This window comes from Narcine bancroftii, chromosome 9, assembly GCF_036971445.1.
Source record: "Narcine bancroftii isolate sNarBan1 chromosome 9, sNarBan1.hap1, whole genome shotgun sequence".
Classification (NCBI taxonomy): domain Eukaryota; kingdom Metazoa; phylum Chordata; class Chondrichthyes; order Torpediniformes; family Narcinidae; genus Narcine; species Narcine bancroftii.
Genome location: NC_091477.1, coordinates 121,433,733 through 121,500,381, shown reverse-complemented (window position 1 = coordinate 121,500,381; position 66,649 = coordinate 121,433,733). Strand labels below are relative to the sequence as shown.

Below are 66,649 nucleotides of genomic sequence, written 5' to 3'. Positions count from 1 at the left end.
GTTTTTGAAATTGATAAATGACATAAAATTCTCAGTTACCTTTGAAACTGCCTAGATATGGAACTGTGGGCTACAGTGGCTGGTGCCAATGGTGTCTCCTTCCCCTACACTATACAGGACGGTGACCACAGCAGCTGACTAGTGAGGGGCTCAGCGGCTGAGGGACCCACACAGGCTGCAGGCATCACGGTCGTGGGACCCGCACGAGCTGTGGGGACAGGCTCATCAGAGCCATGATTCAAGAGGGTGCTGAGGGAAAGGTGGGCTCCCGGAGGGCCTCGGGCGCTGAAGGCTTTCTGATCACATCGGTGGTTTGGACCTGGAACTTGGGTTGCCAGTAGATTGAACGGGAGTCTGTGAGGCTGTGGGAGCGCTGGAGGCGAATCCATGGACACTCAGTGTCTCTGAAGGGACACTCTTTTGCGTCTCTCTCATATTGTAAGGGGTGCCGGGGACACTAATGGTGACTTTGTCTGAATTATAGCAGGAAGAAGTTAATTCTGTGTAATATTACATGTTCTGTACTATTACACAACAATAAAGGAATCTTGAATCTTGAATCAGTAAGTGGACATGGTAATATTAAAGTATTTTTTGGTTTTGCATTCAGTTTTGTGCAGATACGTGATTTCAAATCCCACCACCGCATCTTGGAAACTTAAATATGTCAATTAAATGAAACTTCAATTAAAACCAATCTCAATAAAATTAAATTTAGATATGCAGCGAGGTAACAGGCTATTTCGGCCCACGACCCCATGCCGCCCAATTATACCTGATTGACCAACACCCCCTGTACGTTTTGAAGGGTGGTAAGAAATCGAAGCCCCCGGGGAAAACCCATGAAGACACGAGGAGAACGTACAAACTCCTTACAGACAGCACAGGATTCAAACCCTGTCTCATCGCTAATGACGTAACAGCGTTGTGCAAACCACCACACTAACCATGCCGTGATGAATGTAAAATGACATAATTGCTGTTTCAAAAAATTTTATTTGCTCACATCTTCATGGAAGAACATATGTCCCCCTTACCCAGTGTAATGGAGGATTAAAACCATGTACCCAGATGCTTTCTGCTTATGTGGAACTGACGACACTGGGTCCACACGCAGGTCACCTTACTTTCAGAACTAGCAGATGTAATTAAACTCAGCCATGGGGACTTATCTGAAGATACACTTTGAAATGGAATTCCACTGTGAGGCCCAGGGAAAGCAGTTGTCAAATGCAACACTCTGAAATTGACGAATTGGTCACAACCTGTCTTGCTCGAGAAGTTTTAATAAGTCTTTGTATCTACGAGATAAACCAGGAAATTATAACATCCTGGTTCCATAATAATTAATCTTCTAAATTGTAGAATGTAATGTTCAGTTTTGATTTTGACTGACAAATATTAGAAGGAGTAGGCGCATGATTAATTGTTTTTGGGGTATATAAGCCTGTGGTCCTGCTGCTGAAGTTTAGATTCTCCGAGGGGTGGGAACACCCCTTGTCGAGAAGGAAGAACAGCCAGAGTCCGAGCAACGTCCCAGTCGGGGGAGGTGGAGAAGCTGCTACCAGCGCCCTGACAACCTACTACAAGTGTGCCGTCGTTGCCTCGCTTCGGCAGTTGGGACCAGTCCAAGCGTTGATAAGTATAGTTGGGAAGGGCTTGCATATTGTAGTGTGAAATCAGCTTTTGAATTAGTAATAACTTTGGCTTGGCTTCGCGGACGAAGATTTATGGAGGGGGTAAAAGTCCACGTCAGCTGCAGGCTCGTTTGTGGCTGACAAGTCTGATGCGGGACAGGCAGACACGGTTGCAGCGGCTGCAGGGGAAAATTGGTTGGTTGGGGTTGGGTGTTGGGTTTTTCCTCCTTTGCCTTTTGTCAGTGAGGTGGACTCTGCGGTCTTCTTCAAAGGAGGTTGCTGCCCGCCAATCTGTGAGGCGCCAAGATGCACGGTTTGAGGCGTTATCAGCCCACTGGCAGTGGTCAATGTGGCAGGCACCAAGAGATTTCTTTAGGCAGTCCTTGTACCTTTTCTTTGGTGCACCTCTGTCACGGTGGCCAGTGGAGAGCTCGCCATATAACACGATCTTGGGAAGGCGATGGCCCTCCATTCTGGAGACGTGACCCACCCAGCGCAGCTGGATCTTCAGCAGCGTGGTCTCGATGCTGTCGACCTCTGCCATCTCGAGTACTTCGACGTTAGGGATGAAAGCGCTCCAATGGATGTTGAGGATGGAGCAGAGACAACGCTGGTGGAAGCGTTCTAGGAGCCGTAGGTGATGCCGGTAGAGTACCCATGATTCGGAGCCGAACAGGAGTGTGGGTATGACAACGGCTCTGTATACGCTTATCTTTGTGAGGTTTTTCAGTTGGTTGTTTTTCCAGACTCTTTTGTGTAGTCTTCCAAAGGCACTATTTGCCTTGGCGAGTCTGTTGTAATAAACATTTGTATAAACTGAACTGCTCTCGGTGTGTGTGTCTATTTTCTTTCGGTAGCTCAAACACTGTGACCAATCTAAAATGAACAAAATGAGAGGTATAAGTTTACCCAAGACACCCAGACCCACTAATGCGTTGAGTCTTAATGACGTTTAAAAGGTGTAGCATGCCACTCAGTTCAAGGATTGAGAGATATCCAAATCCCATCAGAAAAAGGGTGCTTCTTCACTGATACCCATCCAATACAGATCTCAAATTAAAGTTTCCAGATTTTGGATAAAGATGTTCCTGCCACACCTTTCACAAGCCCAGCATGTCCCAGAGTGTTCAACGATCTCCAGTCGCTCACCATCATTTCCACCACTGCTTCCACCCACTGCACTTCACTGCTCTACAGGATAACAAGCTTCTCTTTTTCTCACATTTGATTGATTTCCCTCATCTGAAACCTTAATTGTTTATCCTTTCCACCTGAATTTTTCTGGCATTTTCCATTTCTTGCTTTGATATCATGATGGCTTGGTTTTTTTCTGATCCTACTTGTACAAGTCTACCTGTGGAACATATCATGCCACCTTCCCTATAATGGCTTAGTGCAATGTGTTGGTCAGTACTGCCATTACGCCATCTCAAGTCATCCTATCACAGACATTCTCTTTATTCCACACACCTCTCCCCCTCCTCCAGTGAGGAGTTTGAAGAGATTCAGTATTTCCCCAAAGACGCTTGAAAAACTTCTGCAGATATATGGTGGAGATCATTCTGTCTGGTTGCATCACTGTCTGGTATGGAGGTGCCAAACCACAGGACAGGTAAAAATTCCAGAGAGTTGTTAACTTGGCCAAGTATCATTACGGGCACTAGACTTTACTCCACTGAGGACATCTACATGAGGTGATGTTTTAAGAAAGCAGCCTCTGTTCTCCAAGACCCTCACCACCCAGTCCGTGTCCTCTTCACTCTGCTACCATCACGGAAAAGGTGCAGGAGCCTGAAGACGATCCCCCAGCGGCAAAAGGTCATCTTCTTCCCCTCTGCCATCAGATTCCTGAATGATCAATGAACCACAGACACTGCCTGGCTTTGACTTTTCTTGCACTATTTTATTTATGTTGTAAGGTGGTTTAGAGAAATGTTTGCCCTGTGACGCTGCCGCAAAACAACGAATTTCGTGACATGTTCTTGACAATAAATTCTGATTCTATCCCTACTGAACATTAAATTCCATTTCTTTTTCTAAGTTCTGATGAAGGGTCACAGACATAACCTAGGCTGTTTTTCTCTCTCCACGGACTTTGTCCTGCCGAGTTCAAAGTTAAAATTTATTGTCAGAGTACACGCATATTCAACCCTGAGATTCTTTTACCCTACAGGACAGGCAGAATTTCTACTGATCGGTAACTGCTGATTTTGTACCATTGTCATTTCTGTTATAGTGTGTAAACCTTACAAAAGTAATTCATGCTCAGTGAACTCTCATAAAGAGCGGTGCCTGGAGAATGATTTTGATATTGATAAGTCGAGTCAAAGTTTATTGTCATTCAATTGCACAAGTACAACTTGACAAAACAGCATTCTCTGGTCCTCAGTGCAAAACACGCAAACACACAACCAGACATAACACACAGAGGCAAAAAATACACATGCAGGACAAGTATTTTTTCTACACAAATAATTATTGTTTTGTACAAATGAGAGTCTCGGATGGTTGGAGGGAGCAGTCTCTTTGACCGTTCAGCGTTCTCATTTTCTGTGGGAAGAAGCTGTTCCTCAGCCTGGTGGGGCTGGCTCTGATCCTCCTGTATCTCTTCCTGACAGGAGCAGCTGAAAGATGCTGTGTGTGGGGTGGAAGGGGTCCTCAATGATTTTGCACACTCTCTTCAGACGACAATCTCGGTAGATCACATCAAGGTGGGGGGGGGGGGGGGTGCGGAGACACCAGTGATCCTCCCTGCCACTATTATGGTCATGTGGTTTCTCTGCAGCAACCGTACCCAAACTGTGATGCTCTCGATAGAGCTCCTGTAGAAGGTTGACATAATGGTGGCTGGTAACCTTGCCGATTTCAGTCTTCGCAGGAAATGCATTCACTGTTGTGCCTTCCTGACAAGTGAGGAGATCTTGAGTGTCTATGATAGGTCACTAGTTAAGTGAACTCCACGGAAATTCCAGAATTGTTGATGTGCAATCAGGGAAGATACCAAGTAATACTGACCTGTCTTTCTCCTGCCAGTGCATGGGATCTTTTATGTTGACCTGGAAGGTTAGACAGAGGTAGTCCTGACACTCAAATTGATGGGTCAGTGCAGAAGCTGAACCTGCTTTAAAATCTCCTTTATCCACCATCCTCCCTGAACCCCTCTTTGGTCATCCCCTCTTTAAATCAAGGTGCCCCCAAAACTCCTCTAATGGTATGGATTGTATATGCTAATTGGCTCAGGCTGGCCCGCCTCCTGATGACACTCTTAGCTGGACTCCTCCCCTGAGACCAGGCTATAAAGGTTGGGTCACATTTCCCTTCCCTGCACTTCCCTAGTTTGGATCTGGGCCAGCTCAAGTCTTCTGTGCAATGAAGCCTATCATTCCCCTCAAGTCTTTGTCATTGCAATTATTGGGGCAACTGATAGTGCCCTACATCCTCTCTGATGGATTTCCCTTCTACAACATGGCCCTCATCCCTCTAACTCCATGCATGTATTCTTTCTTTCTTCTTTTCTTTGGCTTGGCTTCGCGGACGAAGATTTATGGAGGGGGTAAAAAGTCCACGTCAGCTGCAGGCTCGTTTGTGGCTGACAAGTCCGATGCGGGACAGGCAGACACGGTTGCAGTGGTTGCAGGGGAAAATTGGTTGGTTGGGGTTGGGTGTTGGGTTTTTCCTCCTTTGCCTTTTGTCAGTGAGGTGGGCTCTGCGGTCTTCTTCAAAGGAGGTTGCTGCCCGCCAAACTGTGAGGCGCCAAGATGCACGGTTTGAGGCGTTATCAGCCCACTGGCAGTGGTCAATGTGGCAGGCACCAAGAGATTTCTTTAGGCAGTCCTTGTACCTTTTCTTTGGTGCACCTCTGTCACGGTGGCCAGTGGAGTCCACGCTGCTGAAGATCCAGCTGCGCTGGATGGGGTGGGGTGGGGAGGCCCTTCATTGCCCGACGGAGAGCTCAGACCTGCGAAACCTTCTCCTGCCTCTGGCACGCTGGTGTAAGATGCAACAGGTCGTTCGGCCCGTTGAACCCATGGCGACCATCGGTCACCACCTGTTGATTTTTCGTATGAATTTATTGTTGTTGCCAGTGAGGCAGGAAATGTGGAGAGAAATTAAAGCTGTTTTAAAGGCGCATTTTGTGAACGACCTGGCGCCTTAAAAACCACTTGTGACACAGGAGCGATTTTCCCAGGAAACGCGCACTGGATACAATGAGGCGCAGGAGCGAGCGGTGGGCCGGGCCGTGATTGGTCGGCGAGCGGCCGTGACGGGCCGTGATTGGCCGGCGAGCGGCCCGCGCTACATTGTTACACGCTTGTTGATTCGGGCTCCATCTCAATGTCCATTTCATTCGTGTTTCCGACGGGACCTGGAGACGCTGATTGGCTCGTTCGCTTGATTTGTTCGGCGCTACCTGCAATGCTAATTAAAGCTGGGGGAGGGGCCGGGGCGATCTGAACGGGAAGGGCGCCCTCCCGCCCGCCCGGGGGCTTTAAATCCCCACCCCTCTGGAATCGGGCGGAAGATGCGGCTCCGAACGGTGCAGGCACCAGACCGAGTGCCGGTGCGGCCAAGTCCGCCGCCGCCGAGCTGGACTTCAGGTCCGGAACGAAGGTCGGAGATTTGAACACACTGATCCAGGAGTTCGGCCGCCAGGACCAGCGGGACCACGACGACCACCGAGCCCTTGAAATCCACACCGCCAAGGACTTCATCTTCTCCATGCTGGGTGAGTGGGTCGGCGCTCCCCCTCAGGGCAGGGCAGCCCCCCACCCCTCCCTCCCTCCCTCAGGGCAGGGCAGCCCCCCACCTCCTCCCTCCCTCAGGGCGGGGCAGCCCCCCCACCCCCTCCCTCCCTCCCTCAGGGCAGGGCAGCCCCCCACCTCCTCCCTCCCTCAGGGCGGGGCAGCCCCCCACCCCCTCCCTCCCTCCTCAGGGCAGGGCAGCCCCCCACCTCCTCCCTCCCTCAGGGCGGGGCAGCCCCCCACCCCCTCCCTCCCTCCCTCAGGCAGGGCAGCCCCCCACCCCCTCCCTCCCTCAGGGCAGGGCAGCCCCCACCCCCTCCCTCCCTCCCTCAGGGCAGGGCAGCCCCCCACCCCCTCCCTCCCTCCCTCAGGGCAGGGCAGCCCCCCACCCCCTCCCTCCCTCCCTCAGGGCAGGGCAGCCCCCCACCCCCTCCCTCCCTCAGGGCAGGGCAGCCCCCCCACCCCCTCCCTCCCTCCCTCAGGGCAGGGCAGCCCCCCCACCCCCTCCCTCCCTCCCTCAGGGCAGGGCAGCCCCCCACCCCCCTCCCTCCCTCCCTCAGGGCAGGGCAGTCCCCCACCCCCTCCCTCAGGGCAGGCAGTCCCCCACCCCCTCCCTCAGGGCAGGGCAGCCCCCCACCCCCTCCCTCAGGGCAGGGCAGCCCCCCACCCCCTCCCTCAGGGCAGGGCAGCCCCCCACCCCCTCCCTCAGGGCAGGGCAGCCCCCCACCCCCTCCCTCAGGGCAGGGCAGCCCCCACCCCCTCCCTCAGGGCAGGGCAGCCCCCCACCCCCTCCCTCAGGGCAGGGCAGCCCCCCACCCCCTCCCTCAGGGCAGGGCAGCCCCCCACCCCCTCCCTCAGGGCAGGGCAGCCCCCCACCCCCTCCCTCAGGGCAGGGCAGCCCCCACCCCCTCCCTCAGGGCAGGGCAGCCCCCCACCCCCTCCCTCCCTCAGGGCAGGGCAGCCCCCCACCCCCTCCCTCCCTCCCTCAGGGCAGGGCAGCCCCCACCCCCTCCCTCCCTCCCTCAGGGCAGGGCAGCCCCCCCACCCCCCTCCCTCCCTCAGGGCAGGGCAGCCCCCCCACCCCCTCCCTCCCTCCCTCCCTCAGGGCAGGGCAGGGCAGCCCCCCCACCCCTCCCTCCCTCCCTCCCTCAGGCAGGGCAGCCCCCCCACCCCCTCCCTCCCTCCCTCAGGGCAGGGCAGCCCCCCCACCCCTCCCTCCCTCCCTCAGGGCAGGGCAGCCCCCCCACCCCCTCCCTCCCTCCCTCAGGGCAGGGCAGCCCCCCCCACCCCCTCCCTCCCTCCCTCAGGCAGGGCAGCCCCCCCACCCCCTCCCTCCCTCCCTCAGGGCAGGGCAGCCCCCCCACCCCCTCCCTCCCTCCCTCAGGGCAGGGCAGCCCCCCCACCCCCTCCCTCCCTCCCTCAGGGCAGGGCAGCCCCCCCACCCCCTCCCTCCCTCCCTCAGGGCAGGGCAGCCCCCCCACCCCCTCCCTCCCTCCCTCAGGGCAGGGCAGCCCCCCCACCCCCTCCCTCCCTCAGGGCAGGGCAGCCCCCCCACCCCCTCCCTCCCTCCCTCAGGGCAGGGCAGCCCCCCCACCCCCTCCCTCCTCCCTCCCTCAGGGCAGGCAGCCCCCCCACCCCCTCCCTCCCTCCCTCCCTCAGGGCAGGGCAGGCCCCCCCACCCCCTCCCTCCCTCCCTCCCTCAGGGCAGGCAGCCCCCCCACCCCCTCCCTCCCTCCCTCCCTCAGGGCAGGGCAGCCCCCCCACCCCCTCCCTCCCTCCCTCCCTCAGGGCAGGGCAGCCCCCCCACCCCCTCCCTCCCTCCCTCCCTCAGGGCAGGCAGCCCCCCCACCCCCTCCTCCCTCCCTCCCTCAGGGCAGGGCAGCCCCCCACCCCCTCCCTCCCTCCCTCCCTCAGGGCAGGGCAGCCCCCCCACCCCCTCCCTCCCTCCCTCCCTCAGGCAGGCAGCCCCCCCACCCCCTCCCTCCCTCCTCCCTCCCTCAGGGCAGGGCAGCCCCCCACCCCCTCCCTCCCTCCCTCCCTCAGGGCAGGGCAGCCCCCCCACCCCCTCCCTCCCTCCCTCAGGGCAGGGCAGCCCCCCCACCCCCTCCCTCCCTCCCTCAGGCAGGGCAGCCCCCCCACCCCCTCCCTCCTCCCTCAGGGCAGGGCAGCCCCCCCACCCCCTCCCTCCCTCCCTCAGGGCAGGCAGCCCCCCCACCCCCTCCCTCCCTCAGGGCAGGGCAGCCCCCCACCCCCTCCCTCCCTCCCTCAGGGCAGGGCACCCCCCACCCCCTCCCTCCCTCCCTCAGGGCAGGGCAGCCCCCACCCCCTCCCTCCCTCCCTCAGGGCAGGGCAGCCCCCCACCCCCTCCCTCCCTCCCTCAGGGCAGGGCAGCCCCCCCACCCCTCCCTCCCTCCCTCAGGGCAGGGCAGCCCCCCACCCCCTCCCTCCCTCCCTCAGGGCAGGGCAGCCCCCCCACCCCCTCCCTCCCTCCCTCAGGGCAGGGCAGCCCCCCACCCCCTCCCTCCCTCCCTCAGGGCAGGGCAGCCCCCCCACCCCTCCCTCCTTCCCTCAGGGCAGGGCAGCCCCTGGTGTTCCAAGACGAGCACCCTTCATCCCCCCCAGCAGGAGCACGGTGGCTTTTCCAACCCACCTTCGGCAACTTGCAGCGACTCCCCGGCAAGTTGCAATTTTGATAAACGGGTTGTTTGGGTTATTTCGCGAATCATTTCTCTGAAGTTTCCTTTGTCTTTGGCGGTTGTTCGTGTCTTAACCATTAACGTCGGTGACGTGGTGAAAAGCCCCCGGGAAACGTGGCGCCGGGTATTCACTGGGTGCAAGGGGCTGGGCCGGGTCTCTCGATGGGACAGGGGAGCAGCCATGAGTACAAGTGTTGCTGGTCTGTCCTGGGCTCAGTCCTTGCTTGTGGCTGAAATGACCTGACTTGTCCCATTCGATCGTCCTGGCCGTTTCTTGCTGCAGGTTCCACCTCTCTGCATCGATCTCCAATGTCATCTCTATCAGGGCCATTCCTTGCTCCTTCCTTTCTGACCAGCCTATGGTTATCGACATTGTACCGTGTTAGTGCGCACCTATATGCGGGCTGCTGCTGCCAGGGACATGGAAAGAAGCTGGAATAAACTTGTTGAAGAATATACAATAAAGTGCTAAAAGTGAGTGGTAATCGTGCAGGCCGTCCTTTGCATTGGAGCAGTTGAGTGAAACAAGGGGAGTTTTGGAAGGAAACCAGATGCTGGTTTCTGCTTCGATCCCTTCTTCCTGAAGGGAGCAGTGAGAAGTTGTGTCCAGGGTGATGGGGTCCTTTATGATGATCGATGGCTGCCTTTCTGAGGCAGCTCCTCACATCAATGTCTGCAGTGGGGGTGGCAGGTTAGAGCCTGTGATGGACCTGGCTGGGCTCACTGTGTTCCTGGGTACCAGAATTCCCAAACTGCGATCAATAAAATTAACCCCTCAGCCACAGCAGAATTTCACTCTGCATCGTGGAGTGCAGGCAGCCTTCTCCACTGCCTACTGCCTCCAAAATCTACCTCGACAAGGGCTTCTCAAATCGAATTGTGTTTGTCATTCATACCCTAAACCTTAGTGCACAGTAAAAACAAGATAACCAGCTCCATGGTCTGGGGAAAGGTTATTGACATGGATAAATTCTATTTCCAGTAGAGACAAGCAGGGTTCACAGAAATTATAATTGCTTAATTCGATTTAGAAACTTTGCAAACCATATCTGGACCTTGACTACAGTCTAATTAATTCCTTAGTTTTGTCTAATTGTAGATAACTCTCATTAACAACTTGGTTTCCTTGACAACAGTCAAAGCTGGGACTTGGCCTCCACATTGTCTTGTTGAACATCATTAGTTGGGTCCAGGTGTTGCATACATTGACTGCATTTTAGTGTCACCATTTCGGTATGAAATTTTTTCAACCGATACTTCACACACTGCACCTCTCGAAGTTTGAGAGCGTCTTCTTTCCAATTGTCCCCAGCTCATTAAAACAATTTTTTCTATTCACCATGACCTAATTTAATCCTGAAGTTCTTCCTAAATAATACATTTGCAGCCAAGGTTATTGGGTAACGTGACTTCTACAGTTGTAAATTACAATTGATTTACTATGCATATTCTTCTTTGGCTTGGCTTCGCAGACGAAGATTTATGGAGGGGTAATGCCCACGTCAGCTGCAGGCTGATAACCTGCTAAATACATTCAGCTGAGGCCTGGTGCTTACTGATGTCTGGGAAACGACTGGTTTATGTCTGCTTGCCAGTTTGGAGTCGAGAAGTCCAAGCTGACTTCCAGAGTTGAACAATTCCACAAAAGTACTCACTTTTGTTTTCATTATTTTTGCACAAGGATAACTGAACATTTATTGCCGTGTCTGTATTTTTAATTCAATGAAGGATTATAGTTTTTTTTGTATTTCTTGCGAAGTACCTGTTGCAGCAAGTAAGAATGTTGGGTATCTTGTACAATATTTATGGCAACTTGAGGAGGGGACAATGTACTGAAGGATCCTGATGAGTTGCTGTTCAATTTGTTTCTCTCCCTGCTGAGTTCCTCCAGCAGATTTCCTGTCTCCTTTATTGCAGCTTGCATTCAGAGCAACATTCTTCTTCCCCCCCCTCCCCCCCCCCACCCCAAGCAATTCTCACCTTCCCTCTCCTGGCCTCCCCTATGTCCAATTATCACCTTTTGTTTTTGCTGGTCTTTATTCTCCTGCCCTTGCTTTTCCTGGAACCTTGAAGAAGGGCTCAGGCCCGAAATGCTGGTTGTAGATTTTTCCCTCCCATCGATGCTGCGAGACCTGCTGAGTTCCTCTGCCATTTGTTTTTACTACAGTCACAACAGGTGACTCCAGCAGGTAGTTTGGCTTCAGATACCAGCATCTGTTGTCTCCTGTGTGATCCCACTGAGGGATGTCAATGGGTTAGTGAGTGCGCATCTAGTCCACAGATGGAAAATAATGTGTGATTTTGGAAGGATTAAGCAGCAAACCTCATAGGAAAGAGTCTACCAGGGACACTAACGTCCTGGCACACCAAACAAATGATTGGTTTTCAGACAAAAGTAAATTGGGAAGACTGGAGAAATGTTGTCTTTATTGCAAAAGGTGAGGAGTATTGGACATCCGGCTGCACGGTTCTGGGATCACCAGGAGAAATGCTTGCATCTTTGGTTGAGATGAAGAGGTGAATCATTGCAGTGACTCTTGGGAGGATGTGCTCTGTAGTATTTAAAATGAAAGCTGGTCCTGTGAAAGGTGAGGGTGAAGGGATGAATTCACAACCTAGAATGCTGGAAATAGCAGATGGGGCAGTGTCTGAGGAAAGAATTAAAGAACCCATCTCAGTCACAACTCTTCTCCCTCCTATCAGATTAAAGATGCACGTGCTTGAAACACACCTCCAGACTTGAATAATTTCTCTCCTGTTACACTTTGGAAAAGACCCCATTCATAATGAATAATTACAAAAAATACATGTACAGTATGGTAACAAGACCATGAGCCTGTCCTGCCCAATTGACCTACATTATAAATGGTGGGATAAATCCAGAGGAAAACCATGCCGATATGGGGAGAATGTGCGAACTCCTTGCAGACTGCACCGGATTTGAACCCAGGTCACTGATGCTGTGTAATAGCATTGGGCTGAACTAACTTTGCCACCCCTATGATGCCTTGTTCTAATTATACCTTTGGTCTTTGTAACATTATTCTCTGCGACTTTAATACTTGAGTTGGCGTCTGGATAACACACACAACAAAGCTTCCTAAATTATAATTTTTAAGAATTTTATTTATGGAATATTAGAAGCTGATTCTGCCCAATTAACCCACAATCTCTGTACATTTTGAAGGGTGGGAGGAAACCCACGCAGTCATGGGGACAACCTACAAACTTCTTGCAGACAGTGCGGGATTTGAACCAGAGTTGCTGGTGCTATAGTAGAGACGCGAACTCTGGTGTCTGAATGTGTGACAATAAACAATTCGCTCTGATAACAATTCACTTCAGTTTTGATGGGTCTTTGATCTGAAATGTTAATTGGCTCATTCCCACAGATGCTGCGATCTGGTGAGCTCACAGCATTTCTGTTTTCATTTTGGATTCCCGACCTCTCCAATTCTTTTTGATTTCTGAGATGGATTGTTCAGTCAGTAACCTCGTGTCCTGGGTGCTTCATGGTCATAATGAAGGGAAGTGGGTGTAAAATTCAGATTTATCATTAGGAGTACAGGCATGACATCACACACAATGGAGATTCCTTTTTCCTGCAGGCCAGGCCAGTGTACATATGTGAACAAATAAAGAAAAATAAACAAACTGCAATAAAACAAGAGAAAAATTAATAAAGTGCACAAGTAAGCGTCCTTAAGAGAGTCCCTCATTGAGTTTGTCATTGAGGAGTCTGATGGTGGAGGGGAGCAGCTGTTCCTGAACCTGAGGGTGAGAGTCTTGTGGCCCTGATGCCTCTTTCCTGATGGCAGCAGCGAGAACAGAGCGTGTTGATCCTTGATAATTCAAGGATGGCAGAGTCCCCTGTCGATGTTTTTAATGATGGGGAGGGTTTTTACCTGTGATGTCCTGAGTCCACTACATTTTGGAGGGCTTCGCACTCTGGTATTGGTGTCCCCATACCAGTCCGTGATGCAGCCGGTCAGCACACTCCACCACACCTCTGTCAAAATTTGCCAGGGTTTCTGGTGTCATGCCAAACCTCCGCAAACTCCTGAGGCAAGATCTTCCAAGATGGGGACTCCCAAAACATAAATTTGCTCACCCTCTCCACTTTTGATTTCCCCCGATTGTACACCTCTGCTTTTCCTTCCTGATCAGCGTTTTGGTGTAAGGTTGTTGGTAGTGCACCATTCGGCCAAGTTTCAATCTCCCTCCTCTTGTGTGCTGATTTGTCGTCAATGAATTTGGAGATGGTGTTGGTGGTGTTGTTGTACCAAGCCCCACAGTCATAGGTGTAAAGTGAGTAGAGCATGGGGCTAAGAACGTAGCCCTGTGATGCTCTGGTTCTAATAGGGATTGTGGAGATGTTCTTGCCAATCCTAATTGGGTGGCTGGAAGTGGGGAAATCCAAGATCCAATTACAGTGGGATGTTGAATCCTCGGTCTTGGAGTTTGCTGATCAGTTTTTATGGGATGGTGTTAAATGTTGAACTGTAGTTGATAGGGCATCTGGATATGTGTATCTTTGCTATCCAGGTGTTTCAGGGCTTTGTGTAGAGCCAGTGAGATGGTGTCTGCCGTAGATCTCTTTCTATGATGAGAGAATCTGAATAGATCCATGTCGCTGCTCAGACACGAGCTCAGATGCTTCATCAGCCTTTCAAAACACTTCATTTAGGCTATTACCACCCAGTACTTGGGCACCGTTATGATTGATGCCTGTTTGAACCAGGTGGGTACTGTGCCCTGCCAGAGTGAGACGAAGATATCTGTGAATACATTAGCAAGTTGGTCAGCACAGATTTTTAATGCTCTTGGGGGAAGAAATGGTGAAATATCTTGTCATCAAAAGCCTTTCATCAAGTAAGTTTTGGGTTGTCAACACTAAACTATAGGCCCAGATGCAGCACCGTTTTCTGATTCTTAATCATTTGCTGAGCTGATGTAAGCTGCTTAAAATTTGGTACAGTTGACAGATTTTAATTTGATTCCTTTGTCCATCTGTTGTATTGCAAAGAAATATAATTCCCTTGTCTGAGAACAACCTGTCATTTTAATAGCTTGCAATTTTTAATGCTTTTTCTGTAACAAAATAGTCCTGTGATGAATGGGGGAAGAGGCAGAAGGATTTTAATTTGATCAAGTGCAATTTAAGTATGAGGCCTAGTTCTTTTAAATTCAGACATTAGTTTAGTTGCCACTGATGAGGATTAAAGGGTTCCAAAGTGTCTGAGAATTAACAAAACAAATGCTGGAGGAACTCTAAGGTTCAGTGTCCATAACAGGTAAAGATCTATAGCCCATGTTTTGGGCCTGAGCCATTCAAGGTATGAGTAAAAAAAAAAAAGACCTGGAATACTGGAGGATTTTGGCAAGTTTCACAGCATTCCTGGGAGGTAGAGATGTATAACCCATGTTTCGGGCCTGAGCTCTTCAAGGTGTGAATAAAAAGCAGGCAAACGTCTGAATTAAAAGGCTGGGGAGAAGGGAAGAACTGCAAGTGGGCTGTAGGCATCCAATTTCTCTACTCCTCTATCCCTAAACTGAAGACCGCCTTTTTCATCCCCTGCCCATCCTTCCCTTCTCCCAACCTTGTAATTTGGACCCCTGCCTGCTTTTTACTCTCCTCTTGAAGGAGGGCTTGTGCCCGAAACATCGGTTATGTATCCTTGTCCCCTACAGAAACTGCGAGATAGACAGAGTTCCTCCATTTGTTTTTTATTTCAATCAGTATCTGCAGACTTTGGTTTCATCAGTGTCTGAGGCCTGGGCAGACTGTCCCAAATGGACATGTGGTGGCTGAAAGTGTTACTGAACAAGAGGAATGAGCTTTGGCTCTTGCAAAATGCCAGAACTGGGAACCGTTCCTACTTCAGGGTATCATGGGCTTCAAATCCTCCAATGCTGGCCAGCTCTGATTCCACAGATTGCGCACTCTGTATCGAGGCGTGGGTGCACTCTGGTATTCTCATAGATGTGGTTAATTGCACACTTGTTTTTTTGAGGGGAACATGTTGATATAGAACCAAGTGGTGGAGCCATGTTGGTCTGAAGAGACTAATGTTCAGTTTGCATATCAGTAATCCACCCACCTGCCTAATTTACAGGAGTTGTTCGGTGCAATGTGCACTGTTTATTGCAAAGGGAATGGAGTGTACAAACTTTACAGCTTTTTCAAAGTCCTGGAGAGATTATCCCTGAAGCACTGTTCAGATTTATTCTCCAAATGCAAGGACGTACTTGCATTGGGGCCAATGACAGAACAGACTTGTTAGTCCAAATGATCAATTTCTGCTTCTATATCTTGTGGTGAAGATTGTTCACTCATTTGATTCTTGGAATGAAGTTGGATGGGGTGGACCTATATTTGTGGAGTTTGGAAGAATGATTTTTCTCTTGAAACTTGCAAGATTGAGGAGGATTGACAGAGGATGTTGATGGTTTCTCCTGGTGAATGTATCCAGAGCTTGGGGGAAGATACAGAGGAGATTGCAGATGCTGCAGCTGAACTCTCACCCAGAGGAACTCAACAGGTCGAGCAGTATCAATGGGAGAAAAAGGATGGTTGAAATTTCAAGTTCAAACTCTATGTGCAGGAGCAGTTAAGAAAACCGTGGGAGGGGTTGGGCAATCAGGTAGATGCAAAAGAGGCCAGAAAAATGACGGGGTCAGGTAGACTAAGATGGTGGGTGGTTTCAGAACTTGTTTCAGAGACTTGTTGGTCTATTCCAGGAACTGAAGATTAAGTCACTGAATGTTGAAGGTGGAAGTATGAATGGAGAGGGATGGGGAAAGTTGTCTTGAGGAAACCAAGATTCAATTTATAGAACGGAGTTTTATTATATAATATGTCTGCTGTAAGGCACAGATTTGCTATTGGCAGAAATGGCCTTAAGTGCCTCCCGACAGTCGCTTATAGGAAAGAGAAGCAAAAGGAAGTTTCCCCACCCTTCCGCCCCCCCCCCACCAAGTCCGTAGATTCACCTCCTGCACTTCAGCTCCCGCAGCCACAGTCCAGTCCAAACCATTAGCAAACCAAGCTCCAGATCCTAACCTCTGACATGGTCAAGAACCCTTTGACACCCCTTTGCATCCTGGTTCTGGTACCCCTACAGCCAGTTTCCAGCAGTGTGCAGACAAACACGATTCTTCTGACACCAGTCTCCAGCAGCCCACGGCCTCTGGGTTCCTCACCTAGAGTCACCAGCAGCCCATTGCGTCTGAAGGCCTTTCAGTGGCACAGCCCCCTCACTAGTCTGTCACTGTGCCCAGGTTGTCTCCTCTGCTTCTCCTTCTCGGGTGGGGGATGGTCTCCCTGCATTCTGGTTCCCTGTGCCAGTCCTCCACTCCCCTGGAGTCTGCAACCCCTTGTGGCGATCTTGGGCACAGACCTCGTGGTTATGGGATTTTAAATAAAACTACTGTCGGCTCCTCAATGGATATAGGGAGAAGGCCGGGCAGTGGGGCTGAGTACTGATAAAGGGTCAGCTCTTGGAAGGGCAGACTCAATGGACTGAATAGTCTATTTCTACTGCTATGTCTTGGGGTCTAACTTCTTACAGACAGTGCTGGTTATGAACCCAGGTCGCTGGTGCTTGAACTGCATTGCACTAACTGCACTTCCCTGCAGAGGTTCACGAAGATGGGGGAGTTTTTGAAATCTGTTCCAAGGTGGTGGTGATGGTTAATGTCACATAATGAGCACTGAAGTTCTTGCTGCAGTTGAGCAGGTATTTGGAAAGAAAAACTTTAATGGTAAGCTAACTGAAATTGAGACAATACATGAAATGATAAATATTTAATGGTCATCCATTCAAAGCTGAGGAAGGAACTCTACCCCATGAGCTGAGAGCCTCTGGAATTCTCGACTGGGGGCCCCACCGAGATGCAGTTGCTGAGTATTTCCCAGTAGGATTGGTTAGAGCTTTTGATCTGTTATTGAAGGCGGGTTGACTCTGAGAAGTGGGGCTGAGATGTACAATCAAGTGATGATTTTGGATGGGTTATGCACTCACACCTTTCTCCCTTCATCAACATGAAACACCCTGGTACATTTGCTCAGTTGGGTTTTCATATTGGTCAAATTGGAGGAAATGGAAAAGGCAGTTGAGCTAGTATATAAGCACACTGTATGGCCTGTTCCTATTTCATAGAACTTGACCAGTTTGAATTGGATGGACGAAAGGGTAAATGGAGGTATATGAAGGTCCCAAGATACTCCGGGGGGTGGGGGGGGGGGGGGGGTTGGAGGAGAGGACACGTTTGGGTCTCGATGTGGGAACTGCTTGAGGTTGTGATCTGGAATTTACTGGCTGAGAGGGTGGATCAGAAACACTGGGCCTGTACCTTGAAGGGAGTTGGAACTGGGGTGTGTCTGGCTTTGAGCTGGAATGTTGCTACAGTCACTGCCTTTCCAATTCGGGTTTGATGCACAGTACGATGGAGGCGTATCCAGGCACGTCCCAAGATGCAGATCAGCTGAAAGCACTTCAGAGCAGTGAAGTTGTGTAGATAAAGAGTCCAGTCTTGTTCAGAGCCTCGACATGGATGTTCTGATTGATGAGGGATCAGTCAGGGCTGATTTTATCTCAAAGGTTTGAGTCATGTTCATAAAGTGAACAATGCTGACCATTGAGCGGGTACAAGATGTTAATTGTAAATATGAGAGGGAGGCCAAAGTCCTTTTTAAAAGCCCTCCACTTGCTGGGCCCTCTTCATTTCAATACATTTGTTGCTCTTTTACACCATGTGGTGAGGTTGCTGAGCCCTGGGCTTCATTCCCAATTACAGACCTTCAACCCCTTTGCCTTCATTTCTAATGCCCCATTAGTTTGTACACAATACGCACTTCCCAAACCTAGTCTGAAGGCGTGGGTGCTACTGCCTTTTGAAGCATCGTTACAAATAGCACCCTCCAGCCACATGACATGAACAGACCTTTCTGCTTTCCATTAAACCTGCTCACCTTTCCCCTCCCTTCACGTCTTTCACCAGCCCAGCCACCCCCTCCCCCTCATTGCTGCTGTCCCCTCTCTCCTTTCTCCACTTCCCATCTCCTGCCTTGCCACCTTCCTTTCTTCCCCACCCTTCTGTTTGGATGCTTGCTGGGATTTTCTCATACCTTGATGAAGGGCTGAAGCCCAAAATGTCAGTTTTGTATCTTTACTGTTGCTTAAGACACTGTTTGACCTGCTGGAGCTCCAGTATTTTGTTTTGACTTCATCCACCGTGTTTGCAGAATTTGGTGATTTACTACTTATTGCGAATAGGTCTGATCCATGATGGCGAAGAGCATCTGTGCTGGATTCCTATCATAAACCAATGATGGGGGATCTCCCAGAATGGGAGGGAACTGGGAATGAACCTGATTCACTTGTGCGTTAGGAACCCAGTCTGACCGTTGCCCTGATTAGTCCACTTGAATTCCTCATTTGGTCCTCTGGGAATTGTTGGTAGGTGGAGGAGCAGGTAGTGTCAAGGAAACTGAGGCCACAGAAGGAATTGGACAGACTAGAATGGGCAGAGAAGTGGCAAATGAAATATAATGTTGGACAATGGATGGTCGTGCATTTTAGTAGAAATAAATGGGCAGATAATTTTTTTTAAATGGGGAGAAAATTGAAAATGCCCAGATGCCAAGAGACTTGGGAGTCCTCGTGCAGGACGACCTGAAGGTAAACTTGCAGGTTAAGTGGGTGGTGAAGAAGCCAAATGTGATGCTGGTGTTCACTTCAAGAAGAATACAATCTAAGAGCAGGGATGTGATGTTGAGTGTTTATCAGGCCCTGATGGGACCTCGTGGGGAGGATTGTGAGCAGTTTTGGACTCCTCATTTAAAGGTGTGCTGATGTCGGAGAGGGTTCAGAGGGGGTTCACAAGGATGATTCCAGGATAAAAGGGTTATCATAAACACTTGACAGCCCTTGGCCTCTCTGCCTTAGAGTTTAGGCGAATTGGTGGGGGGGGGAATCACATTGAAACATTTTGCATGTTGAAAGGTTGTTTCCCCACAGTGGGACAGTCTAGGACAAGAGGACACAACTTTGGATTGCTTGGAGGAATTTCTTTAGCCAGAAGGTGGTAAATCTGGATTTGTTGCCACAGGCGGTAGTGTATCTTAGGGAGAGATTGATGGGTTTGTGGCAGCCCGCAATTGCAGGGATCAGACTGACACACCGCGCAGCAGCAGACGTGGACAGAGATCGCTAAAGTGACTCCCAGGGCAGTGAACCAGCAGGGGTAGAAGCTGGGGCAGCATCAGACCAACAGCCCTAAAATGGCATTGGTCAAGCTGCCCAGCTAACTCAGCAGAAACAGGCTGGGGAAGAAGGGCAGTCACAGTCGATCAGCAAAAAAAAAAATGGTGGGAACTTGAACAGTATAAAAGCAGCCTTTCCAGCCCTAATAAAGAACTGAGCTTAACCTGCCACACTATGGGTGTGTTTCTTTGTAGCAGTCGGCTACAGCTTCTTTATAAGCCAGGGCATCAAAGGTTATTGGGAGATGGCTGGTCGATGGGACTGTGTAGGAAAATCAGCTCATGAGTTAATGTCCTGGCTGACTTGATGGGCTGAGTAGCCTATTTCGGCTCCTATATCTTGTGTAAATTTTCGTGGCACTTTGGAAAGGCAGCTTTTGTTGACAGCACAGAAGATTAAGCTTTTCATCATGTATTGCTATGTGGGGATAAATTCAACTCTATACAAGTGAGCTAGATTGTTTTGAGGTGGTGGGGGGCAAGCGGTGGTAGTTAAAACAATGAGCAAACAACTCGAGGCTACGTTTAACCTGTATGAAGAATCCAGTTACTTTGAACTGGATCTGCAAAGGTTTAACCGCATCTGCTTTCAGCAATAAAAATGTGCTTGGATTACTGGACTGTGCTGGATGAGTTATTGACATCTAACAGGACAATGTCCATTTCAAACTGATTGGACTAGATTGAGCTGTTATGGATTTTTTTTTGCCAGGCAGCTCATCTGCTTGTGTATTGAATGTTTCAGTCACTGAAATCGGGGCAATTGTGCTCTTCAGTCAATAGACCAGCAGAGAGATGGCAATAACCTTTGATCTTTGAGCATTTTCTGGTCATCCTCCATCTATTTATGGATTTTGGGAAGATAATTAAGCCTAGATGGAATGTTGCTAAAGAGCTTGTGTTTCTGACCATGGCATTACCTCCACTACTTGAAACACTGGTCTAAATTGGTGATTCTTAAGGGGGGGGGCAAATGCTGCCCCCCTGGAGGCTACAGCATATTTAAGTGGGGGGGGGGGGGTGCTATGGACTGAAATCCTTAAGGGGGTCCCAACGTCTATAGGGAGTGGGAAGTAAGGAAGAAACCAACATATGACTGCTTCACAGGAAAGGGGCCCATAAATTTTGAGCGGAGGCCATGGCCAAAAAAAAGTTTGAGAATGGGGTCAAGTGGACAATTTGCCTGGTTAGCGCCCCTGTATGTGGCATTTAGACCTGGTCAACCATGTCAGAATCCAGCTGGGTCCCTGACCAACCTAGGAGCTAGTCAGGGACCCCAGTTCAACTTGCCTAGGTCGCGTCCACGGGCAATTTGAACTGGAATATGGCCGACCTGCTTATTCCAGTGATGCCGGTGGGTGTTAGCGGGCAGCCAACATCTGGCAGTATTTCTGGTGAATGCGTGACTTGTCATTGCAGGGGATGGGATCCCCTTAAATTGCTGGGTGGGTGATTTAATGGATTCATTTCTCCCGGAGATTTTAAATGTGCTTCCAGCACCTTTACCCCAGTAATTGCACCTGGGTCCCTGGAGGGCGACTCAGGTGCTGCAATTTAAAAGGTGCTAGTGGCTGCAGTAAATGCTAGAATAATTTGTGGGGTGGGGGGAAATTAAATGAGAAAATTATTTTGTTGTAGTTAATTGTCTCAGGAGGAGAATTAAACATTGTTTCGAGAGATCAGTGATAGGCTTTTCTAGCCTGCAAGCTTTCCCAGCCCGAATACACCCACGAGACAAATTAATATCCTAATCCTGCACTTTGGAAGGTGGGAGGGAACTGGAGCAGCCAGGGGAAGCCCAGATGGGTCAAAGGAGAATGTACAAGCTCCTTTCAGACAGTGTCACTGGTGCTGGCTGTGCTACCCATGCTGCCACGAGTCTGGAGGAGTGGTCTTGTCTGGTTGTACGTGTACAGTCAGATGCTGATGACCTTGAACTGGTTTGGCATGGTGATTACAGATGATCTTCCATTGTGAAGGAGTAGAAGTAGGGCAGATGGAGTTTGTGTGGCATTGTACAACTTGGACCAAGACCAATGTGGGCTTTCGCCAATGCATGCTTGGGACTCTTCACAAAGGATTCTGTTTTCTGGATCAAAGCAGTTTCCTTTCACAGCCACAACCTGGTCTGAACACACCCTTTGTAAACCCTGGAATGGGCTGGGGCCTGTAGAATTGCAAACAAAGAAAACCTGTCTCAGCTGAGGCCAGGTTCAGCTGGCTGCCAAAGCACCAAAATGTGGGAAGGTTCTGCCTTTTGAATCCTTGTAACGTCACACAGAACAGACGTGTACAGACTCCTGCTGTTCTGTGAATGTGGAGAAGTTGTTTATTTTAGCTGATGTATTAACAGGGGTGCAGGACTAATTTTAAGTGCTGGAGTTCACCTAAAACAGTGATGGGGAGGTACCTGGTTCTCTGGTGAGCTCTGGCAGGGCTGAACTCCTGAGTACTGACAAATTCCCAGCATTGATGTTGGGAACGCCACCTCACTTCATCTTTTGCACCAATTTATTTTTAAAAGTAATTTGTAGCAATATTTACAATTATTTATGTAATGCTACTGCAAAATGCAAATTTCTTGACCTGATTATGATGATAAATTCTGAATCATTTAACATCCAAAGGTGACATAACAGGTGTATAAAATTGAGGGACATTCATGGGGTGGACAGCCAATGCCATTTTCACAGGGTACCAAGGGCTAATCCCAGAGGATATGTTTTAAGGTGATTGGGGAGAAGTTTAGGGGAGATGACAGAGGCATGTCATGTGGTGGGCTCTAGAATGCAATGCATTAGAGACTCTTGGACAGATGGATGCAGGAAAAATAGTTGGTTGTGAGGGAGGGATAAGATTGTTGTAGGGTAGGTTTAGATAGGTCAGCATGACATTGTGGGCCACAGGTTCAGTTCTTGTTACTACTTGGCTTTAAACTCTTTGAAATACCCTTGGGTGTAACATAGAGATGCAGCACAGCAATGGGCCCTTCAGCCTTCTGAGTTGTTCTATCTATCAACTATCTGTTTACAGTAATCCCAATTTACATTCTCACCAACTTTGATCAATCTCACTGGAGTCCTTAAAACTGTGCCCAATTACCATGTCCCTTGATGGTGTGGAAGGAAACCCATGCTATTTTCGTGAGCTGTTCAAACTACACAAGACTGGAAGTTGGGAGTGTACCTGGGTCTCTGGCACTAGAAGGCTTTTGCTCTACTGATCCATGACGATGGAAGATAAATCTCTGGGACCTGATCAATATCCTAGGGCATTATGGGAAGTTGGGGAAGAAACTGGCTGAGTTGTGGTAGAGGTATTTGCATCATTGTTAAGATGTGCCAGACGACCAAAGGATGGATCATGTGGAGTCTTCATTGTAAAATGCTGAATGGACAAGCTGGGAATGACCAGTCAGATCTTAATGTCAGTTGTGAGTAAGATAATGGAGAGATGATCTACATCAGTGGTTTTCAAACTTTATTTCCACTCACCTACCACCGTGAGAATTTCCTATGCCATTGGTGTTCTGTGATTAGTGAGGGATGACTTAAGGTGGGATGTGAGTGGAAAGGAAAAGATTCAAAACCACTGATCTACATGCCCTTAGAAAGTGAAGAATTGTTTTGGGGTTAGTCAGCTTGGCTTAGTGTGGAGAAATTGTTGAATTTTAATTTTATTTTGGTTGTACTGACCAGTGAAATTGATGGTAGGGTACTGGACAGGTTTTTCAAAACTTTTGACAAGGGCCTGCATGGTGGGCTGGGTTGCGTGGATCCTGGGTGAGGTTGGGTTGGGTGAAGTGAAGATGGATGTGGATGAAAGGAGAGTCTGTAGACACTGCTTGTAGTAAAAATAAAGATAAATAGCTGTTTCAGGCCTGAGCATTTGGTGGTAGACCTTGAAGATATCAGGCCTGAAATGTTGGTTATGTATCTTTAATCCCCTGAAGGGTCCAAAACGTCAGTTAAATATCTTTGTAGATGCTGAAAGACTGGAGTTGCTCCAGCATTTGTTAATTTATGGAGAGGACTGGTTCAGAGTTGGAAGCAGTTTCCCTGCTTACGATGTGGATGCTGTAGGACTGATTTCAGATTTATTGTCCAGTGCATACATGACATCACATACCACCCTAAGATACTTGTGGGTGAGGCAGTTTACCACTTGAAGTGCAAAAAAACCTACACAGCGTATACATGTAAAGAAAGATTTCAACCAGATAACTAACAGACTGTGCAATACAGAGAGAATTAAAAAAAATCAATAAAGTGCACAAGAGTTGATAAATGAGTCCCTGATTGAGTTTGTTGTGGAGTCTGATGGTCAGGGGGAGCAGCTGTCCCTGAACCTAGGGGTGCAAGTTTTGTGGCACTGAAACCTTTCCTAATGGCAGCAGCGAGAACAGAGTGTGCTGGATGGTGTGGGTCCTTGATAATTGCTGTTGCTCAATGACATCAGCGTTCCCTGTAGATGTTCTTGATGGTGGGGAGGGTTTTACCTGTGATGTCCTGGGCTGTGTCCACTACCTTTTGTAGGGCTTTATGCTCGGGGATATTGGTGTTTCCATATTAGACCATGATGCAGCCAGTCAGCACGCTTTCCACCACAACTCTGTAAAGATTTAACAGGGTTTCTGGTGTCAGACCAAACCTCCACATACTCCCAAGGAGATGGAGGTGTTGACGTGCTTTCTTCATGATGCCATTAATGTGTTGAGTTCAAAAAAAAATCCTCTGAGGTGGTGATTCTAAGAACTTAAATTTGCTTATCCACTCCACCTCTGATTTTCTTCCTCCTACCCAATGATCACATGATCATACACCTCAGGTTTTCCCTTCCTGAAGTCAACAATCAGCTCCTTAGTTTTGGTGACATTGGAAGGTTGTTGGTACATCATTCAATCTCCCTCCTCCCCTTTGCTCATCCCATCTACCGTGGTATCATCAGGCAACTTTGTATATGGTATTATTGTTGTACCGAGCCCCACAGTCGTAGGTGTAAAGTGGTGCTCTGGAACTGATGGAGATTATGGAGATGTTCTTGCCAATCTTCACTGGTCTGGAAGTGAGGAAATCCACGATCCAATGACACAGTGGGGTATTGAGTCCCAGGTCTTGGAGTTGGCTGTTTTGAGGGGGGATGGTGTTAAATACTAAACTGTAGTTGAGAAAGAGTATCCTGCAGAGTGGATCTTTACTGTCCAGGTGCTCCAGGACTTTGTGAAGGGCAAACAATTGAACAAGTGAATTGAAAATATTTTGTGCAAGTTTATCTGTAGGGGAGGTCCACATGCAGATTATCCATGTAGATGGAGGAGATTGGGACAGGACTGCTGTACTGGGAACAGACATGGGTCTCCTTGTGTGTTGACTGTACTGCCTGGAATGAACAATGTGCTAAATGCAGACAGATGAGGTAATCTTGGTAGAGGACACCTGAAACTTCCTTCTGAACGTCAGCCTGAATTATGGGCTGGAGCTTTAATTCAGCAATCACAAAAGATGGACACTAAATCTGTCAATGGCACTGTACTTGATTTGCCCAGTGTTCATTTAAATTGATGTCACAATCTTTGTGTATTTATAAAAAAAGACGAGTGAGCTATTTGAAAACTTCATGAAGTTTGAAATGTGGGACGGGATGAATGTGGTTCATTTGCTTTGGGTAAATTTCCAGGCCTGGATTAAATCTTGTCAGCTACTGAAAGAAATGGAATGAACAGACTCTGGCCACTGTCCAATTCTTGGCTACAGGAGAAATCGAAGATCTCTCTTGTTAAGAAAGAACAAATGTTAAAATGAATGGGATAAGCTGTAGGAGGGGAATGGCTCCAGCCAAGGCCATGAGGAGCTGCAGAGAGTTGTGAATGAGTCTCAGTCAATGAGCATCCTCCTCCCCTCCATCCACTCTCACATTCCTCCCCCCCGTCTCACCCCCCAATTCTTTAACTGTCTATAATTCTCACTACCTTGGAAAAGCAGCCAACATTTATAGACTTTCCGAATCACAGGCACACTCTTCATTTCCTGTGCTAAAGATTCGCATTATTAACTGAAGATTGGAGCAGGTCAAGGCCATTCAGCCCTTTGAACCTGCTTCACTATTCAATACTATCATGGCTGGTCATTAATAGAATAAAGGTACTGTTCTTCCATTTTGCTTGTCCTCAGCCTGGCAGTCCAGTAGGCCACGGACAGATGTCGGTGTGGGAATGGGAAGTGGAATTGAAGTGGTTGGCCACTGGGAGGTCCTTGCCTTTGCAGCAGAGCAAAGGTGTTGAGTTTCTTCCCCCTTCCCCAAACTGCACCTTTCCCCTAATGTAGAGGGGAACGCTGCTGTTGAGCATTGCCACTGACCAGAGGATGTGGAAAGCATGGAGAGGGTACAGAAGAGGTTCGCCAGAACGTTGGCTGGTGAATCAAGAAGGTAGTCATTTGGTATCCAGGATGAGGGAGTGAATTAGGCTTGATACTGGCTTTCTGGGTGAAGCCAGAGAGTGGTAGTAGATTTCCTCTGTGGAGCCCTGTGATTAGTGATGTGCCTCAAAGTTTTGTAAACTGTCATCTGTAACAGTGACTTGGATGAGGTAACAAATTGGATCAGCATGTTTTCTGATGACGTTAAGATTGGGAGTGTAGTGGACAGTGAGGAAGTGATGGAATTGTGTTTAAAGTTATTTTGTGGGTTTGGACACAGGTCCTGATAAACTATTTTCAGTCGCAAAGCTTGTTCATTGGAATATCTAGGACGATAGTTGCTGGAGGAGGACATCTAATTAAACAAGATTCTTTGCTGGTTTACCCATGTTAGAATGGAAACTTGGATGGCAGCTGCGTTTATAGTACAAGGAAACCATTTGCTGGTTGAACAGCAGACAGATTGGAGGAATTGGCTCAAAACTTTGTGGAAGAGCTAACGTCCTAATCTTTTAGCATATAGATGTGAAATAACTGTTGAGCAACAATATAAAGAATGAGTTTCAAAACAAAACTGAATTAAAATCATCTCTTCAGAATTATGCCTCAACTGTAATAGTTGGGTTTTGCCACACACATTTGTGCATAGTGGGGTTAAGGTAGTTAAGTGAGAAGTGTTGATTTGTGGCAGCCTGCGCGTACACAAACCAGCCCGCAAAATGGCCGACAGACACGGCAACAGCGATTCACCTGGGGGTGACACCGGCCGTCGTTCCAGGCGACCTCTGCAAAGCAGAAAGACTGGGAACTCTGGCAGGAATGTTGGCGTTCTGATGACATGAACCCCTGATGTCAGTGCCAGGTGCCCATATAAAGCAGAGCTGCCAGTGCAATGAAACAAACTTCAATTTTGACTCCTCGAGTGTCTTCCTTCCAAACTCATTGTAGCACATATGCTACAAGTTGATGATAAAAATGATTGTTTTGAAGTTACGATTGTCTTGGTGAATTTTTAAATCATTGCTCATTTAGTTTGTAGCAGGAAGATTTTCAACCTTGCAGGTGGATCTATGGAAAAAGCTGTTGCAAAGTGGTGGATTGAGTTTCATGCAGGCCAGAGTATGGTATTGTCAGGAAAGGACATGGCAAATGGAGTGTGTTGGAACAGGGAATCTGGGACTAGTTGCCTTTCCCTGAAAGGCGCATCAGTGGTTAATGGGATTGTAAGGAGCACTTTAGTCATGTTGTCAATCATAAATCCAAGTATTGAGTGCAAGAGTTGGGATGTTATGGTGAAGTTGAGCAAGACATTGGTGAGGCCAAATTTGGAGGTTTGTGTGTAATTTTGGTCACTTCACTGCAGGACAGATATCAATAAGATTAAGAGTGCAGAGAAGATTGAGAAGGATGTTGCCTGGACCTGAGGAGCTGGTTTGCAGGGAAAGGTCAAACTGGTTAGGACTTGATTCCCTGGAACATCTGAAAATGAGGGAAGATTGGTAGAAGTGTACAAAATGTTGAGTCTGGATAATTTACTGAGATTGGGTGAGACGAGAACTAGAGGACAAGGGGTAAGAGTGAAATGATGAGCAGCATTTGGGGAACTTCACACTGGGTGATGGAGTGTGAAATGAGCTGCTTGCGGAAGTGGTGGATGTGGGTTTGATTTTGACATTGAAGATTGGATAGTTGCATGGGTGGGAGGAATTTGGAGGGCTATGGTGCAGATTGATGAACAGGCAGAATAATTGTTTGGCACAGACTAGATGGGCTGAAGGGCTTGGTTCTATTCTGTAGCCAAGGTGTGTTGGTTATCTGGACTGCTTTTCATGTGTATGAAGGGGATGTATCATCTCTAGATAATGACTTGTATTGTCATGTTCACTGGTTTTGCTCATGTCCCCTCTGTAGTTGAATTTGAGATCCAGTCTTTCACTGCATTGCCAGGTGTGGTTGACTGCAGCTGGAGTCAAACTGTTGATAGCTCTAAGTTTAGCACTAGATTAGAGTGCAATAGGGGTTTATTATAGGATGGCTTTTGGAGTAGAGGTTGATGCAGGCTCATGGGAACCAGGTATTGGAGTTGGGGGTTCACTAAGGCGAGAAGGGCTCTTAGTCTCAGACAATGAAGGCTTCCTGTTTGTATCAGAGGTTGCAGATTGATTGAACAGGAGACTGGCAGCAAATCCACGTCCCCTCTGAAGGGATCCTTGCTACTTTCTCCCTTACTGTAAGGGGGTGTTGGGGGACACTAATAGCAACTTTGTCCGCCTTATGGCAGGCAGAAGACAATTTTGTGGCCCGGTTAGTGCAATATCTCTACAATGCCAGCGATTCAGATCGGGGTTTAAATCCCACGCTGTCTGTAAGGAGTTTGTATGTTCTTGGTGTCTGCGTGGGTTTCCTATCACCATTCAAAAACGTACCAGGATGTTGGTTAACTGGAGTTATACTGGCATGGACTTTTGGGCCGAAATAGTCTGTTACCGTGCTGTCTAAACAAAAAATTGCATGTTCTGTTGTATTTTAAAAATATTTGGATGAGCAGTAATTGATCCTTTTGAGCCTGTGCCACCAAATCGACCTACAACCAGTACATTTTGAATAGTGGGAGGAAACCAGAGTCCCTGGGGAATAGTCCACGCAGTCACGGAGAACGAACAAACTCTTTATAGAAGCGTGGGATTCGATCCCTGGTCCTGATCGGTGGCGCTGTAACAGCGTCGTTCTAACCGTGCTGATGAATCTTCTTGCTGCGTTTCTCCAGCATTCGTGTGAGCTGTCCCTGTCGTGCAGGTGCGTCTGTACACCATAAGCTGATTTCAATGCTTGGCTGAATGGCTAAATTCACCAGGATTGTTAACCCTCCATCTGTCACGCATTTCATTCGTGCACTGGGGCCCCAGCGGGCACTTTATTTGGTCTTTTTTTTTTAGAATAAGTCGATGGACTTGAGCTCCTTAATTAACTATACCTCCCCTGGCCTGGTTTCTCTCAATCCCTGAATCACTGCCTCTCTCTTGTGGCAGCACCTTGCAACTTCCTGATTGGAGATTTTGATCAGCCGTTCTGATTACCAATCCTCCTTTTATTTTCTTTAATTTCCCAAACACTATTCTAAACTCCCATGTTCTTGCCCTCCCCTCGAAGGGAAATATCTACAGTTTGTTTCCCATTCATCAAACAACGTTGATGTTTTTGTATCCTGGGTATGAAAAGTGCAGTAATTAGTGTAGATTCGGGCTTTCTCTCGCCCAGAGGAGCACATTAGTGATGTGGGGTAGCACAAGGGGGTGTTCTAATCATGGGTCTTTGACCTGCAGCACTGACAGCTCGTCAGCAGAAGTTTTGTGACCCAAGTGTCTCTTGCACATTTTCTGGTCGTGAAAATGTGCTGAAAGACTCCTGATATCACCATGGCGTCAGAGATGGTGTGACCTGGACAAGTCCATCCCCTTGGTGATGCAACTACTGCTGAATTTGAATTGCTTCCAATGCTGGGAAGTCAGGCGATTGCAGTCTCTTGGGAAGTTGCTCAATTGCAAATCCCAAGGTGAACTTTCAGTAACTAGGCAATGGGAAGTTGCCAACTTTCAGAAGGGCTGCAGCTCGACAGAATTTAGTCTCTCACTTTGCGGAACTGGATCTTGATTTGCTCCGTGCCATTCTCGAGAAAGCTGTATTACTGATCTTTGTTGGATAGAAATGGGCCATTTGGCCCACAGTATAAATGCTGACCAAGTTCCCATCCACACCAGAAGTTATTGTCATGAACAGTCGTGACATTTGGTGTTTAATGGCAGCATCATTGAGCAAATATTAATATTATAACCATCTTAAAACATTATGATAAAGTTGAGGACTGGTATGTATTTAGATCCAATTGTTGCTCTACCTCCTACAGTCCTTCAATTTCTACATTCTTTTATTGGTAGTCCTTCAGTTCGAAGAAGATGCGTTGCGGTGCAGTTCACTTGTGGACACTAAGGTGACTTTGCAGTCCCAGTCTGGAAGCACAACAGGGGCACTGTTGTAATAACTGGCTGCTGCTTTGTGATGCCATTCACAATTTTCCTCCAGTTTTTGGCAGTGCCTGATTTAAAAAATGTAGGCTTCAATCGCTCAGGGCTCGCCAACGGGATCCTGTCAGCAGCCGCCGCTTCTGGTTCTCTTTGCTGGATGTCGGTTGCGTAGGGTTTCCTTCAGTCTTTATAGCACTTGCCTAGACGACCTTGAGCTCTCCTGGTCTTCAGTTCACTATCGAGCATTTGGCGAGACAAATGGTGGTCATCCATTCTGATGAAGTGTCCCGCCCACTGCATCTGGGCTCTGATCAGGGATTCCATGCTGATGGACTTCATGAGACTCAAAACCTCCAGGTGTAACCAATGTCTTGGGCTTGAGCCCTTCAAAGTATGAACAAAATGTAGGTGGGCACCTGAACAAAATACTGGGGGTGAGGGGCAGGCACCAGGCAGGAGGTAATAAGTGGATATGGGAGGGAGGCCCATCAGCAAATGGGGAGGGTTGAGAGCTGGGGGAATGGGGGAAAACCAGAGAAGCTGATGTTAATTCTATCCAGCTGGAGAGGGCCCAGATGGAACATTAGGTGTTGCTCTTCCAATTTATGGGCAGCCCTGGTTTGGCAGTGCGGGGGGGTTGGGGGGGGGGGAGTCGTGGGCATGTCGGTGTGGGAGTGGGATGCAGAATTGAAATGGTTGGCCACTGGGAGATCCGAGTCCCTGATGTGGATCGCGAAGGCAGGCGGGGTCCGTGCTCTTCCAGGCGGTGCTGGCCAACAGCTTGGAGCAATAATACAACATTGTGATGTCTGCAGTTGAGAGGGAGAGTTATTTGCCCGAACTGATTATCCCTTTTCTTTGGTCTAGGTATGGTACAGAAGCTGGATCAAAAGCTCCCTGTTGCCAATGAATATCTCCTGCTCTCTGGTGGTGTCCGTGAAGGTGTGGTGGACATGGACCTCGAGGAGCTCGGCCTCTACGTTCGGGGGACGGACTACGACATGGACTTCACCCTGCTGGTGCCGGCCCTCAAGCTGCACGATCGGAATCAGCCAGTCACCCTGGACATGCGCCACTCGCCCCTTTGCCACTCTTGGCTCAGCCTGCGCCTCTTCGATGAAGGCACCATCAATAAGTGGAAGGACTGCTGCACCATGGTGGACCACGTCAACGGGGGTGCCAACTACTACTTCTCGCCCACTCGGGTTGCAGACTGGTTTCACGAGGCCATCACCATGGTGCTCGGTGAGATCCTGAAGAAGCCCCAGAGAGGGATGCCCAAGGTGGAGAAGGTGGAGAAGAACCACACGGTGATCTCTGTCATCCTGGCCGTGGGCTCCAGCCACATGCTGTACGACATTATTCCTGTGGTCTCCTTCAAGGGCTGGCCGGCTGTGGCCCAGAGCTGGTTGATGGAGAACCACTTCTGGGATGGCAAGATAACAGAAGAGGAGGTGATCAGTGGCTTCTACCTGGTGCCAGCTGCTTCCCTCAAGGGGAAGAAAGAGAATGAATGGAGGCTCTCCTTTGCCCGCAGTGAGGTCCAGCTGAAGAAGTGCATCTCCAGCAGCCTGATGCAAGCCTACCATGCGTGCAAGGCAGTGATAACCAAGCTCTTGTTCAAACCCAAAGGCATCAGCCCTTACCACCTGCGGAGTCTGATGCTCTGGGCCTGTGACCGTCTTCCGTCCACCTTCCTAGCCCAGGAGGACTACACAGCAATTTTCCTGCTGGGGCTGATTGATGACCTCCAGCATTGCCTGGTGAACCGGCTGTGCCCCAACTACTTTATCCCACAGTGCAACATGTTCGAGCACCTGTCCGACGAGGCAGCCATCCTCCTTGCTCGCAAGCTCTCCTCTGTGCGCTCTGACCCTGCCGAGCACCTGCGGACAGCCATTGAGCAGGCCAAGGCCGCCGGGCGCCTGGGCCATGAGGTGCTGCGAAGGGGCAGTGGCTCCAGCACCCCCTCCCCATCCTCGGACCACGGCTCCGGGGAGGGCCGTCACCAGGATGACTGTCTGGCCAAGAAGCTGCAGCAACTGGTGATTGAGAACCCGGGGAAGTCCATCTCGGTCTTCATCAACCCTGACGACGTCACGAGGCCGCACTTCCGGATTGACGACAAGTTCTTTTGAAGTGTTGGCAGGACATGGGGACTGAGTTTCACGACATGTTGGCCTTCAACTGGACCACAAGACTAGTGCTACACAGCAGAATGTCTCATCTACGGTCCTGCTTCCAAAGGCGAATTGAGGAGTCCAAGGAAAACTTGGCAAGGTTTAAATAGTCTGTTTTGTCAGATTGATTTAAGTTCTGATGCACAGCTCAAATCACCCAATAGTGGGTGGTCTTGGACTGGGGAGCTTCCCATGGCAAATCTGGGCATCTCTTATGAACCACGTGCAGCGTTTTAAGGGATCAGGGCTGTCGTATTTCCATCAAAAAAAGAATGTTTGGAATTCCAGGATGGGGGAATTTGACCTTGAGTTCCATGGGGTTTTCAACATCTGGGAGGAGATGCTCCAAATTTCTCTAGATCCTGGGATTTCCCACCCCCCGCCCCCCCCCACTTTTTAAAATTAAGGTCCTTGAACTGTCTTAGTTTTCCACTTGACTGACTTTTAGAATGTTCTCAGTTTGCTAGTTTGGCATTCGAAGGGCCAATTCCTGTGCTGAGTGAGCCAAAGATGGCCCCAAAGGAGGATGCATGAATGAGATTCCTCCCTTGGTGGCTGCAGGGGTTTATGGCTAAGCTCCTGGAGGGAGGAAGGACAAGGGTCTGCATCTGTGCAGAGTTCCATCCAAATGTGAGAAGCAGAGAATCTGGCTGAGGGGTGGTGGCATACACGTTGCCTCGCAGACTTGTGGGAGACCATTCTGTTTCACTTAAGTGGCTCTGGTGTCCTTGCTCTGCCACTTGCTTCGATTGTTGAGGTGCTGTTGATTTTTTTGATTAAGGCATTTATTTCCTTTTTGAACTGCCCCATTCTGATCTACTGGATCAAGTGCCGTTTATGGGGAAGCCCAGGTTTTCATGCAGCAGGTGATTTTAAAATTTGTATGCAATGTGTTTGAACGAGGTTTAAGATTGAAGTTTATTCACCTGCAGTGTCTTGCACCCCCTGCCCAACACCTTGCTCTCAAACTCTTGACATTTGATGTATCTTGCAACTTGGAGTTGTGTTGAATCAATGCATCCTGCATTGGCCCAGGAAAATGCATTCATCGAAGTGTTTATTGCAACCTTGTTTTCGGGCAACACCCCATTAACACAAACCCCTGGGGCAATGAGATTCGGGCAGTGAAGAATTCATGGAATTTTCTATTGCTGCTTCTTCCAATTAGTGCTGTTAATGCATTTCAAGAACTTGATTGGAAACTCCCAGCTGTATTAGACGCTCCAAATGCACTCCTTATGGTTTGGAGTCACAATGATCTTGATTAACATCAGCAAGAGAAGCACTAATTTGGGAAAAGTTCTGTTACTTGCACGGTCCTAACAGATCGACCTGTCCAATCACAATTATCTACCTTTTAGTCATTCCAAAGCTAGTTAATTGTGGAGTTTTAAATGCCAGAAATTATCTGCAGGCTTTTCATGTCACTTATCGGTAGATGATAAATATTGAAATTTCGGGAATATTGGTAAAAAGCTGAAGTCCATCTTGTTATTTGATGTTGCCGTAAAATTTTGAATCTACGGTTGGATGAATCTGCTGATTGTTTCCACTCACCGTGTTTGTTTTCTAACCCATCTCATGGGCAACAAGAAATGGAAATGTGGAAGGTTGACAAGAGAGAGACTGCAGATGCTGGGAAACTGGAACAACATGTAATGTGCTGGAGGCACTCAAAGGGTCAGGCAGCATCTGTGGAAGGCGATGGGCAGTCGCTATTTGGGCAGAGACCCTTCAGGTCTGGTAAAGGGGGAAGAAACTTGAATAAAAGGGTGGAGGGGGGGAGGGAGACATGAGCTGCCAGGGAATAGATGAATGCAGGCAGGATGTGGGGGGAAATAAATATAACCAGAAGCTTGGAGGGAGGGGGCTAAGGAAGATCCTCACTGGGGGAGACTGGATGGAATGAAGGGGAGTGGAAAGGTGTGGGTGATGGGCAGAGAGGGCAATGAGAAGGTGGATCAGGGAAAGTAATGAGGGGGGGGGGGGTTAGAAAATGAGGGAGGAGGTCACCGGAAATTGGAGAAGTTGATGCCGTCTGGTTGAAGATTGCCAAGACGGAATACAAAGTGGTGTTCGAATTTGCATGTTGAGGGTGAGGACAAGTTTGGCGGCTTGAGGGAGGTTGCAACAGGGGCTGCACTCACTTGCACACAGATTGTGTACAGTTCACACACAGCAATGCAACTAAACAACCAATTTATGCTACATTCCACTATACCTACTTTGTTAATAACCATAAAAGGTACCTACCACCCCCTGTAACCTGCAGACACAGCACCACAACTAACGTTGCATGGTTAAATTTCAAGTCCTCCAGGTAAGCGTCAACTATTGCTCCCCACCCTTTAACAACACACTGTAGAAAGGTCTCCCTTGCATCCCCCACAACCTGCCACCTGGATGGATTGGGTTTTTTCTCTGCAAAAGCATGAGCTGTTCCATGTGCTGGACTTTGTACAATGGCTGGCTGGAGGGACCTGCTCGGGAATGCCCAAAGTGGTTAAAGTGATTATAATCGTGGCCCGTCCCTTCGCGAGCGAAGTTGAACATGGTGCCTTGTAGCTCTTCTGCCGTCGCAGAAGTTTGTCATTGTTGACCCATTGTGACGTGCCATGCAGTAAGTTTTTTTGAGGCCCTCCCAGTTAGTACTGTTGATGTGGAATGACTGGAGATGACGCTTGATTACATCTTTGTCACGAAGATGTGGGTGGCCAACAGGGCAGGGAGCCAATAGCAAGATGTGTGCTCACCTGTGGGCAGGCATAGCCTTGATTGGCAGGTGAGGTGACTTCTGACTAGATTCCTGTTGGGGTGGGTCACATAACCCTCCTGGTTAAGCCTGAGCTCAACTTGGTAGTAAAGTAGGCTGGGACAGATGTCGGTGTGGAAGTGGGAATTTGTAGCGGCTACTACGGTAGATGCTACTAAATAAAGGCAAACACACACCAAGGTAGTCAACTCAAGACTGGTTTGTTGCAGACATACACAGACCTTTTATTCCCTGCCTGTTAATGAGCTTGTTGGAGAACAGCTGCTGGTCCTGTGGACCAGCAGGTTAAAGCTATGAGCCATTAGCACTGCCCTGCCCCTTTAGGCAGGGGCTTCATCTGATGCACTTGCTGTACTTTGGCGCCCAGCACTGCTAGCCTGCGATGTGTCAGGTAAGTCTGAACTGACGGTGGCGGTTAGCAATACCGTGCTGTGTGCCCACTACATCACCCCCAGTATCTTCACCGTAACTTAAGAAGCCAGATATGCTTGACTTGGGTGGACATCCACGTCGTCTGCATTAAGGGCACTGAACTGATGAAGTAAGGTCCGTATGGGCAGGTTTAATCACTCCCATCTCTCTTAATCATACAAAATGGTCCTTCATATTGTTTTAGTAACGGTGTCCCAGAACCTTTCTTTGTACGAATACAAATTCAGTGTTTAAAAGTGATTGGGGCACTTGTTGCCTAGGTTTTCCATGCCAGTTGGTACAGGATAGTTTGCTGTTAGCAAGACCCTTGCGAAGTTGTTGCAGGACGTCAATATCTGAATTGCTTGTGAAATTAATATCTCCTGAAACCATAAGGGCCGTACCATACACCAATTCTGCAGATGATGCTGACAGATCTTCTTTTGTTGCTGTTCATACTCCTAGTAGAACCCAAGGTACTTCATCGACCCATTTGGGGCCGGTGAATTGGGCCTTTAGTGAAGATTTAAGTTGTCGATGGAAACATTCCACCAGGCCGTTGGGACTGTGGATGATGGTATGCAGTAGTGTGGTGCAACTGTATACCACAAAAACGAGCCAAGGAAGCCCATAACGCTGAAGTGAACTGTGGTCCACGGTCCAAAGTGAAGTTAAAATAGCTAGCCACCAGGGGATCCTTGCTGTTGGAGTGAAGGCGTCCTGAAGTTATTTCCCAATCTCTGATCTCTGGATGGAGTAAATGACTCCTCAGATTCGCCAGTGGGGTTAAGACCAAAAGACACCAGCAGAAATAGGCTATTTGGCCCATCAAATCTACCCTGCCATTCAATCATGAGCTGATCCATTCTCCCACTGCCTGGCCTTCTCGTCAGGCTCTCCTTTAAATGCACCCAATGGCCTGGCTGGCCAGTAGTGTTCCTGACCGAGTTGGTCACCTTGGGTTCCTCATTCTGAACCTGTCAAGTGAAGAGGAAGCTGTTATCACCCAAGTCCCTTCAGGAGCCATGCCTGGTTTCTACAGCCACCTGTTATGAATTCTTCAGCCTCCAGCCCCAGTAATGGCCAGCTGATGTGGTCTCCTGCTCTGTAGTGTCTTCTTCCAGGCTTCTGCACTACAGGGGTAGTGTCCTCCTGCACTGTTTCCCACAACCCATGTGGTCTGGGCCATTGAGTGTGGGGGGGGGGGGGGGGGCTCCATCTTCAGCATGACCTCTTGGGGTTCTGTGTTTTTAATTTCTGCTGGCAGTTTGAACCTGTACAAGGTCATTGGGCTGGATGGGCAGTAGGACCCTGCAGTGGAGCACTGAAAGATGTATCTCTCTGCTCCTCCCAGGTCCACACTTGTTAGAAATGCAGAAGGAACAAAAACGCCAATGCTTCAGATGTGACCTTCCAGAGTGCAGTAAAACTTCCCCACTTTTACCTTCCAGTCCTCTTGGAAAGGAAATTTTCTATTAGCCTTGCTACTGTGTAAATTTAATGTTAATGTGCATTCCTTCAATATGCACTTCATTTGATTTGTTTCATAACTCTTCAATGTTCTCACATAATTCATCATTAAGCATAGAATCCTAGAAAGCAGAAGGCCATTCAGCCCTTCAAGTCTGCTCCATCATTCAATCTGATCATGGCTAACTGAATGATCTCAGTTCCCTGTTCCTGCTTTCCCTCCATACCCTTTGATGCCATGAGGTCCACATGTAACAATTACCTTCTAAGTATATCGATGAGCTGGCCTCGAGTTTCTGTGGGAGGGAGAGAAGTTCACAACTGAGTGAAGAAGTTTCTCCTCTCAATCCTCAATGACTGATGACCCCCCCCCCCCCCACCCTTGTTCTGGACTTTTCCAACATCAGGAATATTTTGTCTGCATCTAATCAGTCAAATTTTGTCAGAATTGTCTCTTATTCCTCTAAATTCTAGTGAAGATGATCAGATCTTCATCTGTTAGTCCTGCCATCCCAGGGATCAGCCTGGTGAACCTTTGCTGCACTCCCTTGATGGAAAAAATGCTGTTCAGATTCCTCCAATTAGGAGATCAAAACTGCATCATACTCAGGGTGGCTACAGTCAATTCTTTAACATTCAAATGGTTTTGTTGCTCCTGTCTGAGCTGGTAGAGGAGGTGGTTTGCAAGGTGCTGCCTGAGGAGTCTTGCTGAGTTGCTGTAGTGCATCCTGTAGACCAGCCATTCCTGGTCTTTTTTTGCCTATGGCCTCCTTAAAATGTTTCTGGGCCACCTTCCCTGTGAAGCAGTTGTTTAGTTTGTTTCTTCCGTACTTCTCTCCTGACTACGTAAATATAAGAAGTGTTTTTGATTTCAGCCTGTGACCCCCCCCCCCGGGGGAACATGTGGCCCCTCTTGACAATGGTTGCTTTTGTGCGTGGGGGTGTTTCTAGAGAGGGGCCACTGTGTTGCTACCACCATCACCTCCACTGTCTCACCCAGGTGAGTGGAGAGTGTCCCATCACACCTGACTTGAGCCGTGGCATGTTTTGGCAGATTCAGTGAGATGTTGGCTGCGGTCCCTGTCCTGCTGTTAATGAAATTAACTGATGAGAGACCTCTAGCGTAGTAATTTCACAGGCTTTCTTTTGCATGATGTGAGGGCTGGCAGCAGACCGCACTGCTAAATGGCTCCAACTTCTACAAACATCTTTCTTTATCGAGACCAACAAGCTGATACGGAAAATAGGATTGAATCATGTGATAAACCCATGAAGACCTTAGTTTTCTGTATCTTTAAATCTTAGTTTTGTCTACCGTGAAGAAGAATGTCCATAATCACTTACCATCCTTGACCATGATTAGGATGACCACTCGTCTCGCTGGACAGATGCGGGCTGTTAAAATGGGCTGTTAGCCAACTTGTGTCAATGCCAAAACTGTCCGTATGAGCTTTGAGATTAATGCAAATTATGTTGGTGACCGTGTCAACCTTCCTTAAATTTCTTTCACATCTGCTCATAGCTATGCTGTGCATATCAGAATTTGTCATGAACAAGTCATGAACTTCAGTGTTTTGTGGCAGCGTCACAGTGCAAACATTCATATTATAACCACCTTACAACAATATTTAAAAAAAAAATAAAAATAATAGTGGACGAAAAGTAAGGCCGTGTCTTTGGGTCATTGATCATTCTGGAATCTGATGGCAGCGGGGAAGAAGCCGTCCTTGTGCCTCTGATGCTGGTCTTCAAGCTCCTGTACCTTTTCCTGATGGTAGCAGAGTGAAGAGGGCGTGGCCTGGGCGGTGGTGGGTCTTTGAGGATAGAGGCTTTTTTTAAGACACCGCCTCGTATAGATGTCCTCGATGGAGTGAAGTCTAATGCCTGAGATGTCACAGGCCGAGTTAACAACCCTCTGGAGTTTATTGTCATGAGGGTTGGCATCTCCAGTGATGCAACCAGCCAGAATGCTCTCCACAGTCCACCTGAAGAAGTTGCCAGATTTTTCGGTGACTTATTGAACTCTTCTCAAAGTAGAGCCACTGGTGAACCACCTTCACGATTGCATCAAAATGGAGGCTCCAGGACAGATCCTCAGATGTTAACCCCACCTCAGGGATTTGATGTTCTTGACCCTCTCCACTACTGAGCCCTCTGAGGACTGGGTCATGTTCCCCTGATTCCCTCCCGAAGTTCTCATCATCTCCTTGGTTTTGTTAAAGTTGAGCGCAAAGCTATCTTCCCTCCTGTATGTTTCCTCATTGCTCTTTGTGATTCTGCCATTAACTGATGTCAATGACAAACTTGTAGATAACAGTGGAATTGTACTTGGCCACAGTCATTGGTATATAATGAGTAGAGCAGTGGGCGAAGCCCACATCTTTGTGTTGCAAATCAGTGAGGAGGAGACTTTGCTTCCAATTCAAACTGACTGGTCTTCTGATGAGAAAGTCAAGTTGCAGAAGGGGATACAGGGGCCCAGAATTGTAGCTTCTTGGTCACCACTGAGGGAATAATAGTATTGAAGGCTGAGCTATAGTGGATGCTGTTTTCAAGGTGATTCACGACCTGAGTGGAGAGCCAGCGATATTCCATCTGCTGTGGAGCGATTGTGATGATGGATCCACATCTTTGCCATGACCAGCCTCTTGAAGCATTTCATCAAAACTTAGAGGTACTGGGCAGTAGTTGTTAAGGTAGCCCACACTGCTCTTGGCCACTGGGATGGTTGTTCTTTTGAAGCAGGGTACTCTTGTTCTGTTACTGATCAATGATAACCCACAGGATGTTGGTGGGGTATTGAATGTCAAGGCTCAATTGTTGGGAGATCATTGCCTGGTATTTGTGTGGTGGGAATGCTAATTTCCACCTGTCTGCCAAGAGTTTGGGTCTTGCTGTATTTGTGTGGCAAATAGTGCTGAACAATGCTACCTCTGACCTTGAGGGATTTTTTTTCAAATATACTTTATTCACAATAAATTATTTACAAAAAATCAGAAACTCATTCTAGACTTGTTACATTTGTAGTGTCAGGCAACACATCCTCAATGAACATTTTGCATTGTTCTCTCAATACTGTTACCACCACTTTCTACACATTGTCGTTAGATATCTTGTCTCTAAAAAAAATATAGTGTGTGTGTGTGTTGCACAAGAAGAGTTCAAATCCTTTATACTCCAATCCATTCATGTCTAAACATTACCGTCAATGTGTACTGTTACATTTCTTCTCTCCACAATGTTACCACCAATGTGCCTCCTTGTTTCTTTCCCTCCCCCTCTGGTTGAGGGGCTGGAGTGCCTGGTAACGGGAGGACTCTCGACTGTGGTCCTTCCCCACAGCTCCCTTGCGTTGGCTTCAAAAGAACAACCATCCCAGTGGCCAAGAGCAGTGTGGGCTACCTTAACAACTACTGCACGTGCATCCCTCAGCACGTACTCCTGCAACCTGGAATGTGCCCGTTAGCAGCATTCCCTCATCGACATCTAAGAATGCTGAAAGATCAAGTTTTGGGCAGACTAGAGCAGGGGCAACCAAATTTATCTGGCCTGCAACCCAATGCCCAAGCACCATGTGCATCCAGCCCACCAATACGGATACAGGTATGTGCCACTTACCATCTATTCAAGCAATGTCTGACCCACCCCATCAGTTTTGCTGCCAACCATCTCCTCGACTGTCAGCGTCGGTCGATGCTGCCCTGTCTCCCTGAAATCGCTGATCCTGGTGTGTGAACACTGGCGATGAGGCATTGCATCAGATGACCTGGATGGTCTGTTCTGGGAACCATTCCATTGTGTCTTTCGAGTCTTTCTGCAGAATGTTCCATAGTGACCACTCCCTGATGGGCTTATGGTCAATGGACAAGTTTTTCCTTGACGGTGTGGCAAAGTCAAGCTAACTGGGCTATTGCAAGGCACTGGGGCCAGGCCTATCCTTCGCAACACCTGGGACAAGTAGAAACATAGCGGCACTCGGTGCCTTTGGACTTTGGTTCAATACACAGCCTGTTATCATCCCAAGGTGGTCATCTGTTGTAACCGTGGCCAGAAATGTTAGATGAGGAATTGAGAGTAATGAGTTGACAGATACAAAGGTTTCCCAAAACACCTTGCTCTTCACTTCCATTCTAGGCTATTTACACAAAATGGCGTAATCTATTTTAGAGTATTTGCACAAGCTTGTGACTTCAAGTCACAAGGCAATCTCATCAGTCCTTTAATTAATGGATGGCTCCCATGGCAACACCCACTCCTGGTGACTGTGGATCACTCTGATTAGGACTCCCTAGCACCATCAGGATGAGTGCCATATTTGGGACACCCCTGCCCCATTGTCTAGTGACTTGTACATGCCACTCCTTTGAACACTCCATTTTGGGCTCCCATTTGAATCTGTAAAATGCTGTGATAACTGCCAGGGTGGAGGTGTGGGTATTGAGCTATAGACCCAAATTTTGGTGTGCTTTTGTGATCCACTTTTATTGCATGCCTCAGCCCCTCCAAACCAGATCCCCAGCACCTTCAGGTAGTTGGATCTGACTGTGTTGGGAATGGTGGACCTGTCGGGCCAGTAACTGAAGAGCATTACTTCGGCTCTTTTGGTTTACCCTGGTGCCTGATGCAGACTCGAAATGGCCACAGATGCTGGTCAGTCTCCAGACCAGTGTATCCGAACAAAAGACAACAACGCCACCCATGTACAGCAAGGCCTTGACCCAAGTGCCTCTTCTGCCTGGCAACGTCAGTTGTCTTGGCAAAGAACTCTATACAGCAGACAAGTAAGTTTGTGGGCAGACTTGATGGGGAAGCTATCTGTTTCACACCTTAAGGGACAGTCACTGAAGCAGCTAGAGTGGATTGGTCCTTTGAGGAACTCGTGCATAGATGTCTAGGGTCCGATGTCCGACCACGGCAAACTCCCTCCATGTGGTGGGTATGATTCAATTACCAGGAAGAGGCCCCCATGAGGTTTTCCCCCAATTTCCATTCACTGACGACCAGCAGTTACTCCCACGTCAACTCATTTTTGTTCTCCCTGCATTGCATAGTTAGTTTGTTGACATGTTTTACACTGTGTAGTTTATTTTTTGCACTACTAATTAGTGGTAATCCTGCTGCACCAACATGTCGTGTCTGTAGTCTGACAATAAATCTGAATCTGGAGTTCTCGCCGTCAAACCAAAAATAAACAGCTGAGCGAGGCTCGATGGAGAGGAGGGGAAGGAGACGGAGATGGAAATCAGATTTTCTTCCCCCTTCCATGCTTTAAACTGTTCCCAAATTTGATGGGGCTAGGAGTTCCCTCCTGACTGTACACTGACCGCTGCGCTGCCACCTCTGGGTCTGTCTGGCTGATGGGACGTGACATCCATGCAGTTGGAGACGGTGTTTGGGAGGCTGGCTGTCGAACACAATTGCACGACCTTGCTGGGTGCTTGACCCATCTGAGCGACTGCTCTCCCAATTATGGTGCATGTTGGTAAGAAGGATTTTTCAGGGTTGCAAGGCAGTTTTCAAATTGATCATTGTGGCACAGCATTAGGCCCAGAATGTGATGTTCAGGGTAAACGAACTGCAACATGATGTTACCTTCACACTTGCAGCTATCGACGAGCCTCTGCTCTTGGCACCAACCACTTCAAAGGAAATGGGCAGGGCACTTTTTTTTTTAAACACCCCTTCAAATGCACACCATCCTGGGGAAAAGGATTGCTATCGCCCGATCAATGCCATTCCTCATTTTATCTTTTCAGATCACATTGCTCCAGGGAAAACAGCCCAAGTTTGTCTAACCTCTCCCTACAGCTCATACACTCTAATCCTGGTGAACCTCTGTGTCCCATTTCCAAAGCCTCCCCATCCTTCCTGTAATGGAGCAACCAGAATTGCACACAGTGACGCCAAAGTTTTGTGCAGGTGCAATGCAAGTTCCTTATTTTTGCCTGATGAAAATGAGTATTCCATGTTACCTCCCTATCTACCTGTGTGGCTGCTTTTGAGGAGCTATGGACCAGGATTCTCAGCCTTTTTATTGGCTATTGGCCCCCTTAGGACTCTGCTCAAAGTTTCTGGGCCCCCTTCCCTGTGAAGCAGTCAAGTTTGTTTGGTTTCTTCTGTACTTCTCTCTTACTGACTACATAAAAATGTTTCATCATTTCAGATCATGGCCCCTGTAAATGTGCTGTGGCCTCTGGGAGTGGCAGGGGACAGTGTACAACCCCCATTTGAGAATGATTGCTGTACACATCAATGTCCCGGTAACAGTTCCTTTCTTAACACTTATGTGCCTGTTCCAATTCTTGGCCTTCCAAAAAAATACTCCTTGCCCAACACCTCGGGATTCCAGTTCTTAAAAAAATTTATTGGATCGGACCCTTAAATATTTTCTGGGAGACCCACAATTTTCACATTATTTCTCCAACTTAGATTTTTCCAGTGAATCAATTTTTTTCAATAAGTCTTCTGGATTCCCCAGTCCACAAAGGAAACTTCCATTTTTTCTCTATTAGCTTTTTTTGATGTAAAAATCAAGTTGAATGTGTTTCAATTTTTAGAAAAATTCCTTGCACTGTTTCCATAACTGTAGAAATATCTTCAGACATGGTAGTCATTTTGGTTATCACTTCTAAAAATCTTTGAGTCGTTTGTTTAAACACATCCATTTGATAAGCAATCCCTTCCAGAACTGTGCACACAGACTCCATTCCAGATTCCAGTTCCACTTTTGAGGCCTACCTTCTCTGGTCTCCACTATTGTTCCTGTAAGCTGCTCAGTAAAGGTAAGTCTTCTTCCAGCATTGTCGGTCCCCTCCTGGTGCGGCCATCCCGAGGGTCGGGATGCTGCCGCTCGAGCACCCCCCCCCACAGCCCACACGCGGTCCAACAAGTCCCGGACCCTTGAAGCACCACACATGCTTGGTAAGACCAGGGACTGTACAGTGTGACTTCCAACACCATTCTGCGTGTCCCCAGCCCACCTGACAGCAGCCCGGGCTCTTCTCAGCCAGGTCGCCCGTGCGCCTGACATCATGGATGCGCGGTTCGGCACCAGCTGAACTCCGGCAAGATCGGCGCCAGAGTCATGCTTAGCCGGGCAGGAGTCCTCTGCACCTTGGAGGTTCCAAACGTCGGGTCTGTGGCTTCAATTGAACAGGTAGACCTCAATTCAGCACTATTAAAAGGTAGTTTCTTCTGCAGTTGAATTTTTGTTTTTTACATTAGTAGCCATTATAAACCCACTAATGTTCCCAAAAGTAAAAATATACCTTTTAATCACTTTTATAAACTTTAAAAACGGGTGCTTAAAAAAAAAACTAGCTGAGGAAGGATGGGACCACACATCTGTCCTCTATGCCATCTTGCCACGCCCTCCACTTCATAACATTCTTATAACCATATAACAATTAGTTTGGAAACTACTAGTTCCACCTACCTGCTCCCTGCCCATAACCCTCCATGTACTCATCCAACCTCTTAAATGACAGAATTGACCCTGCTACCCCCTCTTCCGGTAGATCATTCCACTCAGCCACCACTCTGAGTGAATAAGTTTTCCCTCATGTTACTTCTAAACTTTTGCCCCCAACCCTCAATTTGTAACTCCTTGTTCCAATCTCTCCTCTCAAGGGGAAGAGCCTATTCACATCTACTCTATTTATTCCCCTTATAATTTTATATTCCTCTATCAAATCCCCTCGACCTTCTACACTCCAATGAACAAAGACCCATTCTACTCAATCTTTCTCCTTATTCTAGATACTGCAATCCAGGTAACATTTTAGTAAATCTCTACCTCATTGGTATCCTTCCTATAATTTGGAGACCAGAACTGCACACAGTATTCCAAACTTGGCCTCACCAATGCCTTGAACAGTCTCAGTATCACCTCCCAGATCCTATAATGTATGCTTTGACTTCTAAAGGCCAGCCGACCAAAAGCTGCCTTCCCAAAATGAAGCACTTCACACTTATCTACATTAAACACCATCTGCCACCTTTCAGCCCACTCTTCTAAACAGTCCAAATCCTTCTGTAGTCCCCTATTTTTTGTATTGTCTGCATATTTACTACCCAATTTACCCCTCCATTATCCAAATCATTAATGTAAATGACAAACAACAAGATACCCAACACCGATCCCTAAGGCACACTGCTCGTCACTGGCCTCCATCCTGACAGACATTTGTCCACCATGACTCTCTGGTGCCTATCTTCTAGCCACCATTGAACCCATCTGACTATCTCAACATTTATCCCTAGTGCCTGAACCTTCCTCAACAACTTTCCATGTGGAACCTTATCGAAAGCCTTACTGAAATCTATATACACATCTACTGCTCTACCTTCATCAACCTTTCTAGTCACTTCCTCAAAAAATTCAATAAGATTTGTCAAACATGTTTTAAAACTTTATTTATTCATTCAAAAAACAAATAATATATGACATATACAGCAATTAAAAATGAACATTTTTTATATAAATATATTAAAAATAGAGAAAAAAAAGATACCCCCTTCAGCCAACTCCTAAGGAGAGCCAGAAAAAAAGAATATTTAAAAAAGTTAAATATACATATTAAAATCTAATCAATATAAATTGAAATGTAAATATTCCAAGTATAACCCACTTATTAATAAAAAAATTATTATCATGCGAAACATGTAATTTTTTTCCCATTAAACAATATTTCATCTCATGATGCCATCTATTAATATAAATCATATTTGTATCTTTCCACGTACTAGCAATACATTTTTTTGCTACGGATAAAGCTAAATACACAAAAGCAAGCTGGAACTTATCCAATCCCAAACCTTGCAGATTTTGCAAACTACCCAATAAAAATACTGTTGGATCTAAAACTATTTTAATCTTGTACAGATATTCTAAAAACGATTGAATTTTCTTCCAAAAAGTTTGTATATGTATACATGACCAAATAGCATGAAAAAAGTTTCAACCCTATCACCACATCTAAAACACAAATCTGATTCATTAAAACCATATTTTTAAAAATTTTCAGGTGTCAAATATAATTGATGTGAAAAATTGTAATTAATCATTGCAAAATGTGCATTTATCAATCTCGTTACACTATCACAACAGATACCTAACCAATCCTCTTCAGAAAAGATAAATCCAATATCTGCTTCCAATTTAATTTTACATCTATCCCAACCCTTTTTATCCATACCATCCTGTAATATTTGATACATAAATGAAATATAACCCTTCTATGTTACCTTCACAAGAAAAGCCTCAAATTTAGTCATTTCAGGTAAAATCATATCTCTACCAAACATACATTTTACCAAAGATTGAATTTGATAATAAAGAAATAAAGAATTCTTATCAATACCAAAACCTTCCCTCATCTGATTAAAAGAAAAAAACTTACCTGCTTTAAAACAATCTCCCAAATTTTTCACACCTTTAAATCTCCAATGCAATAAACTTTGATTATGTATTGAAAAAGACACAAGTTGATTATTATACAACGGAGTCAAAGCCAATAATTTACCCCTAGAACCTATCATTTTATTTTTCTTTGTCCATAACTTTATTAAATGTTTTAGTTTAGGCACATTATATTGTTGTAACAAATTCACATTCCACCTTAACAAAAATTGATGTATTTCAAATTCAGAAATACTTGCCATCTCAATTTTGGCCCAACTAGGAGGCCGTACCAAATCCATCAATGGACTAATAAATTTAAGTTGGGTTGCCTCATAATAATTTTGAAAATGTGGTAAACGTAATCCCCCAACTCAAATTTCCAAGTTAATTTATTCAAAGCTACTCTTGAAAATTTACCCCTCCATAAAAACTACCTAACCATTTTATTTAAATCTCAAAAATAATTTATCAAATATGGAATAGATTGAAACAAACATTGTATACGCAGAAAGATATTCATCTTAATTGTATTTATCCTACCCATTAAATTAATAGGTAGATCTTTCTATTTAATCAAATCAGTTTTAATTTTTTTCATTAATGGAGCATAATTTAATTTATATAAAGATTGATAATTAACATTGAAAATTATACCCAGATATTTAATTTGATCAGTCCACTTCAAATTAATAATATTCTTATAAACAATAATCTCCTTCACTTAACGGTAATATTTCACTTTTTTTCCCCAATTTACTTTATATCCAGAAAGACATCCATATTGTATTAAACACTCCTTCAAGTGTAAAAGTGACTGAGCTGGATTTGTTAAGTACACCAGTACGTCATCAGCAAATAAATTAATTTTGTACTCACCTAAAACTCTCATACCTTGTATCTGTGTATTTTGTCTTATCAACTGTGCCAAAGGTTCAATCACTAACGCAAACAAAGCTGGTGATAAAGGACAACCTTGATGAATAGATCGGGTCAATTTAAACGGTTCCAAAATCAAACTATTCGTCAATACCCTAGCTATCGGTTTACTATATAAAGCCTTAATCCAACCAATAAAAAAAAAGACCAAACTTGAATTTCTCCAGAACTTTGAACAGAAAATTCCACTCAACTCTATCAAATGCTTTTTCGGCATCTAAAGATATCACCATCGGATGGTCTGAAGATTGTCGAAATCTATTAATCAAACTAATCACACGTAAAATATCTGAGGCATATCTATTATTTATGAAACCTGTCTGATCCATATGAATCAGCTTAGGTAAAAATTTAGTCAATCTATTCGCTAAAATTTTAGCTATAATTTTATAATCTACATTTAACAACGAAATCGGTCTATATGAGGATACTTTCAAAGAATAGGAACGTAGGAACAGGAGTTGGCCAAAAATGGCCCATCGAGCCTGCTCCGCCATTCAATACGATCATGGCTGATCTAATTTATGACCTAACTCCACCTGCCTGCTTTCTCCCCATATCCCCTAATTCCTCTATCATGTAAAAATTTATCTAACCGAATTTTAAATATGTCTAATGAAGCAGCCTCAACCATTTCCCTGGATAGAGAATTCCAAACATTCACTACTCTCTGGGAAAAACTATTTTTCCTCATCTCTGTCCTAAATCTACTCCCCCAAATCTTGAGACTTGTGTCCTCTCATTTTAGTTTCCCCGGCCAGCTCAAAAAACCTTCCTACATCTATCCTATCCATACCCTTCATAATCCTATATGGTTTTATAAGATCTGTCATTCTTCTGAACTCGAACGAATACAATCCTAGACGATTTAATCTTTCATCATATGTCTACCCCTTCATCCCAGGGATCAACCTAGTAAACCTCCTCTGGACCATCTCCAAAGCCAGTATATCCTTCCTCAAATATGGAGACCAGAACTGGACACAGTACTCCAGGTGCGGTTTCACCAGTACCTTATACAGTTGCAACATTTCCTTCCTACTCCTGAATTCAATTCCTCTAGCGATGAAGGCCAACGTTCCATTTGCCTTCTTAATAACCTGCTGCACCTGCAATCTAACTTTTTGCAATTCATACACAAGCACTCCCAAGTCCCTCTGCACAACAGCATGCTGTAGTTTCTCACCCTTTAAATAATATTCAGCTCTGACATTGTACTCCATATGCCAGACCTTTGCCCACTCATCCAGCTTAACTATATCACTTGGCAGACTCTCCACATCCTCATTACAATTTGCTCTTCCACTCAATTTGGTGTCATCCACAAACTTGGCTACACCACATTTTGTCCCCTCCTCCAAGTCATCAATGTAAATGATGAACAGTTGTGGCCCTAACACTGACCCCTGCGGCACCCCACTTACCACTCTCTGCCAACCTGAAAAACTCCCATTTATCCCGACTTTCTGCCTCCTGTTAGACAACCAATTTTCAATCCAAGCCAATAGACTTCCCCAGACTCCACTTTCCTGTATCTTACTGAGAAGTCTCTTGTGCGGCACCTTATCAAACGCTTTCTGGAAATCCAAATATACAACATCAACCTGTTCCCCTCTATCCACCGCACTCATTATATCCTCAAAGAATCCTAACAAGTTTGTCAAACAAGATCTTCCCTTTCTAAAACCATGCTGCGTCTGTCTGATTGAACCCTTATGTTCCAAAAGTTTCACTATTTCATCTTTAATGATGGCTTCAAGCATTTTTCCAACTACAGACGTCAAGCTAATTGGCCAATAATTTCCAGTCTTCTGCCTACATCCCTTCTTAAAAAGTGGCGTGACATTTGCTGTCTTCCAGTCTGCCGGGACCTGCCCAGAATCCAAGGAATTTTGGTCAATGACCACCAATGCATCAACTATAACTTCTGCCATTTCCTTCAGAACCCTTGGATGCATATCATCAGGACCAGGTGATTTGTCTGGCTTTAGTCCCATTAGTTTCTCCATCACTTCTTTGTAACAACTATTTTATCTTTCTTTGGAATTACTGTAATTAAAGCACTAGAACAAGACTCAGGTAATTCATAATGTTCTCCAACTTGATGTAATACATCCCCAAACACTGTAGAGAAGTCATCATAAAAAACTTTATAAAATTCGACCGAAAATCCATCATCACCAGGCGATTTACCATCTTAGCCATTTTAATTTCCGAGTCAGTAAATGGTGCTTCCAACTCCTGTATCCTCTAATGTAGGTAAATTCAACTGTGATTTTAAAAAAATCAATCGATCCATTTTCTTTTTTTTTTAAACTTTATTTAAGATTTTATAACATTAATAAAATAGAAGATTACATTTAAAAAGAATAAAAGTAAGATAATAAAATTACAGTACCACATCGGTAAACTAAATAAACTAACCCCCCCAATAATTATTACACAACATTAATAACCTAACTTAAAATTGGTCTAAATCCCCCAAAATAAAGAGTGAAGAGTTAATAAAGTGAACAATATATATAAGAAAAAAATGCTCACTTACAAAAAAAAGATAAAACATAACAAGTAAAGATACTAACAAAAAAAAGTTATCAATACTAAAATATCACACTTAAAAACATATTTAAAGCAAACTTAAATGCATATATTTAACAAACGGAGTCCACTTTAACCTATAAAAAGACATCTTATCCTGAATTGAAAAAGATATCCTTTCCATGGTAAAACAGGATTTCATCTCCAAATGCCACCTATCTAAAGTTAATATATTTCTGTCTTTCCAAGTAAGTGCTATACATTTCTTGGCCACAGCTAACGCTAAATAGATAAAGGAAATCTGATAATTCTTTAAACCTAAATCAATTAGTGATTGCATATTCCCTAATAAAATATATATCAGGATCTAATATAAGACCGATATTATATAAACTATTAAGTATAGATTGAATACCTTTCCAAAACTGTTGCAATCGATCACAAAGCCAGACAGTGTGCAAAAAAAGTATTAGCCGTCTGGTCACAACGAAAACAGCAATCCGACTTACTAAGGCCAAACTTTTTTAGATTCTCCGGTGTTAAATATAACTGATGTATAAAATTATAATTAATCATCGCTAATCTAGCATTAATCAATTTCCGAATACTATTCTGACAAATTTCCATCCAGGCTTCTTCAACTATTGTAAAACCTAAATCTCTTTCCCATTTCAACTTATCTTTATCCCAAACTTTTTTACTTTCAGTTTCTTGTAAAATACAATACAAATCAGATATATATCCCTTTTTTGGTATTGAAAGTACATATTCCTCAAAATTAGAATCAGGCAGTAAGATCATATGATGACCACATATCTGTTTTACAAAAGATCTTAATTGATAATACACAAATACAGAATTTCCACTAATACCGAATTTCCTTTGTAATTCATCAAAAGAACAAAAACATCCCTCAGAAAAACAATCAGATAAGTTTTTTATTCCCTTCCTTTCCCATTGTTTCAAGGTGATATTGGAGACTGTAAAAGGAACAAGTTGATTATTATATAATGGCAATCGTCCAGACCATTTATTTTTGAGCCCCAATTTAAGGTTACTTGTCCATAGATTCAATAAATGCTTCAATATTGGGACATCATAAGTTCATAATAAATTTTTATTCCATCGAAACAAAAACTCATGAGGAAATTTTTCTAAAGTAACCGCCATTTCTACCTTTACCCAACTAGGTGGGTCATCCATATTCATTAAGGCACTAAGAAATTTAAATTGAGCTGCTTCATAATAATGCTGAAAATTCGGTAATCTTAAACCTCCAAATTGGAAATCCCACATCAACTTTCTCATTGCTACCCTCGGAAATTTTCCCTTCCATAAGAAGTCTCTAATTGCTTTATATAAATCCTTAAAAAAAACTTTTGTTTAAAAAAAAATAACAAATTGATTGAAACAAATATTGTATTCGAGGAAAGATATTCATTTTTATAGTATTAATCCTCCCTAATAAACCCAAAGGTAAATCCTTCCACCTAATCAAATCTAATTTAATCCTTTTTATTAAAGGAAGATAATTAATTGAATATAAATCTTGAAATTCTGTATTAACATTAATTCCTAAATATTTAATTTGTGTAGTCCACTTCAAATTGGTAATACTTTTATATATTGAATAATCATCTTTACAAATTGACAGAATTTCACTTTTGGCCCAATTTACTTTATAACCAGATAATTGACCATAATTTTCTAAAGATTCTTGAATTGCTGGTAAAGAAATACCTGGATCCACCAAATATAATAAAACATCATCAGCAAATAAATTAATCTTATATTCCTCATTCAAAACTCTCATACCTTTAACATTTTCGTTTTGGCGTATTAATTGTGCCAAAGGTTCAATAACTATAAGCGAATAAAGCAGGCAACAATGGGAATCCTTGTTAAATTAAAAGATTCTGAAATCCGCCCATTGACAGCAATTCTAGCCTTCGGACTATTATATAAAGCCTTTATCAATCCAATAAATGAAGAACCAAAACAAAATTTCTCAAGTACTTTAAACAAAAACTTCCATTCCACTCTATCAAAAGCCTTCTCTGCATCCAATGAAACCACTATTGGATAATTCATCTGAGATTGAGATTTGTTTATCAAAGTTATTAAACGCAAAATGTTATCTGACGCATATCTATTTTTTATAAATCCCATTTGGTCACTATGTATTATCTTAGGTAAATATTGAGCTAATTTATTAGCCATAACTTTAGCTATAATTTTATAATCTACATTTAGCAACGATATTGGTCGATAAGAAGAAACCTGTAAAGGATCTTTATTTTTTTTGGTATAACTGTAATTATTGCATTAGAGCAAGACTCAGGTAATTGAAAAGTATTATAAATTTGTTGTAATACATCTTTATAAATAAGAGATATATCAGCATAAAAAGTTTTATAAAACTCTAGAAAACCCATCTTCACCAGGTGCCTTTCCATTTGGCATATCTCTTATTGCCTTTTCTATTTCATTTTCTGTAAAGGATTTATCTAACTCTTGTCTGTCTTCTTGATTCAATTGTGGCAATTTAATATTTTTCAAAAAATAATTTAAAAACATCTTCAGTTACAGCTTTACATTCCAAAGTATATATTTTTTTATAGAAATTAAAAAATTCCTCATTAATTTCCTTTTGGCTAAAAGTAATACCCGATTTCTTTCTAATTGCTGGTATAATCCTGGATAATTGTTCCTTTTTTAACTGCCATGACAAAACTTTATGGGCTTTCTCACCCCATTCATAAAACTTATGTTTAGTTCAGTTCATTAAACATTCAAACCTATAAGTTTGTAATTCATTATATTTAAATTAGTTAACCAATTCTTTTGCATTTCAGTAGCGCATTTTTGAAATTCTTTTTCAGTAGCAGTTATCTTTTTCTCTAATTCTTCAATCTCTTTAATTCTCTCTCTCTTTACTTTAGAAGCATAACTAATAATTTGACCTCGTAAAAATGCTTTCATTGCATCCCATAAAACAAACTGACTAGAAACAGAATTAGTATTATTACTAATAAAAACTTCAACTTGTTGTTTTAAATAACTAATACATTCTGGTTTTTGTAATAACATAGTATTAAATCTCCATCTTGGAGCTCTCTGAACATCTTGTGAACTCTGATATTCTAATAATAATAAAGAATGGTCCGAAACCGGTCTTGCCTTATAATCCACTGATATAACCCTATCCTGCAAATGTGTTGAAATTGAAAAATAATCAATTCTAGAAAAAGAATTATGGCACGAAGAATAAAAAGAAAAATCTTTCTCTGTAGGATTAAATCTTCGCCAAATATCAACTAAATTCAAATCTGACATCATATTAGTTACTTGAACTGCCATCTTAATTACTCTTGGATCCTTGTCCAATAAAGGCATTTAATACCACGTTTAAATCTCCTCCAGTCATCACATTAGAATTTGCTTGTCCAAGTAATAAAGACATATCCACAACAAAAGCTGTATCCTCAACATTCGGAGCATAAACATCAAGCAAAGTCCAAGCTTCATTAAAAATCATACAGTTCAATTTTAATAATCTTCCACCATTTTTCTCTTCATTCTGTAACTGAAATGGTAAATTCTTGTGCACCAAAATTGCCACTCCTTTTGCCTTTGAATTAAATGAAGAATAAAAAACTTGTCCAACCCATTCACGTTTGAGTTTCAAATGTTCCTTATCTGTTAAATGAGTTTCCTGCAAAAAAGCCACATTAACTTTTAATTTTTTTAAGTAAGCAAGTACTTTCTTACGCTTAATAGGATTATTTAAACCCTGGACATTAAAAGAAGCAAACTTCAATTTAGACATTCCTTACAACAACTCAACAAAAAAAAGAAAAAAGAAAAAAAAAGAAAAAGAGAAAAAAAAGAACCCCCCAAAAAAAGAGAAAAAAAAGGAAAAACCCCTCCCCTTATTCCCTCTTAAAACTACAATCAAAAACAAAAAAAAGAAAAGAAAAAAAATTATTTAAAAAATGTAATAGAAAAAAAAACTTCACTCCTTAACCCAAAAATTAAGGAAAAAAAACAAACAAGAGGTCAACTACCTCCTCCTGTTTAAACCGCACAATGCAGTAACTCCCACAGAGTACTGGGTGTGAGATAACTCACACGTAGCTGATGACTTCTGGAAAATAGTGCCCACCCAGTTCCCTCTCCCAACTCCCATTTCGTATTAAACTATCATCATTATCTGAAATCTTCTCAAAAAAAAGTTTTTTTTAATCAACTTTGCCACTTCGACCACCATTGCTTCCATTTTTTCTTGAAATCTGATTCCCATCTTGTATCTCCACTCTCTTTGGAGACCATGGAGGACTATGTCTTTCCTGAAATTGCATAATCGGTAAAGATTGAGCAAAATCCATAGCTTCTTTAGGATTATCAAAAAACTTTGTCTGATATCCATCCTGAAAAATCTTTAATACTGCAGGATACCTAAATGTTGCCTTATATCCTTTTTTCCACAACAACTCTTTCACGGAATTAAATTTACGTCATTGAAACATAATTTCTTGACTCAGATCCGGATTTAAAAAAAACACGATTGTTCTGAACCATCAAAGGAGATCTATTTTGCTGTGAGTTTCTAATAGCCACACGTAAAATTGTCTATCACAGTAGTTTAAACAACAGACCAGAACAATTCTTGGATTCTATCCTGAAAAAGGTTTCCTTTTCAAAGCTCTATGAGCACGTTCCAATATTAAACCTTCGGGGAACTTGTCTTGTCCTAAAACTTGTGGAATCCATTCAGTAAAAATTTTTCTTGGATCTGGCCCTTCTATGTCTTCTGGCAAACCAACAATTTTTACGTTTTCCGTCTAGATTGATTCTCCAAATAATCAACCTTTTTTGCTAAATTTTTATTCTGAATCTGCAATGTTTCAATTGTTTTGTTTACATCTTGCAATTGATCTTGTACGTCGACTAAACCTTGATCACACATATCAAGTCTTTCATTAGTTTCAAGTTTAAAAGCTCCATAGTCAGCCATCTGTTGAGTGTTAATATCCACCAATGTATTAAGCTTGGAATAGACCTGGGTCATAGAATTACCTAGCTGTTTCATTGAAGAATATAACTTAAATTCAAGATTCTTGATAAGCATATCAGCAAAAGTAGATTCAGACATAGTAGGATCCTGCTGTTTCTGAGAGACCAAAGGATCTTCTGTCCCTTCTCTTGGTTTAGCAGCTTTTCTTGCAGTATGGCTCCGTGTAGAAACCCCTGCCACAGCCCCCTCAGCAATATCAGGAGGCTGTAAGTCAGGGTTATCTTTAAGCCATATCTCATCAAAAGCCTTCATTATATCTAAACCTGGGGAAACCGTCATAACTGGTGGTGCATTTCGCAGCGCCACCGCTCTATCAATCGGAGGTTGGCTCTTTAACTCTCCAGCTGGTGGCGTCCCAGCTGATTCAGCTGTCAAACTCTCAGTGACAGCGCTCACAGTGGGCGTTATTTGAAATACACGCGCCCGGCCAGCCCTTTGTTCCAAAGGTTGCCGGGCGTCGTCTTTAAAGAACCCTACCGGTACAGAACGAAGTTCCAATGCCGAATCCTGCACTTCTTCTCCTGGATCCATTCCACGCTGAATCCTGGCTTCTTGGAAACAGGTAGGCTCAGATAATTTCGAGAAATGTAATTTTTTAACAATCTGTTGGCGTTTTCTTTTACTTTTTTTTAGCAAATGTACCATTAGATATTAATTCAGCACCTCTTACTATTTATAGACTTTTTAAAGAATTTTAACGGGCACTTATAAACAAAACAATAACTCAGAGTTGGGAGAGGACTGGAAGGCATGTCTGTTCCTTACGCCATCTTGCCACGCCCCCTGAATGGCTTATTGAATCTGTGACCAGAGAACCACAGAAGCCCCTTCTAGTCTGTACCAAACTTTTATTCTGCATAGTCCCACTGACCTAAAATCAGACCATCTTTCTCCATACTCCTCCCATTCATGTACCTGTCCAAATTTTTCTTAAATATCAAAATCAAGCCTGCATTCATCACTGCAGCTCATTCCACACTCCCAACACTCTGTAAAGAAATTCCCCCTCATGTTCCCCTTAGGCCAACCAAACATTATGATGTAACCAGTAACTGCTGCTTTCTGTGTTTGTCTGATGCTAAATTGACATCAGTATAATTAGAGCCACTTTTATTTAATTGTATAATTGTGCAGTTCAAACAAGTGATGCAAACTCTAGTAGTAAATTAATGCTCTCATTTCAGTTCTGCAAATATTAATGGGTCATCTAAATGGCTCAGTTTAATATCCATTTCAGATTCATTGTCTGACTACATACATGATATCACGTACGACCCTGAGATTCCTTTCTCCTGGGAGTGGCAGAATTACCACTAATTGGTAGTGCAAAAAGTAAACTGTACACAGTGTAAACATGTAAACAAATAATGAACTGTAAACAGAAAATGGATGTAAACAAACTGACTGTGCAAAACTAAGAGAACAAAGAAAATTAATACTCACAAGAGCCCTTAAATGAGCCCCTGATTGAATTTGCTGTTGAGGAGTCTAATAGTGGAGGGGGAGCAGCTGTTCCTGAACCTGGGGGTGCGAGTCTTGTGGCCCCGATACCTCTTTCCTGATGGCAGCAGTGAGAATCGAGCCTGTGCTGGGTGGTGGCGATCTTTGATGATTGCTACTGCTCTCCGATGGAAAGAATCCCCGTAGATGTTCTCGGTGGGGAGGGATCTGTGTCCACTACCTTTTGGAGGGCTTTACCTTCAAGGGTATTGGTGTTCCCATACCAGACCATGATGCAGCCAGTCAGTACACTTTCCACCACACATCTGTAGAAAATTTGCCAGGGTTTCTGGTGGCATACCAACCTCTGCAAACTCCTGAAGAAGTCGAGGCACTGACGTGCTTTCTTCACAATGCCATTAGTCTGTTGGGTCCAGGAAAGATCCTCTGAGATAGTGACATCCAAAAACTTAAATTTGCTCACCCTCTCCACCTCTGATCCCCCAAACATACTGGATCATACAGCTCTGGCTTTCCCTTCCTGAAGTTAACTATCAGCTCCTTGGTTTTGGTAACATTGAGAAAAAAAGAAATAATTATCATGTAAAACATACGTGATTTTTTTCCATTACCAAACAAGTTTTCATCTCATTATGCCATCTATTAATATCAATTACATTAGTATTTTTCCATGTACTGGCTATACATTTTTTGCAACAGATAAATACATAAAAGCAATCTGAAATTTATCTAATCCCAAATCTTTCAAAGGCTTCAACTTACCCAACAAAAATATTGCCGGGTCTAACAGTATTTTAATCTTATACAAATGTTCCAAAAACAATTGAATTGCTTTCCAAAAAGATTGTATATGTACACATAACCAAACAGCATGAAAAAAAGTTCCAACTGAATTACCACATCTAAAACAAGAATCTGATTCACTAAAACCATATTTTTAAAACTTTTCAGGTGTTAAATACAATTGATGTAAAAAAATTGTAATTAACCATTGCATAACGAACATTTATCGATCTAGTAACACTATCATGACCAATATCTAATCAATTATCCTCAGAAAAAATAAAATTAATATCCCTTTCCCATTTAATCTTAGATGAATTCCATCCCTTTTTTTCTATACTTTCCTGTAATATTTGGTACATCAATGAAATATATCCCTTTTTAGGTGCAATCACAAGAAAAGATTCAAATTTAGTCAAATCAGATAAAATCATGTCTCTACCAAATATTTGTTTCACTAAGGATCAAAGTTGATAATAAACGAATAAAGAATTCTCATTAATACCAAAATCTTCCCTCATTTGATTAAAGGATAACAATTGTCCTTCTTTAAAACAATCCCCCAAGCTTTTTATACCTTTAGATTTCCAATGTAATAAACATTGATTATACATTGAAAAAGGAATAAGTTGGTTATTATATAACGGTGTTAAAGTCAATAATTTACCCTTAGAACCTATTGTTCTATATTTCTTCATCCATAATTTCATTAAATGTTTTAGTATAGGCTCATTATATTGTTGTAATAAATTTAAATTTCACCGAAACAAAAATGTATGTATTTCAAATTCAGAAATATTCGCCATCTCAATTTTAGCCCAACTAGGGGGCTGTTCCAAATCCATTAATGAAATTATAAATTTAAATTGAGCTGTCTCATAATAATTTTGAAAATGTGGTAAGCGTAATCCCCCTAATGCATATTTCCAGGTTAACTTATTCAAAGCTACTCTCGGAAATTTACCTTTCCATAAAAATTCCCTAACCATTTTATTTAAGTCTCAAAAAAATTCTTATTAAGTAAACATAGAATTGACTGAGACAAATATTGTATACATGGAAAGATATTCATTTTGATTGTATTTATTCTTCCAATTAAATTTATAGGAAGATCCTTCCACTTAATCAAATCAGCTTTGATCTTTTTCATTAACTGTACATAATTTAATTTATATAAAGATTGATAATCAACATCCACATTTATACCCCAATATTTAATTCGATCAGTCCACTTCAAATTAATAATATTCTTATAAACTGAATAATCTCCTTCACCTATCGGTAAAATTTCACTTTTTTCCCAGTTAACTTTATATCCATATTGTATTAAACACTCCTTCAAGTGTAAAAGTGACTGAGCTGGATTTGTTAAATACACCAGTACGTCATCAGCAAATAGATTAATTTTATACTCCTCATCTAAAACTCTCATACCTTGTATCTGTGTATTTTGTCGTATCATCTGTGCTCAAGGTTCAATTACTAACACAAACAAAGCTGGAGACAAAGGACAACCTTGTTGAGTTGAACAAGTTAATTTAAAAGGTTCCGAGATCTGACCATTTGTCAATACCCTGGGTATTGGTTTATTATATAAAGCTTTAAACCAACCAATAAAAGAAGGACCAAAGTTAAATTTCTCTTAGACTTTAAATAAAAAGTTCCATTCAACTCTATCAAAAGCCTTTTCTGCATCAAGAGATATCACCATCGGATGGTCAGGGCACTGTCGATATTTATTAATCAAACTAATCACTCGAAGAATATTATTTGAAGCATATCTATTCTTTATAAAACCTGTTTGATCAACATGTATCAACTTGGGTAAAAATTTAGCCAATCGATTCGCTAATACTTTAGCTATTATTTTATAGTCTACATTCAACAAAGAAATTGGTCTATATGAAGACACCTTCAACGGATCTCTATCCTTCTTGGGAATTACAGTAATTAAGACACTAGAGCATGATTCAGGTAAATCATAATGTTCATTAATCTGTCGTTCCACATCTCCAAACACTGTAGATAATCATCATAAAATACCTTATAAAATTCAACCGAAAACCCATCATCACCAGGTGATTTTCCATTCGGCATTTCCAACATAGCCGATTTAATTTCTAAATCAGTAAAAGGATTCTCCAGCTCCAATATATCTTCCTCTCCTAATACCGGTAATTTCAACACCAATAAAAAGGAGTCAATCGAACCGCTCTCCTGTTCTTCCTCAGAAGGATATAATTTCTTATAAAATGAATAAAACTCATCATTAATCTCACGAGGTTTGTAAGTAATAGTCGAATTCCATCTGACTGCATTAATAACCCTTGATACCTGTTCTTTCTTTAAATGCCATGCAAGTACCTTATGCGCTTTCTCACCCCATTCATAATACCGTTGTTTAGATCTATTAATCAAGCATTCAAATTGATAAGATTGCAACGTATTATATTTCAATTTCAATCTAGACAACTCTATCTTTTGATTTTCTGTCACATTTCTCTGAAATCTGTTTCTCTAATTCATGGCTCTCAGTCAGATAATTCTTTTAAACCTTAGAGGTATCACTAATTATTTGACCTCTCATGTAAGCTTTCATAGCATCCCACAATATAAATTTATTCTGAACCGAGTTAACATTTTCTTCCAAAAAGAGATTAATTTTTTTAAAAATTCAATATATTCCGCTTTTTTAAACAACATCTTCTGAACTCTCCAACGAGAAGCTGCACAAAAACTTCTTCAGAACTCTCATAAGTAAAATGCAACAAAGAATGATCTGAAATGATCCTACTTTTATATTCTGCTTGTAGTATTTTCTCCTGTAAATGTGCCAATACTAAAAAAAAATTAATTCTAGAAAAAGATTGGGTTAAGACATCGCCAAATGTCCACTAAATTAAAATCTTTCATCAAAACTCGAATTTGAATTGCCATTTTAGATTTTTTAACATTTTTTGGAGATTTATCTAATAAAGGTTCCAAAACACAGTTAAAATCTCCTCCAATCAGAACATTTTTATTAGCTTGTCCCAGAAGCAGAAATGCATCCAAAATAAATGCTGCTTCATCCACATTCGGTGCATAAATGTTAAGTCCAAAATTCATTTAAAATCTTACAATTCAACTTAAGAATACGTCCTTCATTCATTTCCATTGATTGTAATTCAAAATATAAATTTTTATGTATCAAAATTGCTACTCCCTTAGCTTTGGAATTAAATGAAGAAAAAACATGTCCAACCTAATCCCTCTTCAATTTCATACTTTCTTTTTCATTCAAATGTGTCTCCTATAAAAAAGCAATATCAATCTTCATCTTTTTAATGTAAGCCAAAACTCACTTATGCTTGATCAGATTATTTAATCCCTGAACATTAAATGTAGCAAATTTCAAATTTGACACATCTAATACAATTGCTAAATACCAAAAATAATCACAAAATTAAAAATAACAAAGAAAAAAAAAGAATTTTTTTAATATAGAACCCTCAAATTAAAATTTTTTGGCCCTCCAAATAAAAATAATATTTCTTAATAAGAGAGGAAAAAAAAACAAAAAAAAAACTACCAAAAGATAGTAATTCCCTAAAAAAAAACTGGGTGTGGATTACCCACTAGTGACAGATGACTGACAAAGAAGTTAGTGCAATCCCCTCCTCCCCAGTGAGCCAATCAAAAATATTAACACATTACCAAAAAAATCAACCTTGAGATTCCAGTCCAGATGGTGAACTCATTTCAAGAGTAGGTGAACTCTTTCCATTCCAGTTCTTTCCACTTCTGCCACTTTGCCCATTTCCAAGTCCATCAGATTCTCTTTTTGGAGATAATGGTGGACTTCCTCTTTGTCCTCTGACATCCGGTAACTAATTAGCAGAAACCATTGCTTCATGCTCACTCTCAAAGAATTGAGACTGATAATTTCCATAAAACACTTTCAATACAGCAGGATAACGAAAAGCAAATTTGTAACCTTTATGCCATAAAACATCTTTAACTGGATTAAATTCACGTAAATGGAAGTTGTCATAACATTTATCACACACTGTTAATGACGCAATACAATACCCAGCAGGTCTCAGCAGATTGGTCCTTGTGGCCATTGATATTGTGCCACTCGGTGGTCTGACAGGGAGAGAGAATTTGTGAGCATTGTCCGGATGGATGAACCTTTCAGTACTTTCTTTCACTGTTGAACAGGCAGTTAGTTCATTTCCCATTTACTTCAATCTCCATCATCGAGTAGGTGATCAGGTGACTAAAACCTTTTCATGTGCTTCAGCAAGGTGCGTAAAGGAGTCATGAATAAATCTTTCATATACATTAGGTGCGTATAACTCTTAAGTGTCCACATCTATGAATAAATTCGACAATGTGCCAAAACAAACCTCCTAGCAGGCTCTGTGACCACAGATTGAATCTTAACTGGTAGATTTTTATTAATCAAAATAACAACCCCTCTTGCTTTAGAATTAAACGATGAAGTTACCACTTGACCTATCCAATCTCTTTTCAATTTTTGATGTTTTTTCAGTTGTGTGTCTCTTGTAAAAAAAAAAGTAATATCAACTTTCATTTTTTAATGTACGCCAAAACTTTTTTCCTCATTATTACATTATTAAGACAATCTTTATTAAAACTTAAAAATTCAATGTTATTTACTGTCATTCCTTGTCCTAAAGTTAAAGAACTCTTGCCACCCATCCTGTTGGACCCCCCCCCACTCCAAACAAACTTTCAATTACATTTGACATCTCTACGCAAGAAAATAAATTGATAAAGAAAGAAAAAACCCTAAAGAAAACTATATTTAAAAAAAAAACCCTTAAAACCCCTCCTTCCCCCAAAAATACTTATTTAAATAAAAACAGTACTACTTCCCTCTAGTGTACTGGAATGGCACGTGGCTGTGGAATGAGAAGACGAAAAGTCCACCTGCCCCGGACAGAATATACATTACTTTAATTAAACAGTTCATTTATAAGTATAAAAAGCTTCTTCAAAATCTTTATTCACTTGGTTATCATCAATCTCAACCAATTCTTGATGCTCTGACATCTGTTCTGCTACTTGCTTCTTCTCTGGTCGATCTGCCAAAACTTGCTGAGTGACTTGACGCTGGACATCCATTGTTGATCTTGTTTAATATTCGGAAGGGAAATTGCAAATTCCAAAGCTTCATCTTCATCAGTAAAGAATCTTGATTGATTTTCTCCAGAAAACACTTGAAATGTGACTGGGTATCGAAAAGAACATTTGTATCCCTTTTTCCAAAGCACTGATTTCGCAGAATTAAACTTCTTTCTTTTCACAATTGACGTGATTAAATCTGCATTAAAAAATACCTTATTATTTGCCACTGTTAATGGACTTTGGTATTTTCAGGCATTTTGCACCACCACTCTTAATATCATTTCTTCATCTTATAACATAAGTATCTAATCAAAATCGAGCATGGAGCTTGTCTTGGGAATGACCTCTTTCTATTAGCCCAATGTGGTCTATCCAGTTCAAGTTCATTTGGAAAATACTCAGGACTCAGATATTCTGGAATCCACTTTTGGAAAAAAATGTACCAGATTAGAGCCCTCTAAATCTTCAACCAACCCGACAATATTCGCGTTGTTCCTGCGACTGATTTTCCAATACAACAATCTTTTGTAAAAGTTCTTTCTTTTTTCACATCCCAAACTGTAACAATCTTTTATTAACTGTATCTCTTCATTGCTCTACTTCAACTTCAAGGTGTTATATTAAACTTTCTGGACTTGAATTTTAAATTTATTAACAGCTTCAGTGTATTTTGCCATTTTTTTTCTTTAATTTTTTTTATTTCACTCTTAACATATTCACATTATGCTTTAAGATCATTTCCAACAGCTATAAATTGCAAATCCACATGTTTCGACATTAACTGCATTTGGTGGATTTGTTCATGAGCTTCCTCGCCATGTGTTCTGGCGTCAGGCTGCCTGAATTGTACAGCTTCAGTCCTTGAATCAACTGGGCTTCATATAATCCTCCTGCTCTCTCCAATTCTTCATAAATTCTTTCTTCCTTCTCTTTGTCTCGGCCTTCATCCTTTTGTCCCTCTCAATAGCTTCCAGATGATTCTGAGTCGACCTCTAAAAAAACACACAAATGCTGGAGAAACTCAGGAGGTCAAACAGTGCCTCCATGTAGCAAAGGTAAAGATACATCACCAACGTTTCGGGCTCTGGCCCTTCATCAAGGTATGAGAGATATCCGAACAAAAGGGGTGGTAAGGGTGAGAGATAATAGGCGGCGGGGGTGGGTGGGGGGGGAGACCGCAAGAAGAAGGGGAAGGACTCGAGGCTAGGTGGAGGGAGAAAGGAAGTATGAACTGGAATAACTAGTTAAAGGGGGATAGGCAAGCTGATTAGTGGAATGCAATGAATTCAATGTTCATGCCCTGGGGTTGGAGGGGTCCCCAGACGAAAAATGAGGTGTTGATCCTCCAATCTGTGGGTGGTCAGTGTGGGGTAAAGTGAAAGGCCATGGACAGACGTACGAGCCGGAGAGTGTGACTCAGAATTGAAATGGTTGGCTACGAGGAGGTTGTTTTTGTTGCGGATGGAGAGGGGGTGCTGTCGGACTCTGGCTTTACCCTACCCTTAATTTAGTCTATGTGTCATCTGAGTCCAGCGTGTTCTTTAGAATGAAGTGATAGAAGAAGGTATTCGGTTCAACAATCAGTTTATTACACAACACAAGAATAAAACTTAACAGAGCTCTGGGCCAGTCGTTAGTTCATAGGTCACCTGCACGGTGAGCTATTCCTCAAGACTGACCCCTATTGTCCACTCTGCTCAGTTTATATAGATCCAAATTACCATACAGAACAAAAGTTGGCTTTCTTTGCTAGATTTCTTACATAAAGTATATCACCAGTGTTAGAAACAGAAGTACCTTCACAGAAATTGCTCGAGACATAAATTGAGAACAAAGAACATTTATTATACAACAATGCAAAGTTGGGTGCTTCCCCTTATCCTGGGAATACACACATACACTGGGGCTCACCCAACTTTTATACAGTTTATTTCAGTATAGGAATACCCTCCCCCTTACATTCTTCTGCCTCCTGGATGGGTTTGGCATTAGGCAATCGTGCCTGCCTACATGCTGTTTCTGTGACTTGGAGAACCAGGGGGTATCCTATCGGTGTCCCTTCATGTTATTATCCTCGTTGTCCTTATTCACAACCCTGTTCTTGTCCCCATTCACACCTTTCCGACTCTTACCTACAGTCTCTTCATATGCAGGGTTCGCTAATCCTTGTCTAGGGTTTACTAATTTAATATGTATAACTTGGGTACATCCGTGTAAGGCTTACTAATTAAATATGAAGAACTTGGCACTTCTGTCGAGGGCTAGGAGACCCTTATCTCATCCAGACTATCTCAACTTCCTACATTCTATTATTCCTTACCTCTCCTTATCTTATTCATACGGTGGGCTCACTGATCCTGTCGAAAGGACTAGAAGGTTCTTATCTTACATAGGCTGACTCTACTTCCTGCATCCTAATTTCCATGCTTAGCCTGTTCATACTGGTTTAATCCATCACTCCATGTGTCTGTACTAGTTTCCCCATCTTTCATATTTTCATGCCAAGTTTACTCATCTCTCACAATGATCAGTGTTACTGGTCTCTCACAATCCTCACTTCTCTTTTAGACCAGTGTCACTGATCTGTCAAATTAACTGTGCTATTGGCAAAGTTGGTCTTTCTCCCAGCGGGTCAATAAACGAATTGCAGTGTCATAAACATCCATTTGGGAAACACACATCCTTTGGGTTATAGAAATAGGGGTCCGCAAAATCATGAAATGAATACAAGCATTTAGGTAGGGGAGCACCACAATGACCAGAATAGTGAGTCCTGCTGCTATAAGGGCTGTGAGTATCAGGCTCCAGTTTTCAGTAAAAAGTCGAGTCCATCCCACATCAGTCCAAGGTTGCCAAGTCTGAACATGGGCATGGGCAGATTCTTGTCGAAGTCCTGAAGCAGTGTCTTTAACCGCCTGACTGTTGTAAGAATTGTCAGTACTGAGTCTCGCACAGACGCTGCCTCCAGCAATAGAGAGCCAGGCGGTTTTGCTAGTAGCTGCCGTCTTTCTTCAGCCCTGTTAGAAACAGAAGTACCTTTAAAGAAATTGCTCGAGACAAATATTGAGAACAAAGAACATTTATTACAACAACAATGCAAAGTTGGGTGCCTCCCCTTACCCTGGGAATACACACATACACTGGGGCTCACCCAACTTTTATACAGTAAATTTCAGTATCAGAATACCCTCCCCCTTACATTCTTCTGCCCCCTGGATGAGTTTGGCAGAGGCAATCCTTCCTGCCGACATGCAGTTTCAGTATACTTGGAGGACCAGGGGGTGTCCCGTCGGTGTCTCATGCCATTATTCCCATTGTCCTTATTCACAACCTTGCCCTTGTCCCCATTCACACCTTCCCGACTCTCAGGGCTACAGTCCCTTCATATGCAGGGTTCGTTAATCTTGTCTAGGGTTTACTAGTTAAATATGCATACTTGAAAAATCTGTGTATGGCTTACTAATTATATATGTATAACTTGCTAATACTGTCTAAGGTTTTCTAATTATTTATGCAAGCCTTGCTAATTCTATCTGGGGCTTGGCGACCCTTATCTCGTTCAGACTAACTCTACTTCTATTCTCAATTGTCTGTCCTTATCTCCTTCATTCAGTGAACTTGCTGCTTCTTTCTGAAGGGCTAGGAGATTCTTATCTTACTCAGACAGTGTCAGCTTCCTACCTTCTAATATCCATGTCTCATGTTGGTTGTATTGGCTTCATTCATTTACTTATGTATCTATTTTATTTTCTTCATGTTCATATTGCAATATCAGTTTTTCTCATCTCTCACAATCCTCCGTTTTTTAGATCAGTATTACTGATGTGGTAAAGTGGAACGTGGTGGTTTTCCCAGCTGGTCAATAAACGGATAGCAGTCTCCGTGTCCTCAGAAAGATGTTGGGAACCGTACATCCTTTGGGTGAAAGTGTTCTGACGAAAGGGTTGATGAGTTAAACGATGTGCACAAGTCTGTATGTAGGGAAGCAGTAAGATGGTGAGAATAATGAGTCCAGCTGCTAAAAGGGTTGCGAGTATCAGACTCCAGTAACCGGTGAAAAGTCCAGTCCATACCTGGGCATGGGAAGTTTTTCGAAGTCCTGAAGAAGTGTTCTTAACCGCCTGCCCATTGTGAGTAGTGTCTTTAAGGAGTCTTTCACAAGTGCTGCCTTCAGCAGCGAAGCTGTAATCGAGAGGCAGGCGGTGTTGTTGAAGTGTGCTTGGTAAACGTTGTTTATCTTCAGCCCGTAACCTCAGGGCCATTGTGTTCTGTTGGATGATGATGCCCAAGGCTGCACGGAGTCTGATTAGATGTTTCAGATGGCAAGGAGCGTTAGCGATCTGTAGCCGCTGTTGCCGTTTATAACTGGAACTTCCCTTAACGATGCAGTAGTAAGGATTGTGAATGCCGGAGGAACCCAAAGGATGTTTGAGAAAAGACCAGTCTGGGGAGGACTGTGCATTACGATTAGAGATGTGTGTTACAGTATGAGTATAATTGAAGTTGAGTCAAAGCCTGTCTGTGTACATTAGCAAACGTCTTCTCTCTCTCTCTGACAGGTGCATTGGTTACTAACATTCAGTGTGTCTGTGTCATATCGCTCTCTTTGTGCTACCGGTTTAGAACTCATACCTTTAATATCTATGTGGGAAGTTAAGTGAAGCTCGCTACAGCTGTTCTGGTCCCCTGGTCCGTATTGGA

The 66,649-nt window shown here is 43.9% G+C and overlaps 1 protein-coding gene across 1 annotated transcript; it reads left to right on the top strand.

The window, feature by feature from the left end:
- Nucleotides 1-6,092: 6,092 nt before the first annotated feature.
- On the top strand, nt 6,093-33,483 carry LOC138743633 (nucleotidyltransferase MB21D2-like; the record flags this gene model as incomplete). Its single annotated transcript, XM_069899158.1, has 2 exons — nt 6,093-6,363; nt 30,648-33,483. Coding segments are annotated over 2 exons (1,542 nt in total), but the record flags the coding sequence as incomplete, so codon positions are not given.
- Between the last annotated feature and the right edge of the window lie 33,166 nt (nt 33,484-66,649).